The 60,948-nt window shown below is 44.2% G+C and overlaps 9 protein-coding genes and 1 long non-coding RNA gene across 13 annotated transcripts in view; 6 read left to right on the top strand and 4 right to left on the bottom strand.

Annotated features, from left to right (window-relative positions):
• The first annotated feature begins 1,948 nt into the window (after nucleotides 1–1,948).
• On the top strand, nucleotides 1,949–4,258 carry LOC147166631 (alpha-2-HS-glycoprotein-like). Its single transcript, XM_086089564.1, has 7 exons — nucleotides 1,949–2,568; nucleotides 3,012–3,122; nucleotides 3,194–3,278; nucleotides 3,474–3,643; nucleotides 3,723–3,839; nucleotides 3,956–4,036; nucleotides 4,118–4,258. Exons 1-7 carry the CDS (start codon nucleotides 2,365–2,367, stop codon nucleotides 4,256–4,258), a joined length of 909 nt encoding a protein of 302 aa, XP_085945690.1. The 5' UTR covers nucleotides 1,949–2,364.
• A 3,803-nt stretch (nucleotides 4,259–8,061) lies between these two features.
• LOC147166630 (alpha-2-HS-glycoprotein-like) lies at nucleotides 8,062–10,398 on the top strand. The gene is made up of 7 exons (XM_086088329.1): nucleotides 8,062–8,681; nucleotides 9,127–9,237; nucleotides 9,309–9,393; nucleotides 9,589–9,758; nucleotides 9,838–9,954; nucleotides 10,071–10,151; nucleotides 10,234–10,398. The coding sequence occupies exons 1-7, from the start codon at nucleotides 8,478–8,480 to the stop codon at nucleotides 10,372–10,374; spliced, it is 909 nt and encodes a 302-aa protein (XP_085944455.1). The 5' UTR covers nucleotides 8,062–8,477; the 3' UTR covers nucleotides 10,375–10,398.
• Nucleotides 10,399–11,499: 1,101 nt separating this feature from the next.
• Nucleotides 11,500–13,103, top strand: LOC147166629 (antihemorrhagic factor cHLP-B-like). Its single transcript, XM_086089563.1, has 7 exons — nucleotides 11,500–11,694; nucleotides 11,925–12,035; nucleotides 12,108–12,192; nucleotides 12,375–12,544; nucleotides 12,609–12,725; nucleotides 12,791–12,871; nucleotides 12,945–13,103. The coding sequence occupies exons 1-7, from the start codon at nucleotides 11,500–11,502 to the stop codon at nucleotides 13,101–13,103; spliced, it is 918 nt and encodes a 305-aa protein (XP_085945689.1).
• A 2,302-nt stretch (nucleotides 13,104–15,405) lies between these two features.
• LOC147166628 (uncharacterized) lies at nucleotides 15,406–16,481 on the top strand. The gene is made up of 3 exons (XR_015096414.1): nucleotides 15,406–15,527; nucleotides 15,599–15,715; nucleotides 16,283–16,481. It is a non-coding gene; the product is annotated as an uncharacterized LOC147166628 (long non-coding RNA).
• A 1,742-nt stretch (nucleotides 16,482–18,223) lies between these two features.
• LOC147166627 (antihemorrhagic factor cHLP-A-like) lies at nucleotides 18,224–23,389 on the bottom strand. Its single transcript, XM_086088327.1, has 7 exons — nucleotides 20,879–23,389; nucleotides 20,293–20,406; nucleotides 19,949–20,033; nucleotides 18,884–19,053; nucleotides 18,683–18,799; nucleotides 18,464–18,544; nucleotides 18,224–18,399 (listed from the first exon to the last, which is right to left on the bottom strand). The coding sequence occupies exons 1-7, from the start codon at nucleotides 21,356–21,358 to the stop codon at nucleotides 18,244–18,246; spliced, it is 1,203 nt and encodes a 400-aa protein (XP_085944453.1). The 5' UTR covers nucleotides 21,359–23,389; the 3' UTR covers nucleotides 18,224–18,243.
• Nucleotides 22,995–25,604, top strand: LOC147166626 (alpha-2-HS-glycoprotein-like). Its single transcript, XM_086088328.1, has 7 exons — nucleotides 22,995–23,261; nucleotides 24,036–24,146; nucleotides 24,216–24,300; nucleotides 24,764–24,933; nucleotides 25,013–25,129; nucleotides 25,206–25,286; nucleotides 25,371–25,604. The coding sequence occupies exons 1-7, from the start codon at nucleotides 23,058–23,060 to the stop codon at nucleotides 25,536–25,538; spliced, it is 936 nt and encodes a 311-aa protein (XP_085944454.1). The 5' UTR covers nucleotides 22,995–23,057; the 3' UTR covers nucleotides 25,539–25,604.
• Nucleotides 25,605–29,090: 3,486 nt separating this feature from the next.
• Nucleotides 29,091–44,046, bottom strand: nfic (nuclear factor I/C). 2 transcript variants are annotated; one of them, XM_086089496.1, is made up of 13 exons: nucleotides 43,810–44,040; nucleotides 41,784–41,954; nucleotides 40,345–40,521; nucleotides 40,080–40,263; nucleotides 38,981–39,055; nucleotides 38,817–38,891; nucleotides 37,708–37,840; nucleotides 36,551–36,672; nucleotides 36,364–36,477; nucleotides 35,294–35,442; nucleotides 35,035–35,203; nucleotides 34,220–34,317; nucleotides 29,091–33,097 (listed from the first exon to the last, which is right to left on the bottom strand). In XM_086089496.1, the coding sequence occupies exons 1-13, from the start codon at nucleotides 43,888–43,890 to the stop codon at nucleotides 33,077–33,079; spliced, it is 1,569 nt and encodes a 522-aa protein (XP_085945622.1). In that variant the 5' UTR covers nucleotides 43,891–44,040; the 3' UTR covers nucleotides 29,091–33,076. The 2 variants fall into 2 exon arrangements, with proteins under 2 accessions (XP_085945622.1, XP_085945621.1); XM_086089495.1 differs by having other exon boundaries at nucleotides 35,035–35,442; nucleotides 43,810–44,046.
• A 1,880-nt stretch (nucleotides 44,047–45,926) lies between these two features.
• smim24 (small integral membrane protein 24) lies at nucleotides 45,927–59,891 on the bottom strand. Of its 2 annotated transcripts, XM_086089499.1 has the most exons (4): nucleotides 50,421–51,245; nucleotides 49,571–49,726; nucleotides 48,599–48,725; nucleotides 45,927–47,847 (listed from the first exon to the last, which is right to left on the bottom strand). In XM_086089499.1, the coding sequence occupies exons 2-4, from the start codon at nucleotides 49,632–49,634 to the stop codon at nucleotides 47,742–47,744; spliced, it is 297 nt and encodes a 98-aa protein (XP_085945625.1). In that variant the 5' UTR covers nucleotides 49,635–49,726; nucleotides 50,421–51,245; the 3' UTR covers nucleotides 45,927–47,741. The 2 variants fall into 2 exon arrangements, with proteins under 2 accessions (XP_085945625.1, XP_085945624.1); XM_086089498.1 differs by lacking the exons at nucleotides 48,599–48,725; nucleotides 49,571–49,726; nucleotides 50,421–51,245 and adding exons at nucleotides 58,182–58,299; nucleotides 58,969–59,891 and having other exon boundaries at nucleotides 45,939–47,847.
• On the top strand, nucleotides 50,521–57,359 carry lrrc40 (leucine rich repeat containing 40). Of its 2 annotated transcripts, none has more exons than XM_086089493.1 (15): nucleotides 50,521–50,811; nucleotides 51,285–51,466; nucleotides 51,645–51,718; nucleotides 51,831–51,960; nucleotides 53,249–53,372; nucleotides 53,466–53,605; nucleotides 54,593–54,765; nucleotides 54,833–54,923; nucleotides 55,382–55,427; nucleotides 55,593–55,695; nucleotides 55,874–55,981; nucleotides 56,065–56,172; nucleotides 56,374–56,451; nucleotides 56,515–56,700; nucleotides 57,168–57,359. In XM_086089493.1, the coding sequence occupies exons 1-15, from the start codon at nucleotides 50,667–50,669 to the stop codon at nucleotides 57,271–57,273; spliced, it is 1,794 nt and encodes a 597-aa protein (XP_085945619.1). In that variant the 5' UTR covers nucleotides 50,521–50,666; the 3' UTR covers nucleotides 57,274–57,359. The 2 variants fall into 2 exon arrangements, with proteins under 2 accessions (XP_085945619.1, XP_085945620.1); XM_086089494.1 differs by having other exon boundaries at nucleotides 56,504–56,700.
• Nucleotides 59,892–60,038: 147 nt separating the features above from the next.
• The window catches only part of LOC147166622 (uncharacterized), a 3,574-nt gene continuing 2,664 nt past the window's right edge, over nucleotides 60,039–60,948 (bottom strand). The window contains exon 5 of the mRNA XM_086089500.1: nucleotides 60,039–60,509. Coding sequence (XP_085945626.1) covers nucleotides 60,471–60,509 — 39 coding nt within the window. The 3' untranslated portion in view covers nucleotides 60,039–60,470. The remainder of the gene's footprint in view (nucleotides 60,510–60,948) is intronic.

The following is a 60,948-nucleotide window of genomic DNA, read 5'->3' as shown; positions in this document are numbered from 1 at the left end:
CTTAGTCATTTATGAATATTTTTCACTTTCAACCGCTCAAAATGTTCAGTGGCATCAGACCTATCTATACATATATAGTTTTTATTTTATTTTATTTTTTTAATGCCCCCTATGGACAATAATAGCAGTATTATGCTAATAGGAAGACTAACTATGCTGTATATATATATATATATATAAAATAAAAGACTAATTTGAATATTTCATATGACATAGTTAGAGGCTCAAGCAAGGTCATAAGTCATAACAATATAATTTTTTTATGCATGCCCAGTTTTTACACAATGGCATTTTTCAAAACTCTTGTAATTTTGCCAAAATCAGGCATTTCCTTTGAAGTGAGATAACTTAGTCATTTATGAATATTTTTTTCACTTTCAACCGCTCAAAATGTTCAGTGGCATCAAACCTATCTATACATATATAGTTTTTATTTTAACTGTATTTTTTTAATGCCCCCTATGACAATAATAGCGGTATTATGCTAATAGCAAGACTAACTATGCTGTATATATATATAAAATAAAAGACTAATTTGAATATTTCATATGACATATTTAGAGGCTTGAATAAGTCCATAAGTCATAACAATAGAATTTTTTCTGCATGCCCAGTTTTCACACAATGGCAGTTTTCCGAATAGCACAAAACTCTTGTAATTTTGCCAAAATCAGGCATTTCCTTTGAAGTGAGATAACTTAGTCATTTATGAATATTTTTTCACTTTCAACCGCTCAAAATGTTCAGTGGCATCAGACCTATCTACACATTTATAATTATTATTATTTATTTTTTTTTAATGCCCCCTATGGACAATAATAGCGGTATTATGCTAATAGGGAGACTAACTATGCTGTATATATATATAAAATAAAAGAATAATTTGAATATTTCATATGACATAGTTAGACGCTCAAACAAGTCCATAAGTCATAACAATAGAATTTTTTTATGCATGCATTTTGTATTCATTTATTAGCCTTTGGCCCCACCTAGTGGATTTTTGTGTTAACACTCTCAACACACAAATTCCTCTATTTTCATGTTTATGACTCGTCAAAGAAGCGATTGCATCAGTAATCACGGAAAATGCATTATAACACATCAGGTTCACAGCATATCAAAAACTGTGATTTATAATGGGAGTCAATGAGCCAAAATCAGGCATTATTACATGTTAATGTTTTGTTCACCCCCCTAAAAAATGACATTCTTTTTTTCTTCAAATAATAAAAATATTTGTATATATTTAAAATAAAATACTGAAAAATACATTCCCAGAAGATATTGTCTTTTATTTTTTTAAATATTTTTTTTAATCTTAATGTTGCTACTTGACCTCAAAAAGTGTTGTTTTTTTTCTTGAAAAAATAAATACATACTTGAAATATGACTTTTTCCTCAAAAAGGTTTTTCTTTGTACAGCCATTATCTTGAAAAATACTCATTTTACCTCAAATAGGCTTTTTTTCCCCATGCAAAAAAAAAAAAACGGGGGGAAAACGCTGTGTGTATGTATATATATACATAAACACAAAACCAAAAACATTTTATTTATATTATAAAATTATGAAACACATTTTTTGTCCAAACAAGATTTTTCCTCTTTTTTTTTGTAAGACAAAACCACTTTCTTGAAAAATATATCACTTTTTTGTCGAAATAAAACTTTTTTCATGATAAATTGTAAATATTCTAAGCTATAAATAATATTTTTCTTTCTTCTTCAAAGAAGGAATTGATGGGGGGGAGATATATATATATATATACACACAAAAACAAAAACATTTTATTTATATTATAAAATTATTAAACACATTTTTTGTCCAAACAATATTTTTCCTTTTTTTTTTTTAAGACAAAACCACTTTCTTGAAAAATATATCACTTTTTTTGTCAAAATAAAACTATTTTCATGATAAATTGTAAATATTCTAAGCTATAAATAATATTTTTCTTTCTTCTTCAAAGAAGGAATTGATGTGGGGGGGCGATCAAGCATTTCTCTGAGAAAAAGTCCATAGAAAACAGTTTTTGGAAAAGCAAATGATGGAAAATTGAATTCAAATAATAAAAGTAAAAACGGCAACTTTTGTCCAAAAATCATATATTTTTCCCTTCTTAAAAATGAGTTTGTTTTGTACAATTCAAACTTTGTTGTGGTCGGACGCGGATTTTTCTCCACTTTGATCGTTTGCTCGATTGCGCGTGTCCTGATTTTTGGCCACTGATTGCAAGCAGGTCTGCCACTAATGAGCTCACACGTGCCAGCTGTTTGACCTCCCGTGCGATTGGCGGTCCGAGCTCGTCATCCTGCTTAAAGTGTGCACCCAAGTGTGTTTTCGTCATCTGCTGTTCTTCACGATGGTCGCTCACCTGTTTGTTGGTCTGCTGTGGTGCGCCTTGGCCCCGCTGGCCCTCCTGAGGACGGCGCCTTTGCCGGGGGTCACCTGCAGGAAAGATGGCGTGGAGACGCTGGTCAACATTGCCGTCCAGCATATCAATTGGCAGCACAAGCACGGCTTCAAGTTTAAGCTCAACAAGATCCTCGGCAGCAAATATCAACAGGTTAGCGTTTAGCATTAGCACCGCATGCTTTAAAAGTTTTTTTTTTTAAGGAAGTAATGGAATTATCAAGTGTGTAATGATCTTTTAGCCGTTAGTTTGTCTTAAAATTTGCTATGAAATGATTTACCTTAATTTGACAGTTTTTGTGAGATGCAGAAGCGACATATCCCCTGACCCCCAAAATTTTGGCTTGTGAACTAAAGCAAAAAACTTTATTAGTATTTTTTTTCTCCATGTAAATTGTACTTTAAAATTTAGGAAACTGACTTTTTTTTCTTTTTTTAATACAATGAAATCTATTTACTCAGTTTAAATTTCTTTCCAAACGTTCATTTTTGTGAACAGGTTAGCTTAGCGTTCCCATTTAATCAATCCAATTCCTAAGTTGAAATAATTTTGACAGTTTCAAAATGTTAATTTTTTTGGGGGGGCCCCCCCATCAGGTGCCGGGCGGCTGCCACGTGGACGTGTCTCTCAAGCTGGTGCAGACCAAATGTCACTTCAGCAACCCTAAATCTCACCAGCAGTGCGTCCCCTTCAGATTTGCTGAACGTGTAATTATTCCGTCGCAACCTTCGCCCCCCTCCCGTCATGGTGCCAGCTCATGAGGGCTTGTTGGTTTCAGGGTGCGGTGGCGACGTGCGGCGTCCGTCTTGCGGTGGCATCCGGCACGGCCTCGGTCAGCAGTCACCTTTGCACCACCAGACCAGGTAAGGCGCCACCAACGCTCGCCGTCGTTGGAAACTGACCAGAGTCAAATGATTTGATTTAGAAAATGCTTCTGAAAAGATGAATTGCAGTCAGAATCCTTTCCCGCTCACTCCATGCAAACTTGAAACTTTCCTTTAAGGGCAAGTTTTATTTTGCCTAACCTGCTTTTTTTTTAACATGCCGGCTGTTTTCAGAACACACCAACGCGGAAATGGCCATGATTTGTCCCGACTGCCCCGCCTTGTTGTCCCTGGATGACCCAAGAGGCGAGAAAGCGGCACACCAGGTGGTGCTCAAATTCAACCGCGAGGGCCAACACCGCAATTTCTTCACCCTGATGGAGATTGCTCAGCTGACAAGCGTGGTGGGCGAAATACTGCTTTTGCTGCATCACAGGCCAAATGAGTATTTTTGTTTTGAAACCATCTTTTCCTGCGTGGCAGTACATTCTCGGCTTAGGCACGCAGACGAGTCTCAAGTTGGCCCTGGTGGAGACGGACTGCCACCGAGAGGCCAACATTGCGTTTGCACCCTGCACGCCTCTCTGCCCCAATCAAGCTGTCAGTTAGCCGTCATGCTAATGCAACGTTCAAACCAAGACAAATGTTTTCTTTGTCAGGATTGTCAACTGTCTTTAATTTTACTTTATTTTGACGGCATTTATTTTCCCTTTCAGGTTCACGTCTTTTGCCAGGCCACTTATTACGACAGGGAAGCTAAAATTGAGGAACTTAAATGTGAATTTTATCCGCCGCAAGTAAGTCAACAAAAATTCATGCCTTTACTTGTACGCACAAAGCACTTCATTATTATTATTATTATTTTTCCCTTCCCACAGAAGTCTGCGTCGGACCCCGCATGCGGACCGTTATTCCATCAAAGGCCGGAAGCTTTCGCTTGCAAGGCGCAGCTGGGAATCCGCAAGCCGGCAGTCCATCACATTTGTCCCTTCCCGCTTATTGTCAATCAGCCATATTGATCCAAAGGCTGAACATGGCGTTGTGCTTGGCACTCGTGATTAACAATAAAAAAAAAAAACATTTAAGTCTGTGGTGTGTGCTTGGTTGCTTTTGAAAAAAAATAAAACTATGAACATAAGGTTTCAAGGACTTGCCATTTTTCTGCCTGTGACCTTTGCCCTCCCACATGTTAGTCTGGGCTCCATCGAATATGTTGGGCATATACATTACAGCCGTTAAACGTCCTCAGCGTCTTCTTTTGGACACACGCAAGTCTTGAAACGTTCCTGTGTGGACGAGATTTGTTTGAGGAACCGAGCCGGATTTGCTTCCGTCTGGGCGCCGCCTCAGTTTGATACCATTTTAAAGAACCTGGAAATGAAGTCATTAACCTGTTTTTAATTGACTGTTTTAACGGCATGTGATGAATTGTTTCAGTGCGCCTCAGGACTCCCTTGAAAAAGTGATTTTCCTGGTTAAATTTGTTCAAAAAAAGTTTGTTTTAGCACCAGGCTAAAAGCAAGTTTTCTGGGGGTCATTACGATCAAAGGAGCACTCAGCATGTGGGGTAACTCCTCCCCCCCCTTTTCCTTGTCTTTACAGTCAACCAATCTGTGCTTTGGCTACTCGCGGTTCAGCAACTGCATGTACTCGCATGTTCAGATTTTTCAATATTTTTTCATTCTGAATATTTTGGAGGAGGTGATTTTTCCGTCCGTCCGTCTTCAATTCCGCTTATCCGGGGTCAGGTCGCGGGGGCAGCAGCTTTAGCAGGGAAGCCCAGACTTCCCTCTCCCCAGCCACTTCAGCCTGCTCCTCCGACGGGATCCCAAGGCGTTCCCAGGCCAGCCGAGAGACGTAGTCTCTCCAGCGTGTCCCGGGTTGTCCCCGGGGCCTCCCGCCGATAGGACATGCCCGGAACACCTCCCCAGGGAGGCGTCCAAGAGGCATCCGAACCAGATGCCCGAGCCACCTCAACTGGTTCCTCTCAACGCGGAGGAGTAGCGGCTCGACGCTGAGTCCCTCCCTGTGATTTTTCATTTATCCATATTTGAAATTTCAATTGAAATATTTTCATAGGATTCTAAATTTGGCTTAAACATATTTTGTATTGCTGCTGCGAAAAGAAAAAAAAATCAAACTTGTTTGAAAAATAATAATTGTTAAAGTACTACTTGGGATTTTTTTCCTAGTAAAACAGAATGACTTTTTCTTTAAAAAAAAAGGCATTCTTTAAATATTTTCAAATTTGCTGTTTGTTTTTTTAACCCAATCCTCTTTATTGCATGTTCATACATTTGGAATGTCCATTAATAAGGGATCATCAATGATTTGCAGATTGCAATGAGTCGTCACCATGGTGATTGATTGAAGACCCGCCCACCACACCTGTGTGCTAATTGAGCACACAGGTGTCAGGCATTTGCCCTCCTCTGTGATTGGTCGTCAGCCTCCTTAAACCTTGGGCGTTTTTTTTTGATTAAATTCTTGTAATTGTTGCCAAAATCTGGCATTTCCTTTGAAGTGAGATAACTTAGTCATTTATGAATATTTTTTTCACTTTCAACCGCTCAAAATGTTCACTGGCATCAGACCTATCTATACATATATAGTTAAAAAAAAAATTTTTTTAATGCCCTCTATGGACAATAATAGCAGTATTATGCTAATAGCAAAATTAACTATGCTGTATATATATGTAAAATAAAGGTCTAATTTGAATATTTCATATTACATATTTAGAGCCTTGAATAAGTCCATAAGTCATAACAATATAATTTTTTTATGCATGCCCAGTTTTTCACAATGGCATTTTTCTGAATAGCACAAAACTCTTGTAATTTTGCCAAAATCAGGCATTTCCTTTGAAGTGAGATAACTTAGTCATTTATGAATATTTTTTTCACTTTCAACCGCTCAAAATGTTCAGTGGCATCAGACCTATCTATACATATATAGTTTTTATTTTATTTTATTTTATTTTTTTAATGCCCCCTATGGACAACAATAGCAGTATTATGCTAATAGCAAAATTAACTATGCTGTATATATATGTAAAATAAAGGTCTAATTTGAATATTTCATATGACATATTTAGAGGCTTGAATAAGTCCATAAGTCATAACAATATAATTTTTTTATGCATGCCCAGTTTTTCACAATGGCATTTTTCTGAATAGCACAAAACTCTTGTAATTTTGCCAAAATCAGGCATTTCCTTTGAAGTGAGATAACTTAGTCATTTATGAATATTTTTCACTTTCAACCGCTCAAAATGTTCAGTGGCATCAGACCTATCTATACATATATAGTTTTTATTTATTTTTATTTTTTTAATGCCCCCTATGGACAATAATAGCAGTATTATGCTAATAGGAAGACTAACTATGCTGTATATATATATATATATATATAAAATAAAAGACTAATTTGAATATTTCATATGACATAGTTAGAGGCTCAAGCAAGGTCATAAGTCATAACAATATAATTTTTTTATGCATGCCCAGTTTTTACACAATGGCATTTTTCAAAACTTGTAATTTTGCCAAAATCAGGCATTTCCTTTGAAGTGAGATAACTTAGTCATTTATGAATATTTTTTCACTTTCAACCGCTCAAAATGTTCAGTGGCATCAGACCTATCTACACATATATAATTTTTTTTTTTTTTTTTTTAATGCCCCCTATGGACAATAATAGCGGTATTATGCTAATAGGGAGACTAACTATGCTGTATATATATATAAAATAAAAGAATAATTTGAATATTTCATATGACATAGTTAGACGCTCAAACAAGTCCATAAGTCATAACAATAGAATTTTTTTATGCATGCATTTTGTATTCATTTATTAGCCTTTGGCCCCACCTAGTGGATTTTTGTGTTAACACTCTCAACACACAAATTCCTCTATTTTCATGTTTATGACTCGTCAAAGAAGCGATTGCATCAGTAATCACGGAAAATGCATTATAACACATCAGGTTCACAGCATATCAAAAACTGTGATTTATAATGGGAGTCAATGAGCCAAAATCAGGCATTATTACATGTTAATGTTTTGTTCACCCCCCTAAAAAATGACATTCTTTTTTTCTTCAAATAATAAAAATATTTGTATATATTTAAAATAAAATACTGAAAAATACATTCCCAGAAGATATTGTCTTTTATTTTTTTAAATATTTTTTTTAATCTTAATGTTGCTACTTGACCTCAAAAAGTGTTGTTTTTTTTCTTGAAAAAATAAATACATACTTGAAATATGACTTTTTCCTCAAAAAGGTTTTTCTTTGTACAGCCATTATCTTGAAAAATACTCATTTTACCTCAAATAGGCTTTTTTCCCCATGCAAAAAAAAAAAACGGGGGGAAAAACGCTGTGTGTATATATATACATAAACACAAAACCAAAAACATTTTATTTATATTATAAAATTATGAAACACATTTTTTGTCCAAACAAGATTTTTCCTCTTTTTTTTTGTAAGACAAAACCACTTTCTTGAAAAATATATCACTTTTTTGTCGAAATAAAACTTTTTTCATGATAAATTGTAAATATTCTAAGCTATAAATAATATTTTTCTTTCTTCTTCAAAGAAGGAATTGATGGGGAGGGAGATATATATATATATACACACAAAAACAAAAACATTTTATTTATATTATAAAATTATTAAACACATTTTTTGTCCAAACAATATTTTTCCTTTTTTTTTTTTAAGACAAAACCACTTTCTTGAAAAATATATCACTTTTTTTGTCAAAATAAAACTATTTTCATGATAAATTGTAAATATTCTAAGCTATAAATAATATTTTTCTTTCTTCTTCAAAGAAGGAATTGATGTGGGGGGGCGATCAAGCATTTCTCTGAGAAAAAGTCCATAGAAAACAGTTTTTGGAAAAGCAAATGATGGAAAATTGAATTCAAATAATAAAAGTAAAAACGGCAACTTTTGTCCAAAAATCATATATTTTTCCCTTCTTAAAAATGAGTTTGTTTTGTACAATTCAAACTTTGTTGTGGTCGGACGCGGATTTTTCTCCACTTTGATCGTTTGCTCGATTGCGCGTGTCCTGATTTTTGGCCACTGATTGCAAGCAGGTCTGCCACTAATGAGCTCACACGTGCCAGCTGTTTGACCTCCCGTGCGATTGGCGGTCCGAGCTCGTCATCCTGCTTAAAGTGTGCACCCAAGTGTGTTTTCGTCATCTGCTGTTCTTCACGATGGTCGCTCACCTGTTTGTTGGTCTGCTGTGGTGCGCCTTGGCCCCGCTGGCCCTCCTGAGGACGGCGCCTTTGCCGGGGGTCACCTGCAGGAAAGATGGCGTGGAGACGCTGGTCAACATTGCCGTCCAGCATATCAATTGGCAGCACAAGCACGGCTTCAAGTTTAAGCTCAACAAGATCCTCGGCAGCAAATATCAACAGGTTAGCATTTAGCATTAGCACCGCATGCTTTAAAAGTTTTTTTTTTTTAAGGAAGTAATGGAATTATCAAGTGTGTAATGATCTTTTAGCCTTTCGTTTGTCTTAAAATTTGCTATGAAATGATTTACCTTAATTTGACAGTTTTTGTGAGATGCAGAAGCGACATATCCCCTGACCCCCAAAATTTTGGCTTGTGAACTAAAGCAAAAAACTTTATTAGTATTTTTTTTTCCCCGTGTAAATTGTACTTTAAAATTTAGGAAACTGACTTTTTTTCTTTTTTTTTTAATACAATGAGATCTATTTACTCAGTTTAAATTTCTTTCCAAACGTTCATTTTTCGTGAACAGGTTAGCTTAGCGTTCCCATTTAATCAATCCAATTCCTAAGTTGAAATAATTTTGACAGTTTCAAAATGTAAATTTTTTGGGGGGGCCCCCATCAGGTGCCGGGCGGCTGCCACGTGGACGTGTCTCTCAAGCTGGTGCAGACCAAATGTCACTTCAGCAACCCTAAATCTCACCAGCAGTGCGTCCCCTTCAGATTTGCTGAACGTGTAATTATTCCGTCGCAACCTTCGCCCCCCTCCCGTCATGGTGCCAGCTCATGAGGGCTTATTGGTTTCAGGGTGCGGTGGCGACGTGCGGCGTCCGTCTTGCGGTGGCATCCGGCATGGCCTCGGTCAGCAGTCACCTTTGCACCACCAGACCAGGTAAGGCGCCACCAACGCTCGCCGTCGTTGGAAACTGACCAGAGTCAAATGATTTGATTTAGAAAATGCTTCTGAAAAGATGAATTGCAGTCAGAATCCTTTCCCGCTCACTCCATGCAAACTTGAAACTTTCCTTTAAGGGCAAGTTTTATTTTGCCTAACCTGCTTTTTTTTTAACATGCCGGCTGTTTTCAGAACACACCAACGCGGAAATGGTCATGATTTGTCCCGACTGCCCCGTCTTGTTGTCCCTGGATGACCCAAGAGGCGAGAAAGCGGCACACCAGGTGGTGCTCCAATTCAACCGCGAGGGCCAACACCGCAATTTCTTCACCCTGATGGAGATTGCTCAGCTGACAAGCGTGGTGGGCGAAATACTGCTTTTGCTGCATCACAGGCCAAATGAGTATTTTTGTTTTGAAACCATCTTTTCCTGCGTGGCAGTACATTCTCGGCTTAGGCATGCAGACGAGTCTCAAGTTGGCCCTGGTGGAGACGGACTGCCACCGAGAGGCCAACATTGCGTTTGCACCCTGCACGCCTCTCTGCCCCAATCAAGCTGTCAGTTAGCCGTCATGCTAATGCAACGTTCAAACCAAGACAAATGTTTTCTTTGTCAGGATTGTCAACTGTCTTTAATTTTACTTTATTTTGACGGCATTTATTTTCCCTTTCAGGTTCACGTCTTTTGCCAGGCCACTTATTACGACAGGGAAGCTAAAATTGAGGAACTTAAATGTGAATTTTATCCGCCGCAAGTAAGTCAACAAAAATTCATGTCGTTACTTGTACGCACAAAGCACCTCATAATTATTATTATTATTTTTTCCCTTCCCACAGAAGTCTGCGTCGGACCCCGCATGCGGACCGTTGTTCCATCAAAGGCCGGAAGCTTTCGCTTGCAAGGCGCAGCTGGGAATCCGCAAGCCGGCCGTCCATCACATTTGTCCCTTCCCGCTTATTGTCAATCAGCCATATTGATCCAAAGGCTGAACATGGCGTTGTGCTTGGCACTCGTGATTAACAATAAAAAAAAAAAAAACGCATTTAAGTCTGGTGTGTGCTTGGTTGCTTTTGAAAAAAAATAAAACTATGAACATAAGGTTTCAAGGACTTGCTGTTTTTCTGCCTGTGACCTTTGCCCTCCCACATGTTTGGAGTCTGGGCTCCATCGAATAACATTGGGGTTACATGGCATGAATGCAAAAGACATTGAAACCTTGGCTTGGCGTGGACACGTATTTTCAGAATAAAAGTTCCATTTTGCCCCATCCCAGCAAATGTGTTTGGAGGTTCTGATAAGCCTCTAGCTTTTCTTTTCATGCCCTTTTATCTCAAGTGTGTATACCTTGTCAGTGGCCTGATGTATATTGTAACGCACAGTGGGTAATATCTCCACGAGTCAAGAGTGACCTTTGCTAAACATTTTTGACAATTGGAAACATCCTACCAAAGTACTTGTGGGTCATCTCGCTCAGGAATCCCGATAGAATCAAGATTCGGTTGCAAATGAGACGTACCCCGGATTCTCTTTTCTCATCTATTTTGCATTTTGGAACTACAGATGAGCGTCAACTCAACGCAGTCAAACCACGCACGTAATCAGGGCACGTGCGTGTAGCAGACATTCCTCCACTATGGTTGGTTGTCAAATGAGATTAATTTTGTTCTTAAAATATGGATTTATTCTCAAAAGGTTATCAGGTTTCCTTCCTTACACAATAATACAGATGAACTTGTCTTAATTTTTTTCCTAAAAAGTTTTTTTTTGTTTTTTTACAAATCCTCATTTCCTCATGCATACGACTACTGTAATAAAAAAAATCGACTTAAAAATGGTTTTGTTTCTAAAATGGATTGAAAAAAAATATGTGGTCTTGAAAAATATAAAAAGATTTTTCGGTCCTTCGGCTTCCAGCTGAGGTGAATGCGCCATCACTCGTCACCATGGTGATTGAGTGATGAAATCCCCCCCCCCCACCCACTACTAATTAGCACACAGGTGTCGGCTGTCTGTCCTGCCCTGCGATTGGCCGGCAGAGCTCGCCAGCCTGCTTTAAGTGCGAGCGAGTGTTTGTCACCTGCACCACTCGATCCTTTGTCATGATGGCGGCTCACCTATTTGCGGTTCTGCTCTGGTGCGCGGCGGCTCTGCCAGGCTTTGTGGTGACACAAACGGTGACGTGCGGCGAGGACAGCGCGAAGGCGGCGGCTGGCATGGCCGTCCAGCACATCAACGGGAGGCACAAGCACGGGTTCAAGTTCAGGCTGCAGGAGGTCCAGAGCAGCAGTTACCAACAGGTTAGCGCTTAGCATGATAATAGTTTGTATTCCTTTACTGGTAAAAGATTCATTTGGTGTTTAAAAAAAAAAATGCAAATTTCAAATGCCAACACGTGTTGACCATGCTTTTTGTTGTAGCAATGCTAACATTTAGCCACCTAGCATGGTTAGTGGCACAAACGGCATCTTCAAGGAGTGACTCATGAAAAGCGTCTTGACAGGCTCATGATTCTCTTTTTGTCTTTCAGTTTTCCGGCGGTTGCCACATCGACGTGAACGTGAAGCTGGTGCAGACCAAATGTCACTTCAGCAACCCCAAACCTGCCGACGAATGTCAACTGTGGCGGCTGGACGAACGGGTGAATATTCTTTCGCGCTCAAGTCGACGGCTGCTAAGGATGCTAACGTTCTAATTGTTTTTCTGTTTCCAGGGCGCAGTGGCCACCTGCAGTGTTGAATTCTGGGTGATGTGGGGCGTGGCCAAAATCACCAAATACGAATGCACCACCAGACCAGGTCATCACACACAAACGCACCTTGTCACCCTGTTTTTGTTTGTGGTGTGGCTGCAAAAAGCTTTTTTTTTTTCCTATTTATAACCCTTGCTTGACCAGTGCAGGACTGGCCATCTGGCAAATAAGGCAGATGCCTGCTGGGCCAGCATATTTTGGTGTTGAAGCTGTACTTTTTGTTTGCAGAACTCGCAAACGAGGAGCAGCTGCTGATTTGTCCCTCCTGCCCCGAGTTGTTGCCTCTGGACGACCCGACGGGCGTGAGCGCCGTGCAGGAGGCGGTGCTCAAGTTCAACCGGGAGAGCCAACACCACAATTACTTCACCCTGATGGAAGTGGCTCAGCTCACAGCCGCGGTAAGGACTCGCCTTTCCGCTTCTTTTGACTTTATTGCCCACTTGAACGCCTCGTCGTCTTCAGGACAACGTGAACATCGGCACCATCACCCGTCTGAAGTTTGCCCTGGTGGAGACCACGTGTCCCCGAGAGTCCAAGGGCACGTTTGCCGCCTGCACGCCTCGCTGCCCCGACCGAGCTGTGAGTTAGCTTAGCTTGTTGCCATTTTTATTTTTTCACGTGATCTGACTTGTTGTCTTTTGAAGAATCACGTCTATTGCCAAGCGTCCTATTACAACTCGCACCGACAAGTGGGAGAACTGGACTGTGAAACGTACCCCCCAAAAGTAAGTCTTGAGCAAAAGCGCACCGTGGACTTTGTGGTCGAGTGCCTCATCGTTCCTCTGGGGTTCTCCGCAGAATTCCGAGCCCCTCCCGGCTGGCGAGCCGGAGCCCGTCTGCAGGCCGTTATTCCACCAGAGTTCGGAAGCTTGCGTTTGCAAGGCCAAGCTGAGAAATCCTCAGCCGTCCATCCACCACATTTGTCCCTTCCCGCTTAACACGCAGCAACTTGAATAAAAATATTTCATAAAAAATTGCTGCTGCTCTTCTGTGATCACATGGCTGCCGTTTGGGCTTGGACAGTGGGCTTTGATGCTAAGAACTGGGTCCAAATTGGATTGGGATTTTTTTTTTTTTTATCTGACACTATTTTAGGTGATCCCTAAAAAAAGCATTGGCATATTTTCTTCAAATCAAATTACCCAAAATAACTTTTCTAAACCATTTTAACTATTTTGTCATTGTTTTTATCTAAGATAATTAAAACAGTTTCAGGAAACACTAGCGAAAATTGTCGCAAAAACTTTTGAATCAAAGTCCTTTTTTTTCTTTCCTACTGCTCAACTGAGGCAATGAGTTGTCACAATGGTGCTTGATTGCAGGCCTGCCCAACACTAACTAGCACTCAGGCATTTGTCCTCTGTGATTGCTTGTCAGTCTCAAAGTGCTTGCAAGCGTTTTTCTACTGCTGCTTGTGCTTCTCCATTGTTTGTCATGACGGCGACTCACCTATTTGCTGTTATGCTGTGGCTCTGCCAGGCTTTGTGGCGCCGCAGTCTTTGCCTTCGGTGACGTGTGGCGATGACAGCGTGAAGGCGGCGGCTGGCATGGCCGTCCAGCACATCAATGGGAGGCACGGGTTCAAGTTCAGGCTGCAGCAGTTGCCAACAGGTTAGATCTTAGCATTAGGGATGGCAGAAATGGAACATTCAAACGATCAAATCATTTAAAACTATTGATTCCCAAAAGGAGTCGAACGTTTGAAACATCCCCCCCACAGCGACATCAGGTGGCCAAGTGTAAAATTACAATCAAACAGTAGCTCAGTGTTGCCAGCTCCCCAGTAAGGAAACTAACTATTGGCTGTCTGTCATCACCTATCAATCAGCAATCTGGCTATAATTGTAATGGACGCCATAAGAGAGTAATATCATGGGAAACCAAAACTGAATCCCTGTCAAAATAAGAATAGAAGTACAAATTAGCTTTTTATTGCTGATACTTGGTTTGTCGTTTGTTTGTTTTATTTTGCCTCAACATGACTTAAATGCTTTGATGAAACCCCCAGTGCTATCATATTTAATCAAAAACTACATTTCAAATTTTTTTTTTTTTTTTTTTGCGACAGGGCGTCAAATTTTGATGGAAAGTATTATAGGGGGAAAAGAATGGCCTGCAAAAACATGACACCCGTAGCGGGACTTGAACCTGGGTTACGGACCTTTTTCTCAGCCTATTGTGAAGGTGCGTTGCCACTAAACCAATCGCCACGTTCAAAAGGATGTTGATATTTTAACATGTAAGGCGATGAATCAGCAGGGCAATTTTACATACAAAGTATACTTAAGTTCGATTTATTTAAGACATTTTAATATAGTGCAATGGTCGGATTTGATTGAATTTTAGAAAAAGCACTTGCTGAAACAATGTGACACTTGGAGGCGTAATGGACCGCGGGAGGAAACTGTCACGTGACATCCTGATTCTGAGACAGATTTAGGAACGCGATTCGAATCCCAAGTTGTACTTGGGTTCCGGTACGTAGCAAAATGTCACCAGGCATAAGCAGTCCACACCAACCAATCATGTTAAGCTCCCCTGGTTGGATGACTGCTCAAGTATTGCTTTGGCCTGACTTCTAGTGTTTTGCAATTGTGTTAAATTTGAAGCTGAGGGCATAATACTAAAACCGTTACTGTCCTAGAAATTGTATTCAACTTTCTTTTTTTTTTATGGTTATGTAGGGCTGTCACTATTGACTCTTTTGGGATAAGATTATTCCACTGAATAATCACCAAACGCTCCATATTTCATTATTTTGTTAATCCACAAAGGTTAAATTAAGTGGCTCTAACTAATCTGTGCGTTAAACAAAATTAGTCTATGCTAAACGGTTAGCAATCGCGATTAGCATTAGCATGTTAGCGATTACTATTTAAGGTAAACAAACGCTAGCCACCATTTAGTTCACACAGGCGTAATTATATCAACATTACACACGTAATAGTGTCTTAAAAGTCACTTACAGACGATTCAACGAGTTTATGAGTAAACGAGTGGTGCTGCCTGTTAGCTCCAATTAGCACAAGTACTTCTTGTCCACTACGTGCCCGTGTAGAAACATGGACGACGGCGCAAAAAAAAAAGGTTCCGGCAGAGCTTCGAGGCAGACATTTTAAGTCAACCTCTATTTAAGGTCAACTTTTTTTCTCCAGCCATATAGATACTTTTTTAAGCCATTAATCTAAAATAAATCAATCAAAGTGAAATGCTGACTTGCGGAAGATTAAGCGCCCTTATTGCCAATGTGCTTTGTTTGTGTTGCAGACCGCACCTTCCCGCCCCAAACGCCGTCTCTGACCCGCCGCGCTCAAGTTCAACTGGGAAAGCAAACGTGACAATTATTTCAACCTGCTGGAAGTGGCTCAGCTGACTGAAGAGGTGACAAGAGTTTCCTTTCTGCCAGAATGTTTTTTTTTTTTAATGCGTCCTTCTTTTCCATGGTGTGACAGTACATGGCACCCGTCGGCCCAATGACGTGGCCGAAGTTCGCCCTGGCGGACACGACGTGTCCCCGAGAGTCCAAGCACACTTTTGCCGCCTGCTCGCCTCGCTGCCCCGACAGAGCTGTGAGTTGCGACCCGCTTCTTTACTAAACGTGATCTTGGACTTTGTTCATCACTTGTTTTGAGCATTTAGTTTTTCTATTTGGACTCTTCAAAGGGGAGTTTGGGCTAAAATGTTCTTTGCACAAGTCTTAACCCAGTATTCATTCTTATCTTTGGAATAATGAAATGTCTGAATGCAACATTTTTCTACCTCAGGTTGCTACCATTTGTCCTGTGGCGCCCCCTGCTGTCAACTAAAATTGACATCAGTGCCCTCAGACACTTTGATGTCAACAGCAGAGGGTGCTATCGGACAAAATGCCATCTGTGTCTTTCTGCGGGGAGGGGCTGAATTTTGCCTTAAATTTCTGTGATTGACATGTTGACTCGATTGCTTTGGAGTATTTAATCTGAACGTTTTAATTTTTGAAGCATCACGTGTACTGCCAAACATGCAATCACGACTCGCACTGACAATTGGGAGAACTTGACTTGAGAAACTTACTCACCAAAAGTTAGTGTGCAGCAAAAGCGCAGCATGCACTTGTACACGCCGAGGGCCTCATTGCTCCACTTGCATCTCCACAGAATTCCGAGGCCCTGCGGGCAGGTGAGCCGGGTTCCGCCTGCGGGCCGTTGTTCCAGCAGAGCGCACTTTGCAGCTTGCCGCTGCAAAGTGCAACCCGACAACCCCGAGCGTCCATCCACCACATTTGTCCCTTTTCCCACTCAAGTGATGTCATCACATATCAACTCACATAAAATAACAAATAAAGTGACTTGTGGCTTTTCTGTGGTCAAGTGATACAAGAACACAATTTGAATCAATCGTGGGATTTTCCTCAAGTTGACTTCCGAGCACAAGTCTGGCTCAAAATGTGATTGAGAGCATCCTGACTTTTGGTTTCAAATACTATTTTGGAGGGAAACTTAAAAAAAAAAGAAACAACCATTGCAATAAATGAAATTCGGAAGTTGTTGTATTTTACATTATAAATGTTTTGTAGTTCATATACTTTTCTCAAGTCATTTTTTAACACTCAAACCATACATTTTCTAAAATAGGTACATTGTTGTAAAATTGTACAAAAATAAAAAAATCAAGACTGCGAAAAGTGAACTGCCTTCGAGCGAGGGAACACTTCAAATTGTTTACGCAAAGCACGTTCCCTGAGACGATTCCTTCAAATTGTGGCCTACAACCCTGGTTGTGAAGCTGAAAGGCGACCAAGGCCTGGTTCGACACACCCGGGACGCTTGACTGACAAACTGAAGCGATGAATGAAATGAGGACACACAACACACACAACCTGGCAATGAAAAGAACAAACAATCAGAAGGCCATCAAAACGCGAGTGGCCAAAATCATTTAAGACAGATCAAGGATTTGGTTTACTGTCAACCAAGCCTGAAGAATCTTCAAGGGTATTTTTCATGTAAAATTGACATTTGCACAAAAAAAGGAAAAGGGATATGAAACGGCAAAAAATGATGCAGGTGTGATTTGACGGTTCAACATGAAGACGGTACTCGAGACGAGGCCCCAGCATGACAACTAGCGATGCATGCAGAAACTCACTCCTGATCCGGGTCAAGGCACCATCACCCAGCACAGTCCTGCCCAAGTCTCAAAGCCGCGTGACCACCAACCCAAGCTGCCTACTTTGCACCTTTCAACAACGGCAAGGTTTAAACGATGCCCGTTCCGTGCCAGGCAACAGACGCGGGTCGTAACGAGTTACATTTACTGCGCAATATTTTACTTTAGATTTGTGAAGAAGAAATGCTACGCTCGTCCCGCTATATTGGGCTACACTAGTTAGTTTCCCACTATTCATACATTTACTGTATTTTCACAGCCATAAAAGGCGCACACAAATCTTACACTTTCAACAGCACACCCAATAATTAAGAAGTGTGCCTTTTGATGCACCGCGTTCCACCGAAAGGGACGCGTCATTATTAGGTGTGCTGTCAATTTGAGAAAATGTAAGACTTAAGTGCGCCTTGCGGCGGTGAAAATAAAAAACAGAAAAAAGATAAAATGCCACCTGTGGAGGGTCGACTGGGAGGCAGCGGCGAGCAAGTTATGCCAACTTGTAAATCGGTTGTGCGTGCGCGCGTGCGCCAACGTGTCCGCTTGCAGTTTTGAAGATGCCAGCATTTGCAACTAATTTTGTTTTTGTCCGATGACAGATTTTATATACAAATCAGACTTTGTGTTCAGCTACTCAGTACTTGAGTATTTTCAGTGAATACTTTTTTTACACCATTTACTCAAGTAAATTTTTGGGCTACTCTGCCCACCTCCAAGAAAACTCCTGAGAAGTCGACTGCCTGAGCCCAAGTTGTCGTCTGAACTTCAAGCTCCTCCAAAATAAGTCAACTAATGAGGAAAAAAATTTTTTTTCTCCATTTAAAAGAAAAATATTAGCACTTTAAAGATTTAGCGTGAAAGCTAAATGACGGCTGATCCAATCAATTTGTGTTCTTGCGTCACATGCGCACAAAGAGCAAGCAGCCGACAAGTTTGTCCTTTTCAACTTTTATTACGACCTCAGCATGACCTTAAGCGGGAAGGGACAAATGTTGTGGACCGTGGGGACGGCGGGGTGGCTGAGCTGCGCCTTGCAAGCCGAAAATTCGGGACTTTGGTGAAACAACGGTCCACAGTCTGGCTCGCCATCTGGAAGGGACGACGAATCCTGCGCAGGACCAAAAATTGATTAGCTCGTGCAAAAAACTGCATGGGATTTGGTGTGGACTTACTTTTGGGAGATACAATTCACAATCAAGTTCTCCAACTTTGTCTTGCAAGATTAAGTAGGAGGTTTTGCAGAAGAAGTGTTGCTAAAAAAAAAGAAGAGGAAATGATACAAGTCTACACTTTAGAAGCAAGAATCAGCAATCAGTTAAACTTTCACCCGCAACCAAAAAGTCAACAGCTCACGCTTTCATCCGTTAGCATTAGCACAGAAGCTAACTCACAGCTCGTTCCGGGCAGAGGGGCACGCAGGGCGCAAAAGTGTTCAAGGCCTCTCGGGGGCAGTTGGTCTCCACCAGGGCAAACATGATCCACGCCATCGTGCCGATGGTCCGCACGGACTGACGCGGGAACAACAACAAGGAGACGGTTTTGAAAAGCGCCAGCCGCCGCGGCCAGCGGAAAAGAAGCGGCACGGCGCTCACCCCGATGGTCACGTGAGCCACTTCCATCAGGGCGAAGGAATGTCGCAGTTTGCTCTCCTTGTTGAACTTGAGCACCGCCTTGTCCACCGCTTTCAAACCCGTCGGGTCGTCCAGAGGCAACAATGCCGGAAAGTCGGGACGGATCCAAAAAACCTGGTTGTTGGTGGGTTCTGCATGAAGGTGGCACGTTAGCACAAACGCCGGGGATTGTTTGGAACAAGTTTGTGTAGGAAAAAAAACAAGTTCCCACATGGGGAAAGCGCCGTTTGGAGACGCATCTTACAGTACCAAAGTCACACGCGGGACAAGAACCGTTTGGTGAGAAAATTGAATTTCAAAGCGCTACTGACCCCTGTGGCTGAAAAACGAAACTGCATTTTCCCTCCTTCACTTACACATGACTTCAGGGAAAATTCAAAAAAAAAAAAATTATGACTAAGGTGTTTGTCCGCCAATTAAAAATATGTCTGTCATAAATATATTAGAGATGTTTTGGGGCAAATTGTTATACAGAGCAACTTTAAAGATGGATTCATACACTGCATTAACTACAATTGGATCCATTTTGTCCTCACACGCTACACTAAACTTTAAAAGATGGCCGGGCCTGTTGAGTGACATCAGCAAAGTCCACAAATGAGGACTTGGACCGTTGGCCACAGTGACGGCGCAAGTCAACAAGAACGAGCTCGTCTCATGCTAAAGTTGACCGTTTGGTCAGAAAAACAATTGAAAGAGCACCAGCGGCCCGTGTCGGTCCTCCCTCCATCCAAAATGCCCATTTGGGATTACAACTAGGCTATTTTCTATTAGCTTTATACAATTATTTTACCGTAGACGTGCAATTGAGTGCTAATTTAGCTTTTCATCAGTGAGAGGCGCTAAAAAGTTTAAGCACTTTGCTGCTAGCTGACACTTATTTCTACACAAGTCAGCCTGCAAAAATAAAAATCACCCCAATACAAAGACAATTAAGAAAACAAAACTGACACATTGAGCAGTGATTTAGCGAGTGACGGCGGTTTAGCTTGACGAGAAAAAGGAGGAACGCTTGCAAGTGGCGACCTGGTTTGGTGATGCATTCGTATCTGGTGATGGTGGCCGCTTTGCCCCTGACTGACAGCTTGATGGTGCAGGTGGCCCACGTGCCCTGAACACACAAAAGAAATGGGAGCAGCGAAAGCAACTGGAGGACACGTCACTGACGTCACAATAACGTACATTCTTCCATGTGGCCAAAAAAAGAAAAAGAAAAAGTAGAAGTTGAGATGTCAGATCTCTAAAAAGGTGTACAATTGTCAACGCCACTTTTAATTTATTGACTACACGAAGAGCTTGTCAAGCAAGCAATGAAAACTACTCGTACAATATGAATGGGTGCGTAGATTTATGAGAAAGTGAATATTTACCCTTTCACCCTGCCGGAAGAGGTCACATTGATCTTCAGGTTTGGGATTGGTGAAGTGACATTTGGTCTGCACCAGCTTCACGTCCACACCAATGTCGCAATTGCCTTCAGATAACTGCGCGGAGAAACGGACGGACAGACAAACAAACAGACGGGAATGCAGTTAGCGCCACCATCTTTGGCGACCTTCCTGGTTCGCGCCACGTGTGCCCGCCCTCGCCATGCTAGCATAGCTACATTTCAACATAAAACGCCATGGTCAAGCAAACTAGCGGTTTTCCTGAGCACACATGAGAGCTTCGGTCCACAGCGGACGGACAGACAAACAGACAGACAGACGGGAATGCAGTTAGCGCCACCATCTTTGGCGACCTTCCCGGTTCGCGCCACGTGTGCCCGCCCTCGCCATGCTAGGCGGCTACATGCTAGCATAGCTACATTTCAACATAAAACGCCAAGGTCAAGCAAACTAGCGGTTTTCCTGAGCACACATGAGCGCTTCGGTCCACAGCAAGTGGCAAAATACATGCGTTTAACAATGACGTCATCGCATTCTCGACGAAACCATTGCAATTTGCTACGCTAACCTGTTGATATTTGCTGCTCTGGACTTCGTGCAACTTGAATTTGAATCCGTGCTTGCGCTTCTCGTCGATGGCGCGGACGCCGAATCGCGCCGCGGTCGTCACGGCGGCCTCGTGGCACGTGACCGTCGACGCCGAGTCTGACAACAACAACGGCGATGGCGATGATGGCGGCGACCCGGACGGTGCTCCGAGGAGGCCCAGAGCGCAGCACAGCAGAACCAGCAGCAGGTGAGACCACATGGCGACCAAGCGGGAAGCGCGCACGTCACAATTACAGCGACTGACCCGGAACTGGCGCGCGCGCACTTTAGGCAGGCTGAGGAGCTTCTGACGACCAATCGCAGGGGAGGACAAACAGCTGCCTTCGTTAGTGGTGGGCGTGGTTTGACGCCAATCAATCAACCAATCACAAGCTTTAAAGGTCTTGCAAGGTCGGCTGAGCAAGAATTTGCAAAAAAAAAAAAATGCACCAAACCACATGAAATGGTTTCTACGTGGTTTGTCACTGAAAAGAGGAGAGCGACATTCAACCCTTTTGAAAATAGCTTTTCTTTTATTTAGTACTCGTTTTCGCTGACACTTTCACCCCCCAGAAACGTTTTAAAGGGGAACTCAAGGCAAAACCTTTCTTTGCATCAATCATTAATCAATGTGGTACATGCCAATTATATTAGTTTACTAAAACTAGCGACTAAAAGTGAAAGATACATACATTGAAAATGCTTTTACAAAAGCAGAAACTACATCTTACATTTATAAAAGTAACTCAAACTAACTGTAGTTATAACAAAAATGTCCTTTGTTTTCCTTTTTGTTGATTAATATCTGACATGAATCTTCAGGGCTTATTTTAAATGTATTTATTTTGGCATTATTGCTGTCCGGCTGTACGCAAGAAAGAAATTGCACTTGACTTGCTTAACCTAAAACTCAAACGAACCTGGAATGAGGCAAGCGGCGACCTTTTGAAGCTTATCGAGAGAATGCCAAGAATGTGCGTGAAAGTCATCAGAGAAAAGGGTGGCTATTTATTTATGCATTTATTTGATTATTTTCACCTTTTTTGGTTAAGTACATAACTCGGCATGTGTTCATTAGTTGTCGTCATCGTTTTGACGCCTTCAGCGAGAATCATGAAAATAAAGCAAATGTATTGAATGAGAAGGTGCGTCCAAACGTTTGGCATGTACGGCGTATATAGCGCCCCCTGCAGGGGCGAAATGGGGAGAGCCAGATGAGGCGGCTCGGAACGTCTCCTGCGGGTTCGACTTGGACGCGCCGGGGACGTCTGTCTGGTTGGCTTCAGCTAACCGAGGCCCCAAATTCCACAACTGCGATCAGACAAATGAATTGATTTCCAAAGAGAAATTCAGCGGCCTCTGCCTTCACCATTGATCAAAGCACGTGAAAATAAATGACGGGGGGGAAAAAAATCGAACCCGTGACCTTGGCGTGGTCTGATTTCTATGTCGGTTTGCCAGCCGCTGGTTGTTTGTCCACAAGATGTTTGTCCAGCTCAGCGTGTTGACTAAAGTCCAGGATGAACACAACTCGAGCACATGTACACTTGACGAGCCAAAAACAATAAACGCGCGCACACACTTGGTGGTGGTTCTACACATTTGAAAAGTTTGAAAGCTCTAATCTTTTAATCACTGATGGTGGTGCAGGGATGAGCATCTGAGTGGCTTCTTGACACCCCAAAAACTGGTTGTAAATGTGGAATGATGTTTCGGCCTGACAGCTTTTTTTACCTTCCAAATTGGACTTCTGCCAAAAATGTCACTTTTGAAAAATATCATCAAAAAAGATGTTTTGAAAACAGAAAGCAAATCTTGACAAATCAAAACGTTTTCCTGATGAATTTCTTTCTTTAAATAATTTCCTTGCAAAATGTGACTTTTTTCTCTTTGTGGAAACATTTTGTCTTTGTTAGCGTCAACAAAAAGTTGGTGTTGGTTGGTTTGTGTGCTGGGATTGATTTTCCCGATGACAAACACAGCAAAAGGCAAGCGCGGAATCGATTCCCTCCCTGCGCAATCCGGTTAAAGTCTGTGTTTGTTTGCGCCGGTCCGCCCTCCCCCGCCGCCGGCGGCCATAAAAGCGCGGCGGCGGCTGCTCGCAATTGTGCCGCTTGCAGTTCCTCCTCCTCATCCTCATCCTCCTCCTCATCCTCATCATGGCAACTCGCCTCTTTGCCGTTCTGCTGTTTTGCGCTGCGGCCGCTCCGGGCCTGCTGGGGGCGCCAACTTCGCCGGCGGTGACGTGCGGCGTGGACAGCGCGGCGGCGGCGGCGAGCCTCGCCGTCCGACACATCAACGAGCATCACATGCACGGCTTCAAGTTCAAGCTGCAGGAGGTCGTGAGCAACAATTACCAACAGGTTAGCGCTCCGAGAAGACGTTTGCTCGTTGCAGGTCTTTTCTCTGGACATTTTTCTTCTCCACAAAAACATGACATTTATTCAAATAATGCTCCCATTTTCCATAAAAATAAAAGACAACTTGGAGCAAATTTTATATATATATATATATATATATATATATATGCTGTATATATATAGACTATATTGTAGCACTTACCCCCCCCCCCCCCCAAATGTACATTCCTTGAAACAATACTTCCATTTTCTTTTAAATATTTCTCTTGTAAAGTTCCAACTTACAACGTAACGACATCATTCATTTATGTCCCACATTTTCTGATACGGTGGAAATGCGGGTCCAATAACGATGACGGAAGAAGTGGCCTGGCGGCTGGCAAATGATAAATGACGGCTTGGCAACATTTCCTGATGCGCAGATTTCAACGATGACAGAAAGATCACGAATGCGGGCTCAAAAATGAGTGAGACGAAAAGAGCCACGATTAAAACGAAGAAAGCGTTTCAGAGGACCAGTCGAAACAGATCAAGTCAATTTCACATCGGCAACGTCATCAAATAGTCGATAAAACTTTTGGGGAGCAAAGATACGATTCTGCTGTTGAAAGGACAAGCATTTTTTACTTCTTGAAATAAAACCATTTTCTTGAGAAATATTCTTGTTAAAAAAAAACAACGACTGTATTGATATTTTTTCTAAAAAGAAAAAAAGATGATTTTTTCCTTTTTTGTCTGGCCTTGCAACCCCCCCCCCCCCCCCCCCCCCCAATGCAGGAAGCGGACGGTTGCCACATTGACGTCAACATGAAGCTGATGCAGACCGGCTGTCACGTGACCAACCCCAAAACTGAAGACCAATGCGAAGCCATGATGGAATCTGAGCGGGTAAAAAAATAATTGCACTCCAATGCAATCATCTCGTACTGATCACGCGCACGCGCGTTTGTGTTTTAGGGCGCGGTGGCCGACTGTAGCAGCAAGTTGACGGTGATGGGAGGCGTGGCCACGGTCACCAGTCACACCTGCGTCACCAAACCAGGTCAACACTTTTGAGACACTTTTCACCATCTAAAAACGAAATTGTAGAAACGACAAAACGGCAACACCGTCCGTCCGTGATGTTCAATTGCAATTCATTCGCAAGGCGTCATGTGGTTGCGATGCAAGTTCCGTCAGGACGGGCAGAAATGTGTCGGCCTCAATTGGTTCGAGAGAGAGAGAGCGAGATGATGGAGAGATGAGAAGTGAGCGCGGTGCGAGCACGTGCGAGCAGGTGCGATGGTCCAACTTCCGAGCTGGGAAGTCTTGGAGGCGGAGCGCAAGCGACAAATTGTTGTGGAAAATTCAGATTCCCAGAAAACGCTGGCCAAGCGTGAAGCAACGACGTGAGAGCGTCGGGACGTGGGACGAGGAAAAGAAAAAATGCAACAGTTGAGCCGATTCGTGACTTTGGACTGAAACCCAAACCTTTTGGCGCCGGGTTCTGACCCGCCTGTGTGCAGAATTGACCAACGCCGAGATGATGATGACGTGTCCCGACTGCCCCGCGTTGCTGCCTCTGGACAACGAGATGGGCGTCAAGGCGGTCCAGGAGGCCGTCAAGAAGTTCAACCAGGAGAGCAACCACGCGCATTATTTCGCCCTGATGGAAATTTCTCAGCTGACCAGCGGGGTGAGTCGCCCGAGCGCCGTCTTCCCCCCACGTTTTCTCTCCGCCGGCTTTTCCACATTTTCCTTCCCTGTGGCGGCAGTACATCATGTCCAGCGGCATGCGGACCTGGCCCAAGTTCGCCCTGGTGGAGACCACCTGCCCCAAACATGCCAGGATCGTGCCCGAGGCCTGCACGCCACGCTGCCCGGACCGAGCTGTCAGTTAGCTTCCGTGCTAATGCTAATGGCAAAGACCATCAGGGAGTCAACAAAAATGTGCTTCTTCCCCCGCAGCATCACGTCTTTTGCAAAACCTCGTACTCGCACAGCAGTGGACAAGTGGGACAGCTTGAGTGTGAATTATATGTACCAAAGGTAAGTCCGCGGATAAAGCAAAAAAAAAACACACAAAAGCACCTCGTCGACATTGTTGCCTTCTTTTTGGGGGTGTGTCTGCAGAATAGCGACCCGCTCCCGGTTGGCCAGCAGGAGCCCGTGTGCGGCCCGTTGTTCCACCACAGTCCGGAAGGTTCCGCCTGCACGGCGCAGCTGAGCACCCACGAGCCGGCCATCCACCAGATTTGTCCTTTCCCGCTTGCCGTACAATTGCTACAAGTGCCGCAATAGGCCCAAAGGATGGACGTCGCGTCAAGCGTGCTTCAACGCCGTCGCAATAAAAAATGTTGGCTCCGTCTCATTTGTGCCGAGACGTCATTTAGCTTTTCCTCCTTTTTGAGTTAGCGTTCATGCTAATGCTAAAAAGACCAAAATGTGTGCTTGTGGTTTTTGACTTACTGGCAGGTCGTTGACGTCAACATTTTTTTAAACTTGAACTTTTTAACGACGCTTGACGTGTACTTTGACTTGGTTTTTGATGTGCTCTTTAGATCGACGCTTGACTGTGAAGATGAGTTATGAAGCAATTGAAAAAAATAACGTCAAAATAACGTTTCAAAACAAAGATGAGCGTCATAGCATGAACCAAAACTTCAAATCAAAACAATTCAAGAGCCACGCCTAAAGTCCGAAGACTTCCAGCACAGAAGACGATTTGAGAAACGTTCAGTTTTCAAGTTGGACAAAGTCCAAATCAGATGAAAAAGATTCTCCAACTTGTCTTGGGGTCCTTCAAAGCGAGATTAGCCTGAAGCTAGTTCGCTAGCTAGAAGCTAGCGGTGGACTTGAAAGAGATACTAGAGCCATTTTCAGCAATTAAAAGTCAATATTTTGTCCAGAATGAATTTGATAGCTTCATTATTTTTCATGTGCAATTAATATCTTCCCAAAGCCATTTTCTCCGCTTGCTGTCGACTGAAGATGACATCACCTGTGCTGAGGGAGTAGGTAGCAACCAATCATGGGCCGTGATTGGTCGTTTCCCGTTTCCTCAGCACAGGTGACGTCATCTTCATTTGACAGCAAGTGGAAAAAATGGGATTTTAATTGTTCATGAAAAATCACACAATTTTGCCCAAAATATCTTTACAATAGACTTTTTATTTGACCATTTACGACTGAGACTTTTTTTTTCATTAGCAGATGAACACCTTAGCTGTGCATAATGAAAACTTGCAAGCCAACCGTTTTCAGACTGGATTCGGGTTTGAATTTCACGCCCTCCACGTGCAAATGCAGTTTCATTTTCCGGCCACAGGTGGCAGTAGTGATTCGAAATTATAGACAAAATATTGTTGAAAACGGCTCAACGAGTGAAGTATCCCTTTGAAACGTGGTTGGGCTATTTGGCATCGGTCAGCATGTTAGCTTAGCATATTAGCAGACACCGCATTTCCTTTCAAACGTGTCTTGTCTTTTGCGTCTCACATTTTGTCGAGTGCTGCTGTGTCAACAAAAGTTGCATTTGTGTGCTCGCCCTCGCACAAGCGGGTTAAAGTCTGCGTTTGCTTTGCCCTCCCTGCCCTTCCTGTCGCCGTCCGCCTCCTCGCCCGCCGGCGCACATAAAAGCAACGTTGCGGCTCGTCTGACTTGTAATATTGACACTCCTTCATCTTCATCATCATCATCATCATCATCATCATGGTGGCTCACCTGTTGACGCTTGTACTGGCCTGCGCTGTGGCTCCTCCGGGCCTCCTGGGGGCGCCAACTTTACCGGGGGTGACGTGTAGCGAGGGCAGCGCGGCGGTGGCAAATCTCGTCGTCCGACACATCAACGAGCATCACAAGCACGGGTTCAAGTTTAAGCTGCATGAGATCCACGGCAGCAACTACGAAAAAGTCAGCAGGCCGCACCATTTGTTCTATTCTTCAAAAAATTGGACTTTTTTCTGGAAAATGACAACTTCTAACAAAAAAAACATTGCATATATATATATATATATTGTGGGCGTGTGGTGCAGGTAGCAGCAGGTTGAACGTGCTGGGAGGCGTGGCCACGGTCGCCAGTCACAGACGTGTCACCAAACCAGGCCAACACTTTTTGGGGGAACGTTGAGTCGACAAACGTTTCTCTTCTCATCTGAAACTAAAGATGGTGATGCGCACGATCACGCCACCAGGACTGTGACTGGCTGGCGACCAATCCAGGGACTACCCGGCCGGCCTCGGCTCGGTGCCCCGATGACCTTTGACTTGATTTTTTACTCCCTTTTTTTTTTTTTTCATATGCAAATAGTCTTTGACTTAAAAATGCTTCTGAGATGTTTTTCAACTCAACTCTTGTTTCTTCAAATACAAACTTTAGTTTCCACGTGAATCTCGACCGTCTTGACCGTCTTGACCAGGTTCTTGATGCGTTTTGAACACGTTGAGGGTTCTTGGCAGTTCGTGATCCTGAACTTGTGTTTGATGTTGGCTGTTTTCAACATCATTCTTGATTGTTTTTTCATGCCAACGTGGCTCGCAGAACTTACCAACGCGGAGATGCCGATGATTTGTCCCACCCGTCCCGCGGGGTTTGTTGCCTCTGGCCGATCGGATTGGCACGAAAGCGGCGCCGGCGGCGGTGCAGTTCAACCGGCGGAGCGACCACTCCAATGACTTCCGCCTGCTGGAAATCTCGCAGCTGACGTTCGGGGTGACGAGCACCTTTGAAGGCGTTTCCTTTCTGCTCGGTCCGAACGTCCTTTCGAACGTCTCCTGTTCCTTGGCGCCGTCTCGCACGCGACGGCTGCGGGCCTCAAGATCTGGCCCAAGTTGGCCGCGGCGGAGACCAGCTGCCCCAAACAGTCCGGGATGCTTGCAGAGGGCCGCGCGCCTCTTTGGCCGGACCGAGCGCTAAGTTAGCGTTCACGCTAATGCTAAGGTCTGCTAAAAGATTGACAAAAAACGTCCCATTTGTGGTTCTTCACTTGCTTCCAAATGCTTTTGTTTTGTTTCTCACTGTCACGCAGCAGGGACGGAACTTCAATTCTGGACGGGTCACAATTTTTCATCAGTTCCCAACTAAAATGCTATTTTAGAAGAAGGGCAGAATAATATGTGCTCTTGATAGTTTTCACTTTTGAAATTTTGTGCATGCAAAAAAAGATCCTCTTTGCTTAAATGAATCCAACAACAAAAAAGTTTGGCGCAAACAACAAAATCACCACGTGATTGTATTTTAAAAAAAATTTCTCCATTGCAAAGGGCTCGCTTGCATGACAATGACTTTTCAAGGACGACATAAAACTGCTGAACAGTAAACTAAATTGAAGTGCCAAAACTTTTGAACAAAAATCAACTCACTGAAAATGTTCATATCATTCAAGTACAGAACTACGTTTGTCCTGTAAATCGTTCCAAATCCACAAAGAAATGATTAGACCGACTCATGTTTTATAAGGCAACTAAGCCATGTCTGCCATCCAGTGGTGAACAGTCGCATTACAACTCAAAACTACACTTGATGCATATTCGGCACCCGCAAATTTGCAAATTCACGCCCTCCTGCCTAATTATTATTTTTTTTATAGATTTCCTTTTTTCCTCAGGTGTTTTTCTCTATTTGTTTCATGGAACCCGTGTATTGGATGTTCTTACGTGTTTTCTGATTAATTTTCCAGGTTTGTAAAAAATTATATAAATGTGTATATACACATACATGAATGGAAGTAAACACAGTTTCCTCCTTCTCGCCCCCCCCCCCCCCCTCCCCCCATAAGCAGGGGTGGCACAATTATCAGCACGGCAAATGCACGGCCACCATTGGCCAACAATAATAATCATAAACGTGTGAGCTGTTGTGATATAGCTTCTTTATTGATGTTTATTTTTGCATAGGCAATCATACTTAAAGTAAAGAATCCATCAGCATGGACCGAATGCGAGTAACACGTTCGGATGACGTCATCGTCACCACGACAGGAAGTCCAAACATGTCACAATTGACACATCATGCAAATAAAGGTGGATATTAAAGTTTTTGCATTGGTTTGTTTTTTTTTTTTGAAAGAAAAAAAAGCGGCTAAACTGCAGCCCTTTTCTATGCAAGCTTATTGCTGCCACACAAGAAAAAAATCAGGTTCGAACATTTGAGTCAGATCAATAACAAGTTAGAACGCGATGAGAGATCACGTCAAGCGACACGTTTGACTTCATTGGGCAAAACTAAAGGATGCGGACGTCGCGGCCAACGTCTTCCTTTTAAATCTCAAATCTTCTTCAACTTGGCCTTGTTTTTTCTTTAAACATTTTTTTTTTTTAGAAGCGCAACGAAATGGCGTCAATTATTTTCATAAGAAGCGCACAAAAAACGTTGCCACTGACCTGAACTGGAAGTCAAACCGAACACCTTTTAATGTGATGAGTTCTCACATGAAATCTGAGGTGAGCGTCTCGTCAATATTGACGAAAGGTCCGTCAATCGGTCAATGACGGGCGGCCATTTTGTTGACGCTTGGCGGGAAACTGACGGACGCTCGTTCTGCTGAGCGATCGACCGATGACGGATTGACGGTCGGGTTCGAAGTATTGACGACGACGGAAGGGACTCCCGACTGTTGACGATTGCTGAATGGCCGACGCTCAAAAAACATGAAATGAATCACATTATAACGTGAAAGTTATCCGGTTAAAACGTGAACGCGATCGCGTTCTATCGCGAGATTGAACTTTTGACTTTTTCTGCTGCGCCAACAATTCGCTTGCGTACTTTTCACCCTCAGCACGCTTGAGCCTCCCTTTTTGCTTCCCTTGCTATTGCGCGGCGTGAAAAGGACTGCGGCTTCATGCGCCCGAAGGACGATTTGATTCACGTTAGCAAAGCAAGCGCGGCGGCGGCGCGGCGCTACGCTAGCTGCGGAGAAAGGAAAGGCTAACAAACAGAAACCAAACCAAAACATCAACATAGGAAACGCAATGAAGACAAACTGGAATTATTTTTGGGGCGTGTGAAAAACGGCTCTCAGCCTGACACGCCATTTTAAAAAAAAAAGAATGAACTTGAACTTAGCTGACCTAAAAACTTGTCATAGCAATACATGTGTTAGCATTACATGCTAACACGCTAGTAGGATGCCGAGCATGCTCCATCCTGATCAATCACGTCTTTCCAGCTCGAGGGCGTCGTCCGGGCGACATCATCGTGATCAATATGGGACTCATTTTGTAGTGAATCAAAAAAAAATGAACATTACATTTAAAAAATGAAGTTATTCTTCATTTTCGCAATTTTTAAAGAACAGTAAGTTCATTGATCAGTCATTTCATTTTTCAAGTTGATCATAAAAATCAAAAAAATCTGTCATATGTTTGATAGAAAGTTGTTATAAATTTTCTTTAGAAATCATACATTAATTTAAAAATGGTAATAATTCATTGTATATTGAATGTTAATTTACCCAAATAAATAATTTTGACTCAGCCAATTGATCCTAAAAATGTAAATAAAATAAAACAAAGACAACCATGAATTTTCAAACAATCATTTAAATTAATATTAAAAAAAAAACCATATAATAAGAATATAGAGTGGATCCATAGCAACCGGGCCGGACCACAAATAGCAAATATCAGCAAATAATTGACGTCCAGGATAATTGCATTGAGGAAAATGTATTTTACCCAAAAAAGTACTGAATATGCGAGGGCGCACTGCCAATATGTTTCCCATAAATAATTGAGGTTGGAAAAAAATGCGATAGGTGAGTCTAATGGCGCCGGAGTGCAAATGTGCGGGAATCTGCTGCATTCATTCGTTTGTGAATTTCTTGCAACTTGATTAGCATCGTTTCCATGCTACGAGCACATGCTTGGTCTTCCCAAAGAAAGAAAAAAAAAGAACAACGTAAGGACAAATTCAACAGGACGCCGCTAGTTATGCTAAAGATGTTCGTTCCGTTTCCAGCTGGACTCAATTGTGATTTTCAAGACGGCAGCGCACGCGCCAGCCGCGGAACGCAACGGAAGAGCAATCGGGCCAAACAAACAGCGGTCCGCTTTGGTTCGGGGGGGACGGAGAGCCCTTTGAGGGAACGGAAACGCTTTCCAAATGTCCTCCAGACAACATTTGCATGGCTTTGGTCTTTTTGCCGCTTCTTGCCGCGTGTGCGCTTTTCCTCTCCTTTGATTTCTTGCGCTCGCTTCGTCCCGTTTCCGCTGTGCAAACGAAAAGTTGATCCTCCTGGCAGAGGTTAGCTTTAGCGACATTAGCATCGCGATGGCGCGCGCGCGCGCGCGTGGCTCGGCCACCGCGCAAACATTTCATATACATTCAAAGTATTTAGACACACTTGTGTGTTTTCATTGTAGGATTAAATTGAATAAACGTGCATGCAAAATAATAATAATAAAAAGCGGAAAAGGATTATTTTCGGTTTGGAAATCAAGCTGGACGGTGTTCAAACAGCCAATCAAAGCTAAGAGGTCTGTGCCGTCATTTAGCTTAGCTTAGCTTAGCTTAGCTTAGCTTAGCAGCCTCCCTGCTGTGCGCTTTGCCTCTTTTTTGGACAAGTGTACGAGCAAGAGTCGTGGTTTCCTCAAAGCGACGTTATACGATGCATCGTCTTCCATTTCTTGACAGCGAGAGTGAGAACGGGCGCGAAGGGATATTTTCAAACGGGAATTCTCCGGAGCTCAAGTGTCTGACTTTCAACGCGTTTAAAGACTGTGATCGAGTTAAAACGTCTTCTTCTTTTTTTATGAATGCCGTCCGCTCGATGTGCCGCCGATATTCACCTGTCGCAGGTCGTGTGGAAGAATAAACGCGGCTCGAACCTATAAGGACCGTTTATATATTGATTTGACGTACGTCTAAAATGATCAACACTAAAGTGTGGACGTGCTAGGCTAACCTAGCGTCAAGCAATCTCGCATGCAACTTTTTTTCTTCTCTTTTCTTGAAGCGGTACCATGAAAAGTTTTGTTCCGTTTCGTCATTATTATTCATCTTATCCTTATTCTTGTTGTTGAACGCAAGGCAAGGCACATACTGTGGTTTAGGACATATCGTGCAAAACAGACTTTCAAAAAAGGTCCAGCGAGCCAAGCTGGAGGGATGGGATGGATTCCTGGGGGGGGGGGGGGGGGGGGGGCACATTCCACATTCCTTCTATAGGCCATCGTTACCAATCCTTTCACACATTGGCCCCTTTCACGCAGAGGTGACACAAAATGTTCAAAACAAGTGACAAAAATCGTACTTTCAAAAGAGCCACCATTTTGTCACAAAAAACGCACGTAACGTCTCGTCATGAGAGGACGTCGCTCACGTTCACCACAACAATTATCGGGCAACGTCCCGCTTTTGCTGTGTTCTAATTGACACTCTGCGTGAAAGGGGCTTCACCGTGTGAACTTCATGCTTTCACGCTGACGGTGATTGTCAATCCAAAAAAGTCTTCGTCCTTCTACTCTTCGTTTTGTTTTGTGGGGACGATGGAAAAAAAGTGCAAAAATCAGGTTTGAATCAAAAGATGCTCGCTCGCTCGCTCTCTCTCTCTCTCTCTCTCTCTCTCTCTCGTTGGAGTCTTTTGGGAATACAGGAAACAAAAGAGCAAGGCTTATTTGCATATATGATAAGCAGCACCTGCAGGGAGGGGCGGGGTTAAAGGCTTGATTGACGTCCTTTCCCGGGAAATCCTTCCAGCGAGCAGTCTGGAGAGCCGTTTGGAGTCCGCGTGACCCATAAACATCTCGAACCCATGCGCTCCATATAGTCCACCCACCGGACCGCTTATATGTCGTTATGTGCAGGTGTGAGCACACGGAGGAGATCATGTAGTGTTTCAGTTGCCCAGATACCAAGACTGCAACACACACACACGCGATGAGAAATGTGACTTACTATGCTCAGGACCATGGATGCTCAATACAGTGGCGCCTTGAGATACGAGTTGAATGTGACCCATGAATGCACTCAGATCTCAAAGCATTCCAATTGTGTTTTTTCACTGAAATGAATGGAAATGACATTAATCCATTCCAGGCTACAGCCACTAGCCCCCCCCCCAAATATTTTTTTTGAGGTGTGGGTTTTAACGCAGAAAAGTAGCATTCCGTGATAATGAACTTCATAAAATGAATTCCATCATTCAATAGAATTCAAATCATCGTATGCTGTTCATTGAAACTTTTCAACAAGGCCAAATTCTCATTGTATCAAGTTCAGTTCTTGAGCAAACGGGAAAAGGCAATAAACAGCCTGAAGCTGTTTTTTGGGAGCAACGCTTGTGTTTCAAATTGGTGCTCACAAGTCAAAGCAAAAATAAATACATCATCATTTGGCCGGAACAACAGCTTGCATCTCAAAAACGTTGGAAAGTCAGCTCGCTCGTATCTCAAGGCACAACTGAACATTCAAAATAAAGTCAATAAAACAGGTAGGTAAGACTTAAGATGGCAAGTTCAAAGGTTTCAAAATGCATGAGCTGCATTGTGCGTGCGTGCGCGCGCACGTGCGTGCGCGCAGGCTCAGCGTTTTGGAGCGGAGACGTTTTTCGAGATCGGCTTGACTGCAATGCAGCAAACGGCAAACTGACCCACATCAAGTCCAGACCAGCACACATCGGTTGTACGTCCCACAGCTCGTTACTGCACAGCTGTGCGTTCATTCGGATACTGCACGTTGCGGCTCCGTGGACGGAACAATAAGCAGGGGTGGCAAATCCAGGTCCAGAAAGTCAAAACCTGCCACAGTTTGGCTTTAGGCCCCGATGCTAGCTAGCTAGCTAGCTAGCTGGTAAACGAGCGCCATGGGAGCCAGCGAGGGCGACAGCAAGTGCACCCGGGGCTAAAGCCAAACTGTGGCAGGGTTTTGACTTTCTGGACTTGGGTTTGCCACCCCTTTTGACAATAAGCCACCTGACGAAGCGAACGGCAGTCGGGTTCGATCGCGCCGTTTGCGGATGTGAAGTGCGATCGTGACCAACCTGCGCTTGGTAGAGTCCAGCGGGGTCTCGAGGCGCGACGCCAACAAAGGAGGAGCGGCTGGCAGGGGGGGTCCCCGGGGTCCCGGGCGCCGAGTACGCTGTTGGGATGACATCATCAGTCCACTTTAACGCACCTGATTTACAAGTTGGATTGCGGAAGACCAAACGGGCAAAACAGCCACAACATTCGTTAGCCGCGTTTTGACCCGAGCTCGCTAAATAGCGATGCGGACATTTCTGGAGAAATTGTGCATGAATGCTGATGATGAGCAGGACAGTTAGCAGTTGGAATCGGTCCAGAAAAGCGGAAATCGGGTCATGAATATGCCCACAAAAAAATAAAAGGACACGTTTTAAGACGTTTATTTTGAACATTGTGGGACCAGATTTTGAAACGGGAAAGAATTGAATCGATTAACAATTGCAGAAATGAGAGGTCAATATGTAGAAACGTTGAATTTAGGGCTTTTATTTTGACATTTCAGCTCATTTGGCTAATGGCAAAACGTTCTTTCAAAAATGCTTTCAATTGGTCGCAAAGTGTGAATTTTGGGGGCAAGAAAAAGTGAAATCGTGTTTGTTGGTGAAAAATGCAATTTCCTTCAATATGTGTTGAAAATTGTCCTCAAGGTGAACTAAGTGAACTGAACGTTTTGAATTTGGAACGTCGTAAACCTTTTGGTCGAATGTTTCATTGGGAATGAATGGAGACTCAAAAATGAGTCAAAAATGTCAAATGATGAATTTATTAATTTATTATTTTTTTCATCATAATAAATGAGGTCCGACGTGATTTTGAGATTTGGAGCACTTACTCGGTGACGTGGGCGAGTTTGCAGCGCCGTCGGAGGAGGTGCTGGGGGGCTTGACGTCGAGGGGCAGGGGGGGCCGGGGCAGGCTGGACGGGGGCGGCCCCAGGGGGGGGGCCAGCATCTGAGAGGACAAGTAATGGCTGCTCATTTTCAGCTGGTTGCTGCCGTTGAGCTGGAAACACAAACGTGTCCTCAGGACCGAGCGGAAGAAGAAGAAGAAGAAGAAGAAGAAGAAGACGTGCAGTTGCGAAGAAGCGCTCACCGAGCTTTGATTGGCGGGGTCGCACGCCAACGAGACCAGATCCTTGAGGGGGTCCTGGCCCAGGTGAGGAGGGTAACGGATGGCGCCGTGTGGGAAGTAGGACGAGGACGCAAAGTGCAAAGATGGCGACGGGTGAGGACGGGACAGACCTGGACAAGCACACACGCAAATATTCACATTTCAAAAGCGGATGAACTCAAACCCAAAAACGTGTAAATGTTTTCTAATACTTTGTCCTTCGCTCCCAAAGACGTAATTTATAAGTTGTTGTTTTTCAAATGTTTTCTTATGCAAGAACAAACAGAAGACTTTAATGCAGCTTCTGACATGAACAGGTGGCTTAAAGCAATGGTGGTTGTTACAAAAACAGCCAGCAGGTGGCAACAGAGTATAAGAGAGCAGCCATGTTGCAACAAGCTCTTTTCCCCACAGTTTTCAACAAGTTTGTGAATAATGATGAGACTTAGCTTTATTTTGTTGCTAATTGCAGCAAAAACGGAAACAGAGAGAAATATACTTTTTTTTTCCTGATGAAAGAAGAGACTCGAATCTTTCCATGTTTTGATAACCATAGAACACAATATTGTGTGGGCCTTGCAAAATCAGTCCAAATCCAGTCAAACAGCCGGGAGCGAAGGGGGTTGCTTCAGTGAAAATGGCTGCGAGTGAATCATGAGTTAATAACGTGAAAAATAATGTGTGATTAATTATCGCTCAGTCGCAAGCTCGCTGCGGAACTCGAGATCCGGATTGGTCGCCGGCTCGAGTTACCAAAGCGCGTTGACGTTGTTTGGCACTTTTGAGCACGGCAGACTTTTTTCTGGTTCCAACTCAAGACGAGCGACTCCGCGCGCCTGTCGGACGTTCGGCAATGTTTTAGTTCAAATCGTGCTAACAAAAAGTCTGCTCAAGGTTGAACAAACTTGTGTTTTTGCACTCAAAGCTAAAGTGACGATGATAAGCCGAGTCAATTTCGTGATTTCTTTTTTCTTTTTTCTTCAGCCGTCAAGTTGCTACGCCCCCCCCCCCCCCCCCCCCCCGAAAACGAGCCGCCCGCCCGCCAAACTGACCGCCGTGCACGGCGATGACGGGCCGGTGATGCTGAGTGAACGATCCCAGTCTGGGCGAGTCCTCCTGGGCCGAAGGACTGTCCAGCTCCGCCTTTTTCGCTGGAGGAGACACACCTGAACACACAAGGAGACAGCTGACACACGCACGCACGCGCACGCACACACATTGATTTTGCTGTCTCGTTACCTCCTTCCATGTCGTCCGTCCAGTTTCTGGAGCTGCTCGCCGGGGAGGACGGCGAGTGGTAATATTCTCCTCCCGGGCTGCCCACCTCCTCTTCCATGGAGCCCGACTTGTGACGCTTACTCCTGCACGAGGATGAAATCGGACGGACGGACGGACGGACGGACGATAATTAGAGACTTGTGACCTTGTTAGCATTAACAGCTAACTTGTAGCAGCAGAATTCATTCTTCGAATGTTTTACGTGAAAGTTACGCCGTCGTCGCCCGCCAAGTCAGTCCACGACTGCAAGTGGCGCACTTTCGTCTTTTGGACAAAGTTGATGTCAAAGTGGACGTGACGTTTGATTTCAGGGTGCGTTTTTTGTCCAATTGCAATAAAATGACCTTTGACTCATTGACGCAAAAAATGACTAAGTCAGAAATGTCCTTTATAATAAATATGTTGCGTCTGCCTAAACATGGCATTCTGATCAATATTATGCTTGTAGAATATGAACGAAGCAATAATTATCCATCTCAGGGGGGGGGGTCGGCGGCCATTTTGCCACTTGCTGTGCACTGAAAATGAGCTGGCAAAGGTCACATGACCAAACTCAGGACACAGCTGAGCCGCGACACTCGTGACCCGAGCCCTCCGACGCCGTGACGTCCGTTTCAGTTGGCGGCAAGTGGCAAAATGGCCGCCAACTGAGATGGAGACAAGCGCAATATTAAATGATTTAAAATCAGAACGCCGTGCTTTCCACTTAACGTTTGTCATTGCAGGCCGCCTGAAATCAAACAAAAAATGGACCCCAAAACACTTTCATATTCATTCCAAAATCATTTCCCAACGTTAAAAGTCTTCAAGATGCTTTTTGTTTTGTTTCCAAAATGAAGTTGGCGAGCATTTGAAATATTGTGAGCTGATTCCCAAGTGACGCTTTCAATCTTCAATCCTTTTTTTAATGACTTGACTTGAAAGAGAAAATAAGACTCGTCTTCTTTCGGCTCCTTTTCATTCAACATGCAAGAATATTGTTTTATGTTGTCTTGTTTTCTTTCACAAAAGATTGAAATGAAGTATTCAGGCATTTTTGCTATTTGCATTCCGTTTTGGTCCCTCGCACCCCCGCAAAAGGTCTTGAGACTCGCGTGTGTGCGCGCGCGCGTGATCACCCGCTGGACGAGGTGCTGGCGAGCGTGCGCCGCATGTTGACGGGCTGCGGCAGCGCCGGGTTGAGGTCGTAGGCCAGATGTCCCTGAAGCTCCCCGATGGAAAAACTCGGTCCGACGGCCGAGACGACGGGAGCTGCAAACGCACACGCACACGCACACGCGCACAGGTGAGAGCGCCGCCTTGACTTGAGGCCATCTCCGTCCTCGCGTTGCGTTCAGGAGCATCCCGGGGCAGCGCGAGATCAAATCTTCACTCTTTTTCCCCACAAAAAGAAATCGGATTTTTTCCTCATTTGAAATCGTTTTTTTTCTGTTTTGCTTCAAGAAGAAGCAAACCGTATCGTTCCAATCAAGTTGTATCACCTCAAAAAAGTGACATTTGAACTGCATTTACCGGGTTTTCTATTTGTGTACGTTGCACACTTGATGCGTTCTGGACTCCAAAATCAAATTCATCTTTCTGCTCGATTGAATTAAAACATCCTTTCATGTCTTCAATTCCAACTGATGAATGTGGACATTGTCCCTTACGAGGGCTGGTTGAAGAAAAGAAAGGAATCATCAATATCCAATCGATTTTCCTTTTTGAGCCCAATATACATTCATAAAACCAGGAATCAATTATTTAAAATAACTCTTTTCCTCTATATATTCTTAAGAAAATAGAATTTTAAAGGCCGACTGTTTTCTTGAAACGTGCTGTTTACATCATGGCTGTCAAATTCATTTCAGCTAAGCGGCCACAAGGGGGAACAAATATTATACCAAGTGGGCCGCATTGGTAAAATCATTGTATTTTTTCATTTTTTTAAATTGCCGTCAATTATTCGCATTTATCATAGTTTATATTTACAATTATGAAATTAGAATGATGAAAGTATTTTCATTTCATCCTTGCTGATGCCAATGTTTACACTTTCATTAACAAACTCAATCATTTGACCAGTTACTGCTTCCACAAAATTTACTTTGGAATTTAATATTTGTGGAATTTTTGCAATCATGTGCTTGACATTTATGAAGAACTGATGTCACATAATTCATTGATATTGGATTGAACTTTAGTGAATCGCATCAAATTGGGGAAAACTCGTAATCGACTGACTTACTTCTCGACACCTGCACCAATTCCGTGACGCTGAAAACTCCCGACGTCACGAAGGCATCTTGGAACTCGGGGCCATCTGCGACACGGACCGCAGCAGAGTCATATGGCGCTCACGCTCACGCTACACGCTACACGCTACATGCTACACGCTACACGCTAGCTTACCCATGTTGGCGGTGCGACTGTCCTCCTGATCCGACGCCACCGCAGTCCGTGCGGGACTGCTGCCCTCCTCGGCTTCTGCACGCACACAGTACGGATGTAACGATACGGGCAATATCGTGATATCGCGATATTAAAACTGCCACAATATATCGTCGTCGTCGTCGTCGTGTCACATTATTAAAAACAGCACATCTGTGAAAAGGTTTGGGTTGATTTCCATTCGTGCAGTTCTAGCACCCTCTGGTGGCTAGTTTTTTTGTGCAGTTTAATTTTCACAAGGCATGTTTTGTCCCGTCTGTTTCAAATCCACGCTAATGGTCAGATGAAAGGGGGAACGTCATACGACTGTGAGCAGAGTCAATATTTGTAGAAACTAGTGCTGTCAAAGTTAAAGCATTAACTCATTAATTCATCACACAAAAATGATTGCATTCACCGTGTACGTTACAGGGTAGCACATATGCATGCGTCAAAGTAAAGCATTGAATACATTTTTACGTATGCCGTAGTTTTTGTTTCGTTTTCAATTATGCAAATAATTAACTGATTAGAAAAAGAGGAAGACGAGCACGTGCAGTGGATAACAATTTTTCGAAGACGTCCTCATAACATCACATTTTGAAAAAATTGACTTCATTAACTCAAATGAATTGAATGAAGTGATTAATCGTGATTAATCAAAATTCTAAGACGTGAAACTGATAAATCATCGTTTGGCAGCTCGAGTCGAAACTCAATGTGTGCTTTCATTAGCAGGTAAGTGCCTCAATATCTCTATATTTAGTAGAGATCATATTTCTAATATTTTTATAAAACTTTGCTGCAATGTACAAAAAGCACAATATTGAGTGTGTGTGTTTTTAGTATGAGCTCATTTTCTTACACTATTGCGACCTTTTTTGTATATCGTGATAATATCGTACGTGATGTTTGGCTGCGGTTGCATCCCGAGCTTACAAATGGCGCGACGATAGCCATAGAACAGGAAGCGTGAGCTGCCACCGAGCCCAGACGCCGGCGGGTGAGAGACGCCCCAGTCAATGTCGGGGGGGGGGGGGGGGCACCCCGGTGCCCGATCAGAAAGGAGAAGAGTACTGGCCTCTGCGGTGGACGTAGTAGGCCAGGTAGAGGTCGAGCTCCTTGACGGAGACGGAGATGTGTCGGGGCTGCACGCACAGCAGCGGGTTGGCGCAATGGCCGCCCTTGACCAGACGCTCGCCGTCCGTGCTCTCCAGGGGGATCCCCTTGAACAGGATCACCATCACCAGGTCCAGCCGCCACACCTGCGGGCGACAAAACGCACGCCGGCGTCAGCCCGGAGGGATCCCGCAGGGATCCCGTCGGCCCGCCTGCGCCCGCTCCACCTTGTCGGCCTGTCGGAGGCAGTCGATGCGTCGCATTTTCCCTTTCTGGTCGGGGTTGGACAGGACGCAGCAGGCCGCCTTCTTGCCCGTGAGCGACATGACGAAGTCCTCTCGGCATTCCGGCCGGATGTCCTTTCGCAGTTTGGCCAGGAGGCGACTGGCCCACTTCTGCTTCACCTGCCACAAAAAAAACAAAAATGTACATTTGGACAAAGGATGCGACTTCATCCTGGATTTCATTAGGACCTGCAGCTGCCCACCTGGGTGCCTAAACAAAATGAAGAAAACAATAAAGTAAACCCCTGCATACAAATTGGGGGGGGGGCTAACCCGCAGTTTTTCAGGGGAAATGCATTATATTCTGGTTTATTTAACGAAGTACGGTTGTTGTTTTTTATCGTATTAATTCATATTTTTCTTTTTAGGGGGGTTCACTGTAGTCCTAAATACAGCAATGGGAACATTCAACAGCAGTATCCTGCTGGTTAGCTGAACAATGTAGTCCGGGCGCCCTCTGCTGGACATGATGATAATTACATGTCTAATTTGGACCCTAGCTGTCCACTGTTGTGCCTGACCCAAAAAAAAAACCTGCATTGAAACTTCTTTACAAAAATGATTTTGCTTGACACGTCACAGGCACGTCACGTGTTTAGAGCAGACGTTAGAAAACTTTTTGCTCATCGGACTTATTTACAACTGTTAGACGAGCCAGGTCATTTAAAGAGGAGGCAAAAGATATATAATATTATATTATGTATTTATAATAGTCTATGGTCATTTTAAAACCATAAATCCAATCATGAGTAAATAATCAATTAATTAAACACTCAAAAACACTCAAATGTAAATGCATTTCTTTACTAATATTTTTTATTATTTACAATAAAGTAATTAAACAATTTTTAAATTAATTGTGTACTATAATCGGCACACAAAAAACGAATGCTTTCATTTATTGAAATACATAAACTAATCAACTATAAATGTAAAAAGTTAACTGCATGAAGTAAAACGAGTCTATAAATGCATTTCATTTTCGATAAATGAATTAACAGATTCAATGAAAACCCGTTGATGAGCACTTTAATTAAACGATTAGACACAAAAGTAAACGTGTACGTACATTTGTGTATTTTACTCATCGTTACTGCTTAAAAAAGAATAAAGCAATTAGGAAAGTAGTATGGTTGTTGGTCTCTGTGTGCCCTGCGATTGGCTGGCAACCAGTTCAGGGTGTAACCCCGCCTACTGCCCGAAGCCAGCTGGGATAGGCTCCAGCAACCCCCGCGACCCTTGTGAGGACAAGCGGTACAGAAAATGGATGGATGGAAAGTATTTCAAATTTGAACGACGCAATTTGAGTAACAAATACGCCTGGACTCGAGAACGTCGACGCATGCGGTCGGACGAATATATCGAACGCAAAAGGTGCGTACCTCGGCCTTCTCCCCGAGAAGCTCCTCCTTGACCGCCCTCTCTTCTTCTTTGGTCATCCTCTTCTCGTGCTTCTTGAAGTACTTCCTCTTCCTGGCCTGCAGGTTGAACCACGTGTAGGCGAAGGCTCGCACCTGCGGCAGCAGCGCCTCGATGAACGGATGGAACTCGTCCTGAGGACGAAAACACACATAAGCGTACTCGTGAGTACCGTCGCCGCACAAAGTACATCGGCAAAGTACATCGCTACGCTTCGGGCTCCTGCTGCGGTCTTTGGCGCAAAGGAGGCCACTTCCGCTCGCTCCACTTTAAAAACCAGGAGAGAATAATTTCTCTCTTCTTCTTTTTTTACTTTTGACAATACGAGAGGAGACTTCATTCTTCTCATCCACACGCTTTGCATCCCCGTACGACTCAGACGTGTCCCAAAATGGAAAAGAAAAGAAAAGCAAAGATGCATAAAGTTCTGTTTTTGCTCCTCCAAGCAACCAACTACACTTTTACGGACAATTTGGTTGCTTTGTGTTGCGAGAAAACATGAAAGTTTCAACAAGTCAGAGATCTGCTGGAAAGCAGCGCAATTACGATACACTGATGCTCTGACTAAAGTGGGCAAGGAGAGCCCCCCTCAGCTGATGACGCACTTCCAGCCATTTATTGCCAACCAAGTAACAAAACACAAAATGATGACACTCACAAGGAGCTGCTCTCGGCCACAATTCCCACACTTACGGTCACACGCAGATTAACCAAATATTATTATAATTCTGACGTCCCTCACAAGGTCACGACCCTTTGAAGGCACACGCGAAGTCGGGTCAACAAATACCCTTTCGACAACTTCAACAATCAAGTGTTATTCTCTTCGTTAAAAAGCAGTAACACAAATGCGTGCCACAACAAGTCATTGGCGTCTGCTGGATGGCGAAGGGTTCAAGTGATGCTTGAAATCAACACTTTGACTCCATCCAAGTCATTAAATGTCACTTTGTTGCTGCTCGCCCATCAGCTGCCACAATGAAGACCACACGTCCGGTCTCCGGTGCTTCTTGTTCCTCAATTCATGGACCGAGCCGAGCCGGGCTGGCACCGCAGCCCGGCTCGGCTCTTTGTGCAGCTGCTCGCCGGGACCGCAGGCCCTCTGCCGGCCACACTTTTTGGTCCCTCGGCTCGCCGTGTCCGACTGCGGCCATTTTCTGCTGAGTAACACGCACGCAGACGCGCGCGCTCCGCCGCCGCGAGGAAGTTGAACTTGGCCTTCCCGCCGTCCCGGCAGTCGCCCCAAGTACAGGCCGGCCAAGACGAGCCTTCGAGCGGCGTCGGGTCTCGCCGAGCCGCGGTGCGATGGAGCCCGGCGGACAACACGAGAGGTCCGCTTCCGCACCGAAGCGTCCTCACGCCAAACTCCCTTTCGAAAAGCCAACAGTCCAATTCGAGCGACATTTGTGGCCCAATGGTGTGTTGTCTCGCATTAAGCACCCGAATGTTCTCCTTTTTGGCGGCATTTGGACAAATTCGGCGTCAACGCGAGATGCTATAAACGCCTGTTAAGGACAAAATAACAAGTTTTCCCGTGGTTTCGACGGCTAACTTCCGCCCTGTTAAGGAAGCCGTCCGCTGGCGACTCAACTCTAAAAGTTAAGCATTTAAAATACAAAACGTTGTCTGTCGCTTGTTATTACTAAACCGAACTATAGTTTAGAGTGTAAATGCTTAAGAAACTCTAGGAGTCCTTTTCTAATAGACGCGAGTATCCGCCAATGTCCACATGTTGTTTAATCCGCTTAATTTTGAATGAAGTTTGGCGAAGGACTCGCCAACGTCACACGTCGCACTGAGACTGTTCAAGAACTAAACATGGGACATTTGGACCGGGGGGACAAAGGGCGCAACTTATGTGCCAAATAATCTTCCTAACTCGGCTCCGTGGCCTTTTTTGGGCACGCCGCGTTGGTGACACAAAACGGTAAAGAACGGAACCGCTTGTTCTTCTTCTTCTTCTTCTTCTTGTTGCTGTTGTTGTCCTACCATTTCCGAACCGAGCCGCCAGCCGAGGAAGTTGAAGCGGATGTCAACGCCGGCCCATCTCCAGCGGCCTTCCCTTCTCATTCCATATTCACGGCCGACACGAGCTCCGTGCCAGCGGGGGGGAAATCCAAGAGCGCAACCGTCCCGCGTCGAGCCCCGGCCAGCCCCCCCACCGCCGCCTTCACCCCCACCCCGCCCCCCCCGCTCGCCCCCTCCCTCTCCCGGCAGGCTGCGGCAGAGCACGATGGAGCCGCGTTCACCTTTTGGCTTCACCTCCGCCAAGGAGCGCCGCCGCCTCCTCCACCATTAGCAAGTAACAACAATAATAAATAGACTATAACTTTGATAAAGAAGGGGGGGGGGGGGGCGTCGCCGCATTGCATGATGGGAGTCACCCCACAAAGAAAGCCCATCACATTTTTCTCCATCATATATATGCTACAGCTGGGAAAAAAAAAAGTGACTTGAACCCTTCAAAGTGATGTCATCAACTATCAACCAATCAGAACATCAACAACAACCTTTTGTGTCCAATGTACACAAAGACACAACAGACTGGTCGCCCGCCGGTCAGCTCACATATGGACAAACAACAGACTGGTCGCCACTCAATGCACATAAACAAACAATGAACAATTGAACACTGAAGTGTTTTTTCCTTTCACACTCTTGAGTGGAAAGCACTCGTCTAGTCGAAACTCCCTCGTACCGCCCCAAACGTCAACTGGGTTACACTTTGTCATCTTGCCCCAGAATTCAACAAAGCTTGTTTGTTGTAACGTCACTAAAACGGACATTTCATACAAACATTAATAAAACAATCATCTAATAAGACAAAACACAGATGTTCATTAAGAACTTTTTGTGATCACGCAGAACCCGCCCCAAAACTTGCCAGTTATAACAACATACACACAAAAGTGTCAAGGGCCAACACCTGAAATGGAACAGGAAGGCGACCATTTTGGTTTGAAGCAGCTATTTGCGGTGAAACCAAAACTCCATCAAGGAAATTGACCCAAATGAGCCTCACTGGGAAGCAGCTAACCGAAAAAAAAAAAAAAATGTACGCGGGGTTTTCAAACGATTCTTTTGAGGATTTGCAATGAAAAGGGCGGGAAAAATGGCATTGTCATCATTTTGTCTTTTTGTTAATGCTGCATTCGACCTGGCGGATTTTATGATCTGCCGTGTGTGTGTGTGTGTGCGTGTGCGTGTGCGTGTGCGTGTGTGTGTAAAGAGAGAGAAATCGTGAGCTGCTGACTCAGCTTCTTCCCATAAACTCCTCTCTGGCGCCCCTTGCTGGTGGCCACGTGGAAGTAATTTAGCACATAAGCGACAACAAAGCACGTGATGACAAAATGGCGGGCAGCAGACTGAAGAAGAGGAGGAGACGAGGGATTCTTTGTGTGACCCCCCCCCAGCACAGAGCGGCAATTTGTTCCCAGCCGGCTCCGCGGGGCCCCAGGGTGAACGGGCACCAGCTCGGGGTTGGGGTTGTGTCGCATCTTACCGGCAGCTGTTTCTAATATTATGAGCACTGTGTCAGCTGGTTGATGAGAGGCGGGGCCTCGAAGTGACTTGACTGGAGTCAGATTTAAGTTGCCCGTTGAAGGACTTGTGACGTACGAAAGACTCCACCGAAGTTGCCGCATGTGTTGCGCTTGGCCCGGGAGGACAGATGTTGACGCAGGAATGATCCTTTTTAAGACGGATCAGCCGCAGCAGCAGCTTAGCGAGACGCTCGGCCTCTTCCCGCTCCGTCGGCGCTCCGTCGGCGCTCCAGCGGCGCGTTCACGCGTTTTCGACATCAGATTTTGTGGGAAAGTGACTTTTAATTGTTGTCTGTAATTGAGCACCCAAATGAGTCTGATGATCTCTGACCATCTTCAGCCCACTGTGATGTCACAGTGAGAAAAAATGACCAATAAGTGCTCCAGTTCTCCAGCCAATGACTTGGCAGCTAGCCTTGGCCAAGTTCCACAGCCACTTTCAACTCAACTCAACTTTATTTATAGAACACTATAAAAACAGCCATAGCTCTATACAAAGTGACGTACTAGTGCTTTCAAGCATGTCAAAGACAAAAAGCTAAGCACAGCTGCAATGTTAGCACGGGTTAGCATTAGCGAGTAGCAAAAAAAAAAAAGTGAGTTCAGATATTTTCTGAAGTGGGAATAAGTGGAGATGTTCACATATATTGTGACGACAATTGTTTGCAGTTTTCATCTTACGTTGAGCATTTTCGACTGTCCCCGTGCTGGATGTTAGCCGCCATGCTAAGACTTTCTCCAGCCAAAGCTACGGCGCTTAGCTTATGCGCTTTGCGACAGAATTATTGTTGGCTGCATCTGTTAGCATCTGCTTCCTCCTCCGCTCATCGCAACGAAGCGCGTCAGGCGTCGTTTACATTCCACGCTCGCTAAACATCACAAGTTGAAAACGTCACGGACCAAATGCGGTACAATATTTCGGTGAGCGTATCGCCCCATAAAGATGCTAAACAAGTAGCATTAATATTTCCAGGTCGTATTTGATTGACAGTTGAACATCTGGACGTGGTTTCAGCACATTCAGTCGACAAAGCATTTTATAAACTTGCCGATGTTTTGTTCATCATTCAAGTTTGGCAGCCATGTTAGCAACACTTTTTTGTCCGTGCCGTCTCCAATTACATTTCACTTCACGCGGACTTGAGCAACTGAAACACATCGGCAACATCATCACCGACTTCCAATTAGTTTTCTTCTCTGTGTTTGGTTTTCATGTTGTGTTTACGTCAAAGATGGCGCTGCTGGGGCTAGCAAGGCGGGGCTAACTACGGCCCCCTCAGAAATCCGTGTAGCCTCATTTAAGCCCCTCCAGCATTCATATCAAATTTGAAAATATATTGATAAGTTATTTTCATGTATGTATCGGTGGAGCCCGCCTCTAAAAATCTTAGATCCGTGCCTGGTTTGCATTTTTGTTGTTGTTTTCAGTCAAATGAATCCAATTGAGCGCATAATTAACTTCTACACACGAGCTAATAAAATGAAAAGAAAAAAAGAATCAATCTGACCATCCACCAGGTGTTGGCGCCGACATCGTAGCGCAGTTGCCACCTCACTGAGCCGGATGCCATCGCCATGGCGACCGCCACGCCGTCAAGGCGTCAAAGACGGAAGACAAACGCTTGGAGCTAAGGAGCGGAAGATGAACTCCTCGTCTTCATCTTGCGAACGTCACCAGAGGAAGAAAGTCCTCCTGAGGGATGTCAAGTGCGCGTGCGTCTTGCTTCATTTAGCAAGTGAAGAGTCCAGCGAGCGGCTCACCTCGGATGGGACGCGTCCTTGCGTCATCGCCACAAAAAAAACAAAAAAAACGTTCTGGACTCCACCGAGGGGGCGTCACTGAGAAGATTAGGACCTTCATCAAGTTCTTACAGCTAACACACACACACACCAACTAAGTCGTGTGCTTTGAGCCTTTCATGGATAAGCAAACTAACAGGGTGTCAAAATGGAGGCCATTGGAATGAAAGGCAACACAGTGGCATGGTGGTTCTAGCAGGTTCTGGGTTTGAATTGACTTTGACTAGCATCTTGTCTGCTGTTTGTCTATTTGTGTTGAGGGCCCCCTGTTGGTTCGGAGTTTAACGGCTGTCATTTCCTTGCGTGTACTCGTTCCTCCACTCAATGAAAATCGAGAACAATTTCCGACTTCCAATCTTGAGGCGACAAAATCCCACACGGCTCCCGCAGAGTGGAAAAAGAGGCGGAGCTTTATGACACTTTTAGAGAAATGATCATTTGGACACACACGGTTTCCAGCCAATGGCGACGATATGCCAATCTGGTTTATATATTTGTTTTGAAAGACAAACTCTTGACTCTAAAAATCCCACTGGAGATGAAATGAAAGCTTTGAAATCATCTTGATCTTCTTTTGACCTACAGGCTGGTTTGGTTTACTTCGTCTTCATACAGCTCCAGAACCTCGTTCTTGTATACAAACTTGTCCTTCGTCTCCTCCTCCTCCTCCTCTTCCTCCTGATCCCTGTTACAATAAAACCACAACACGCATGTTAGTCATTGCCTCCACGTATGACGCAACATAACAACATACACGCAATTCCAACGATTGTTCCATGAAAGTTGGCTGTTTTCGATTGGCTGCCCCGCTGACAGACTTTTGTCCAATCAAATTACAGCTGCCATGTGTTGCCATGTGAATATAATCTGCCTGCTGAAGGCTTGTGGAATTTAATGGAACTCTGTTATCAACCAATCAGATTTGAAATTCACACGAGCCCTCGATGATGTCAGCATTTTGGGCCAACATTTTGTCCTTTCAATGGACATTGTGCGGCTCCTTCTGGTGTGCGCACGCACCCTGGCCACTAGGAGGCAGTGTAACACACACGTACAGTATGATGTCAATTGGATGACAAAACACAAAATTGCAGCCACTTTAGCCGTCTTTTACTGAGCAGTAACAATTCATTCCTGTGTGTGTTGTTTTATACTCAAGCCATCGTTGAATAGAAGACAAACACTTTTGTTCACGCGACGGAACTCAAAGCTCCAAGAGGTGCGTTCCTCAAATATTGTTTACAAAGCGATCTGTTTCCGTGTTCGGGTCACATCTGCTTTGCCCAGGTTGGCCTTTTATTGCGGGCAGCCTGTACAATAACCATGCATCTTGTTATGGCACCACCCTAACTTTGAGTTCGGCAAAGGAGAAGCGCTCACTAAACACAATTTGACAGACTTCTGCTTCAGCGTGTGTGCGCGTTTAAGCGAGCGACCTGTCCTTCCCGAACAGTCTGCTGAGGATGAGGAAGACAAAGACGACGAAGAGGAAGACCACCACGGCCGTCAGGCCGGTCAGCCACGGCTGAAGCGTCACCGGCTGAGATGCGGACACGCGCGCCCCTGATGCACAAGAAAGAAAGAAAGACAACATTCAATTCTTATTCATTATTTTATTTTATTTTTATTTTTTTACAGGCCACAGCGGGGCAGATTAAAATGCATTTAATCTTTTTTTGTTGTTGTTGCAATTTTTACTTTAATTTATTCAATTTAATAATTGGTACCGTTATTTACTGTAAAAAGTTAAATACAATAATCATTTTGGTACATGATGAATTATAAACAAAAAAATAATACAATGAACACATTTAAATAATGTCTTATTTTGTAATCAAAGTCAACAATTGTGCATATTTTTACATATATTAATTTTATATTAGTTTTTTTATTCATAACATGAAATAATTAGTTCAATAAAAATAGTAAAATAACTCATTTGAAATATATTTAAACAATTGAAACAATTTTTAAAAATAAATTACAAGAATGAGAAAGAATTTTGAAATGGAAATATATCTTAATATTCATTTCATTTAAATTAAAAACTTATTTTGTCAAAATTTGCAATTTTATATGTCCATAAAAAATATGAAATCATTGATTATTTATTAATTACAAATAAAAATGTGACTGAATTATTGTTTTACATTGAACTATTAATTTGTATTCCTTTATCTCATTATACTTTGTCAAATGATTTATTATAAATAAAAAATAAATGAACTGAAATGTACTTGCATGTTCATAATCTGAAACGTGCTTCTCAGTTAATTCTAAACAATTATTTATTATTAAAATAAACCATTTTACATGCGCAATTGAACTTTTCATTAACATTTGACCTCATCTGTGAATGTGCCGCACAAAAATTGGCCCAACCCTGAAAGAAAAAGAAAAAACGTTACCTTTGAAAGTTGAGGCCTGGGCTGCATTCTGCAGTGCCCACAAGATGACAAAAGCCCAAAACATCCTGAAAGTATCCGAGTACTGCAGCTCATTCACACACAAACATAGACGACGGCGCTGCAATTCTCAAAAGTCTTCTTCTTCTTTCTTTTTTGCTGCAATGAGCAAAGGTCACCAATATTTTATGGTTGCCTATCAGGGCGTGAATCATAACAATACCTGCTATGCTATGTTACTCATTACCAACGTACAGCTCCTCACTAATACTCATTAAACGAGTATTATGAACTTAAAGGTTATGATTTCAGGCTGTCCTTAAGGGCAACGCCTAACTTAATGAAGTTGGCTACTGATCGTTTGTGAGGCAAGATGTAATGTCACAAGTTGATAAGTTATGCGAGAAAAGGAAAGCTATCATGTCGGACCTCCCCTAAAGGCAACACCTGTTGCTTAGGTACATGACGAAAGCTCTGTGATTTCAGACCGCACTTGTTGTAAAGAAAGCTATGATTTCAGAAGGCAACGCCTGACACTGCAAAACGTGAAAAACCTAAATATATATATTTTTTGATGATTTGATTGATTTTACAGTTAAAACGCTGCTATTTTGTTTCTTCTTATCGAATCGCATTTCTGTACAACACTTTGTTGCATCTTCGGTTCGTGAGGAATTCTGTGATTTCGTACCGTCTCTGAAAGCTACTCATCTGTCAATGCTTTTATTGTGAAGGAACCCGACTACCGTTGTGCTCTCGTGGTTTTCGTGGTTGGTGTTTAAGAGAAGAATACCACCAAAACCAGTAATTTGTCAACATATAATATAATCTATAAAATAAAATAAAAACGTACTCTGTTGGTGGCTAGAATCACTGTTTACGGAGCTCCTGCGCGCAAGTCAAGCATTTTTATTGTGACGGAACTTCAACGGAAGTGACGCGTTGCCAACCGCACACGCCGTAGCGGCAGCAGAAAGTGACGTGATGACGTCGCTGTTGGCGGGCGGAAGTGCGCGGCGTCCGGGCGTGGAGGTAAACAAACGCCCCGGAAACCTTGAAGACTTCAGAACACCGTCCGTGGCGGCCAAACGAGTGGAAAATGTCTCGTTCACGAGGCGCGCAGCAGGCGGACTCGCTGCGGGGCTTCAGGACGCCCGAAAGTGAGCCCAGCGTCCCTTCCGGACTCCTCAAGGCGGCCCGGCAGAGCGGAACGCTCAACCTGACCAATCGGAGCCTCAGCGAAGGTGCTTTGGACACTTTTGACGCTTTCCAAAGTCAAGTCATGTGTTCAGTGCTGCTTTCAACTGTCGGCTCTTTATGTTGTACAGTTGTGCGGGTGAATTACAGCTAAAACCTCATGCCATTTCTACTTCTTACTGAATGGACATCAAAGAACTTAATTCAATAGACAATCAAAATGGAATCACAGCCAACCTAAAGAATGAAAAGAGAATTGGGTCTTAATCTCATGATACAATGATCACGATACAAGGGTCATCATACACCATAAATGTGTATTCCCGGAACTTGACCTTCAAGGCCAGCACGATATTTAACATTACTTTACATGCATTTTCATGATTTCAGATGTATACCTTACAGAAATGATATTTGTATTATGTTGGATGCCCAAAATGTTTTCTTCTTCTGTCAGCAGCGCTTTCCCCGTTACACGTGTTCATGTTTATTCCCCCCCCCCCTCCTGCCCCCCGCCCAGTCCCAACGAACGTATACCGGCTGAACGTGGACACGCCCGAGGAGGCCCATCGCAACGTGTCGTTCGGCGCGTCCGAGCGCTGGTGGGAGCAGACGGACCTCACCAAGCTGCTGTTGGCGTCCAACCGGCTCACGCGCTTGTCCGACGACATCCGACTGCTGCCTGCGCTCACCACGCTCGACGTATGCCCGCCTCACACTCGCAAGCGCGTTTGTTTGTTTTTTAAAGCTGAGTGTTCTCATTTGACAGCATTTTGACTTTCTTTCAAGACCCACACACTATGAGATTTTCTTACAATATAATTGCTGAACCTTCCTCGAGAAAAAGTTTCAATTGTTGCTACACTTTTCTATCGTTTAGCTGCACGACAACCAGCTGGAGACGCTGCCGGGCGCTTTGGGGGAACTGCAGGAGCTTCAGCAGCTGCGACTCGGGTAAGACGACCGCGCTGGACCTCGTTACGTCCAATCGGCTTCCGCCGTTCTCACTTGATATCCGGCTTGACTACGAGTCACGCGCTGGATGTTGTGCTGTTTGTTGCGGTAGTCACAACCGTTTGAAGTGGCTGCCGCCGGAGGTCTACTCGCTGAAGAACCTGCAGAGCCTGACGCTGCAGCAGAACCTGCTGGATGCGCTGCCCGAGGAGTTGGGACAACTGGAGGCGCTCACTGAGCTGGTAGCCATCAAGCCACATTTAGCTTTTGTACATGTTGTGCTCATAAGTTTGCGTACCCTAGAGGCCACGAGGAGAACTCCATTCCATTCCATCTTTCTTTCTTTTTTTTATTCAAGTGGCCACCAGTTGCTCATCACGGTCATAGCCATTTTGAAATAGCATCAGCATTTAAAAAATGAAGGTTATTCACTCCCAGCTATTTTGACTGAAGCAACCCCCTTCACTCTTGACTGTTTTACTGAATTTGGACTGATTTTGCAAGGCCCACAGAATATTTTGTTCTATTGCTATATAAACATGGAAGCTACCAAAAGAAAGATTAGAGGCTCTTGTTTCATCACGAAAAAAGTCTATTTTTATCTGTTTCCGTTTTGCAGCAATTAGCATTAGAATATAGCCAAGTTTCATCAATATTCATAAATCTATTTAGAATTGTAAGTAAATGAGCTTTTTTTCAACATGGCTTTTTCTCTGCTGCCACCTGCTGGCCGTTTGTGTAATAACTACCATTTCTTCAACTTTGAAGTTGAGGAGTAAGCCCTGGATGCAGAGCGCAGTTGGAGGCGTGCCTCAACGTCAGGTGGACCTAAACATTTGACTCCGCCCACACAAATTTTCAACCTCGATGCGCCTTCTTTCTTTCTTTGTTATAAATAATAATACATGTAACGATTACAGCATGTTTTGAGCACCGTATTAAACAATGAAAATGAAAAACTGACCGAAACCTAAATACTAATCTCAAGTGTCCAGGTCTGCTGGGGACATGTAGTACTGCACTTTCGCCTCTTCCTCAAACAGTTTAGTTGGCTCCGCCCCCGGCTGACTGAGGCTGTTTGTAATTTTCGATGTTCTATAATGTGTTTTAAAAAAAACCAAGTTTACGTCATAAGACGGCGCATCATTAAATCTGCAAATTTGGTTGAAAAAAAAATTTGTTTAAACCATTTAGAAAAATCTGTGTGGGCGGAGTCAAACATTTTAGTCCACCCGACGTTGAGAGACGCCTCGAACTGCACTCTGCATCCCTGGCTGAGGGGCTGCATAAAAGCCTTCTGTATGCTCTAGCATAAATAAAAAAAACTTTCAAAAATGTATAAATACGTCTTTGGGACACTTAAAATAGAACGTATTTACACGTTTTTGGGAGCAAATGAGTTGTTAATGATGACATTTTTCTGTTAGCTGATGTAGTTGTCCGGAATGTTTTTTGGAGATGGCAAATGCTGCTTGACAAATGGGCGGAGCTTGACCACATGCGGCGCATCCGCCTTGTGATGTGTGGCAGGACGTTTCCGACAACCATCTGACGGAGCTCCCGTCCGGCCTGGGCCGTCTCAGCCGCCTGCAGAAGCTCCACCTGTGTCGCAACAAGCTCGCCCGTCTGCCCGACAGCCTGCCGCTGCTCACCAGTAAGACCCGGGTGGCGCAAGCCATCCGGACTTCCGACAAAAGCTCAACTTTTCCCCCCCAAAAATCAAATGTCCTCTTTTTTTCTCTCGCAGATGTGAAGCTGCTGGACTGCAGCAACAACCTTCTGAGCGACGTTCCCGCCGACCTGTCGCAGATGGCGGCCCTGGAGCAGCTCTACCTGCGACACAACAGACTGCGGCAACTCCCGCCGCTTCACGCTCCTGCGCTCAAGGTCAAATGCCATCGGCAGCCATAATGGCACAATTGCACTCCATAGCAACAGGGGGCAGCACTTTAACAGCAGGTGGTTCCTTGCACAAAACTGGAAACTTATTTAGCATTAGCCACTCACTTGCTTTGACTTGTTAATACAGATTAACATCATATTCATAAGGATATAATTTAAGAATGATGATTATGTCAACAAAAAATGGCTAATAAATAACTCTGCGTGTCATGTAACTTTACTCTGAAACGTTAAATTTGTGATTCACTACCGTCTTGAAATACTTTTCACACAAAAATTATGCAACTGAATAGTTTATACAGATATTTAAAATTAAATATAATAAAACAAATGTGTAAACGTGCCCCGCCTACTGCCCGAAGCCAGCTGGGATAGGCTCCAGCAACCCCGCGACCCTTGTGAGGACAAGCGGTACAGAAAATGGATGGATGGAAATGTGTAAACGTGATGCATTTATTGGTATGTAAATCCAGCAGACCCTCGGACCAGGCAAGCCCGCAAATAATAATAAAATGATTATTTGAGAAATCTTTTTAAAATAAGACCAAAAATGTTTGTTTTTTTAAATAAACATTACATGTAAAAATCGTATTTGAAACATTTTCAAAACAAAAATAGTAATTTCCTATTTGTATGAATAAAATGTCAAATGATCAATGTGTCTAAAAACAAACTGTAAATTTGGACTTTTTATACAAATGTTGTATAATTAGATTTGATATATTTTTTAAATAAAACAAATATTTCAATTAATAACAAATACAATTAGATGTAATTTAAATAAAAATGTTTAGAAAACAGGACGTAAAAGATGAACCCTTTATCATGCTAATGCCAATAGCATGTTATGCTACAGCACACATTTGAGTTTTCAGATTTTCTTAGATTTTTTTTTTTTTAGTTGGGCAAAATTTCAGAAAGTCAGCAAACTCGAAATTGACAAGAAGATGTTGACTTTTTCCTTTTGCGTAGGAGCTGTACTTGGGAAACAACCAGATTGCGAGCGTGGCCGGCGAGCACGTGTCCAGCTTTGGCGCCCTCTCCGTGCTGGAGCTGCGAGACAACAAGATCGTCACGCTGCCCGAGCAGGTGGCGGCGCTCGGCGCGCTCACGCGACTGGACCTCACCAACAACGACATTGGCATGTAAGTCCCGCCTCCGTCATCCTCTTTCGGGAAAAAGACTCACGTTGGCTTCCTGTCTGCATGTCAGACTTCCCGCGGCGCTCGGCCTGCTGCCCGAGCTGAAGCTTCTGCTGCTGGATGGAAATCCTCTGCGTGGGATCAGGAGGGACCTGCTGACGGTTTGTCCTCTCGTCCTTGTCTTCAACATTGTCGGGGTCCAATTTGCAATGGGTGCCTTCAACTAACCCGTTTGACGGATCGAATCAGCCGACAAGTCGCCGGCACGGAATCAATTCAACGAGGTCGTCTTCAGGCACCGCCGGAGGCTCCTAAATGTCAAAATTCTTTCCCCCTGAAATTCGATGACATTTCCTAAAGTGAGCCAAAATACAGCCAAAGAAAATAATGTTGTTCTCTCAAACATTAATTAAGGGTTAATTGTCCATTTAATAACCTGAAAACCTTTAAAATATATATATATATATATCTGCACTGGATGGTTATGAAACGGTTATTTTTCACCCAAGTCCAGCTTGAGCCCAAACATCTGGCGTGCACATGAAGAGTGTCACTTCAAGCTAACAAATGCTAAGCGCTAATCAAATGGTTGACATGTGATTCTCTCCCTTGGCCACAGAAAGGAACCAATGAGCTTCTCAAGTACCTCCGAGGACGAATTAAAGGTACAGTCGCACCGCGGACACGTTTGTGGCTTGCAGCCAAATCACATTTTCAAAGTGATACGTGATGGAAAAGTAAGAAAGGAAACAAGGAAAGGAAGGAGGCTTTGCCGAACCCGCTTCGTTTACGTAAGCCGCCCATAACCGTCAGCGTTTGTGCTCTTGCAGAGGAGCCCGATAATGCCGGCGACATGCCGACCGCCATGACGCTGCCCAGCCAGGCCGCCGTCAACGTGCACAGCATCAAAACGCTCAAGTCGCTGGCGTACAGGTGAGTGGCGACGCCCCCCGAGTCCGCTGGACTCAACGGCAGCTGAGCAACATGACATTTGACCCACAAAAAGGTCTCTGGGACCCGTAGCCAAAAAGACAGGAAGTAGGGTTCGGGTTTCAAAAGTAAGGTACTCGGTCGGGTTTTGTGGCCAAAACGTTGTGGTGTTCCCGCGCAGTGACAAGAAGGCGGAGCGCATCCCGGACGAGCTGTTCCAGGCCGCCGCCGAGCACGCCGTCACGGCGGCCGACTTGAGCAAGAACCTGCTGACGGACGTGCCGCCCAGGTGAGCGAGTACGCCAGCCGCGTGGGGTCTGACGTGCCGGCGTCGGGTCGCGCTGACGGGCTGGCGCGTTTGTGTGCGCGCAGGCTGGCGGAGACGCGGGCGTCGCTGACGGAGCTCAACATGGCCTTCAACAGGCTGAGCGGCTGCTCGCTCGTCTGCTCGCTGGCCAACCTGCTGCACCTTGACCTCAGGTACGCGCGACCTCAGGCCGCCATTTTGGCCCTTCAGCTGCACATTTGGGGCTCATTGGTTTTGACTGGGCAACATGAAATTTGACAGCAGGCTCACCAAAAAGTCATGGACTCATGGAAGTCCGCCATTTTGCCTGAGTCCGCCATTTTGCCGTCAGTTTGGTGGCTTTCTAAGCGGCGGCGCTTGTTTGTGCCCGTCAGGAACAACCAGCTGAGAGATTTACCGGCCGACCTGAAGAATTTGAGCAAACTTCACTCGGTCATCCTCAACTACAACAAGTAAGCCTCCTCAACGCTCACACGGGATCGTTTGGAACGCGTGCGTAAAAAGTTGTGCCGCAGGTTCAAGTCTTTCCCGGCGGTTTTGTACGACATGCCGTCCCTGGAAAGCATCCTGCTGGGGAACAACCAGGTGGGAGACGTGGACCCCGCCCGCTTGCTGGGGCTGGTCCGTCTGTCCACGCTGGATCTGTCCAACAACGAACTGCTCAACGTGCCGCCACAACTGGGCTTGTGCACGACGCTCAGGTAGACGAGCGCCACACTTTTCCTAATGGACTCCGTTTGAATTGCATTTTACGGTGCTTTTGTTTTTTATTTATTTGCCCAAATGCTTCTTCTTAGTTGAGCTTTTAGTCAAGGCAAAAACACCGGCTTTTACTGGAGTTGGGGTTCTTATCTGCCTGTGCGTCTTGCAATCTATTAGGCGGAATGTAGAGCTCGCTCAGTGCTGCCGGGAGGGAAGGTTGTGGCAAAATGTGGTACTACACCAAAGACATGTTGACGGATGTTTACATCAAAAATAGGAGGGCGGAAAAATGTTTAGTTTGTTTTTCTCCATTTCGGAACAAGGCTGTAACAACTAACATGAAAAGTCTGATGCTGTCTAGAAACAGGAAGTGACATCACAAACAATGCGTCAGCGGCGTCACATGTTGCCGAAATGGCTTTTTCTGTTTTTCCTGTGAAATGCAAACGATGTTTGTGTCGTTCAGGTGTCTGAGTCTGGAAGGAAATCCTTTCCGGACCCCGCGAGCCGCCATCGTGGCCAAGGGAACAGACGCCGTGTTGGAGTACCTGCGCAGCCGCATTCCCACATGAGAGCCGAACCCCAACGGGCCGCCCTCGTTGACCCCGAGTCGTGACAATCGTTCATTCATTCATTAAAGATTTGTTTCCTACACTGACCGTTTGATTCCACTTTCTAAGCTTTTGAATGAGGGGCTCGGATTGGTTGATATTCTTCCCCTCTTAGCCCCGCCCCTCCCATGACAAGCTGCCAATCAGTGAACAGGACATTCTTCTTTTTTTTTTTGCATGGCCCATTTATAAAAATATCTGCTCATCTGGGGCACGGAGACCACAAAAGCTCACACCGTCGCTTGGGAATTTAGCTCAGTGAGCATCTTTAGCGCAAATCCAAAAGATCGCATTTCACTCCATCCAGAAAATGTATTTACAACTAATGAGGCATTTTTGTCCAACGATTGATGTCGGCAACATGCCACTCTCAAGCGCGTCGCCTCTGCTACCTGAATGCTAACATGCAAATGGACTAACAGCATCTGTGTGTTGTTGTTGTTCATCCGATACGCAACTCATATCTGAACCGTGGGGAACACATCAAGTCAGAAAATGCAAAAAATTCTCACAGGTTTTTATTCTTTTCCCTCCGCGAAGAACAACTGATTACTGTACTGCCAATATTGAGAAACCGAGGGAGGACGTCTGTCCGTATCTCTCTCTTATACTTTCACTTACTTTCCGAAATAATTTGTTTTCCTTCCCCCCACCAAATGTAATATTTCAACATCCATGTTAAGCAGAGAGTAGGTTTGAGATTTGTTTGAATGCTTTCAGTTCCTCGTTCTTTTAGTGGGCAGTGGCAAAAAAAAGGAAAAAAAAGCTTGGATGTTTTAAAACTGGGGTGTCCAAACGCCAGCCAAGCAGTTGTTGGTCCAAAGACTCAAATGTTTGAACGCTTGACTGCATTTTACTGCAGTACTTACCTTCTCCACTGGGTGGCAGGACAGAAGAAGAAAAGAAGTTGGTCGTCACTTGTCACTTCCGGGTTCTGGAGAAGACGACTGGCGGGGCGGTACCGTTGCTTGCTCTCGGGTTCGCTTCCTATCAGAGAGATCCCGTTTAAAGAGATGTTTGTGTAAAATAATAAATTAATAATCTCTCTCTAACTGCTTTTCAACCAATCACACATTATGGATTAAGATCCGACGCCAAAGTAAGTTTACAGAATCGGCAAGATCCTGGTTTGCTTCCAATTGTGGACCGATTCCAGCCGGCAGGATACACTTGCATGTTGTTGTTTTAAATATGCAGTACATAAATACATAAATATGTCTTTGCCTAATTGATGGATTGTGTGTCTAGGTTTAATAAAAGTGTCAAAGTGACCTTTGCCTCCTTCCATTTTATATATATATATTTTTGTATGTGGCCCTTGGAAGAAAAAAGGAGGACACCCCTGATGTGGTTTAACTGAAGGACCGAACCAGATATCATATTTTGGGAAGAAATGTCCGAAATGGCAAATGGACTGCTTTTTATATGGCGCTTTTATCTTCACCATATTGTGCCCAAAGTGCTTTACACGTTCACACACATGGCGGAAGAAGAAAAAAACGGGGGAAAAACGTCAGACAGTACCTTCGAGAACGTTACGGTCAGTGTTAGCTTGCTAGCTGTTAGCTTGCTAGCCGCTAACCATAACGCGGGTTGTGACTTCAGCTCAAAGTGAGCTTATTATAAGAGCATGAGCTACTTTTGAATGACACTTACTTGATTGCTCGACGAGGCGGTGGCCAGGAGGCGCATTCTTGTTTGTCCGTGTGCCATGAAAACACTTTTTCGGGCTCGCGCGTGCTTTCCACTTGGCCATCGACTTCCACCACAAGCAAGAAGGCAAACTCTCCAGGTTGTCATGGTAACAAACGTTGGTCACAAATTGGAACAGCTGCGCCCCGAAAAGCAACTCATTTCACCAGAAACAGGCTCGGTGGGGCCTTGAGATACGAGTGCCCCGACTTACAAGTTTGGGAGATAGAAGCTGGTTTTCTTCTTCTTCTTTTTTGTTTTGACTTTAGATTCAAAAAGTTGAGATGCGAGCGCTGTACGGTGGCAGTGAACTCCCCATCAGGTCATTGACCAACGTTGAACAATTCATCAAAAAAAAGAGGCTTCAAGCTGTTTCGTGCCATTCCCGGCTCAAGTTTACTTGAAAAGCAAACAGAAAAACACAGAAAATGACACGTGGTGGATTTTAAACAAGCACAGTGCTTTGCCTGAGGAAAGTTTGCTTCGCTTCATGCTAACAACAATGCAAAATGTAATTGACATGCTAACAGTAGCATTGATAGTTGTGGTTTTAGAAACATGTTGATAGATAACGTAATAATACTCACAGATAAATACTCTTTATCGCCTACGGAAAAGGATTCATATGACATCATCTTACTGAGTCCGAGTAGAAGACGACATACAGTTCTTCTTCATTTGTGTCTGCATGACTGGATCGTGCTGCCCCCCGGTGGCCAAAGCAGGCACACCAGAAAGAGCAGCACGTTATTTTGCCTTATTAAAAAGAGGGAAAAAAAGTTTTTCTCCGGGGGCTGGAATTTAAGGGCATTTCCATTCATTACAATTTGGGCCGATGGTTTGAGATACAAGTGTAGTCACGGAAGGAGTTCAACTCATATCTCAAGGCGTGACTGAAGTCTGCATTCCAATAAATGTAAATGTTGACAAAATCAACATGAAGAAGTCTTCAATGAAAATGCATCATGTCTCATTGAAACACGTTTTTCTTTAAAGTACTTTCCCACAAAACTTTGAGTAAAGACGCGTCCAGATGGACAAAACCCAATGACTTTATTTTCCAACAACGTAACACGGACATGAAAACATTCCGACTAGGACATCACGCTACATCCTGCTCGTCTACGACAAACTAGCACGAAAAACATAAGCGGCAAAGTGCCGCGACGTCCCGGTGTACCTAAACGCATCCTTCGCCCTGCATGGGCGTGTGTGTGTGTTTCTGCGCTAGTGTGTTTGCGCGTAGTACGTGTGTGCGTATGAGACGGGCCTGCGCCAGGATGCTCGCGTACGCTGAAACTTTCCGGGTGTTAAAATGTCTTCAGAGCACCACTTGATACTCGTCAAGATGGCCGACCTCCGTACAATATATACAAAAATATAAAATGTAAATAAAAATACAAACAAATTCTCTTTCGGACGTTTGGAAGGGAGGACTGAGGTTTGGACGTGACGCTGGTGGTCGCCTACTTGTCCGTCTTTTGCTTCTTCCGCTCCACTTCGTCCTGTTAATGACAGCAAACGCCACAAGGGGTTGAGCTACGCGAGAACACGCCCCCTTGGCCCAAACGCCACCCAATCAGATTCTGTTTCTTTGGGTGATGTTAGCATGCTAGTGGCTTTAGCGACTGAGCAACAAAGAGGAATTGTGAGATTGTTGTGTACTTTGATGATGTTTGTTCGTTTGATGTTTGCCATGTTGTGATTTCAATTTGTTGAATAAAGCATTTAAAAAATAAAAATGGAACAAATGAAGAGGAAATTGGCTCACGAGCGCTTAGCGTCTTCAGCAGTGTGAAACTTCGTAGCGAAGCCACTCATTTACTTTCTAGCTGACCAACTTGATCAATTTGTAACATGAATGAACAAGTAGCTAGCTCGTTATCTTCTAATGAATGTTAACCCCATATTTGGTAGGCGCTAGCTAGCGCTAATTAACTTCGG

This window comes from Leptonotus elevatus, chromosome 11 (assembly GCF_054856555.1).
Source record: "Leptonotus elevatus isolate MCC_2025b chromosome 11, RoL_Lele_1.0, whole genome shotgun sequence".
Classification (NCBI taxonomy): domain Eukaryota; kingdom Metazoa; phylum Chordata; class Actinopteri; order Syngnathiformes; family Syngnathidae; genus Leptonotus; species Leptonotus elevatus.
This window is presented reverse-complemented; position numbering and strand designations above follow the sequence as displayed.

Coding starts and splice junctions, on each gene's coding strand:
- LOC147166631 (XM_086089564.1), top strand. CDS start 2,365: ATGGTCGCTCACCTGTTTGTTGGTCTGCTGTGGTGCGCCTTGGCCCCG. Junction 2,569..3,011: donor TCGGCAGCAAATATCAACAG/GTTAGCGTTTAG, acceptor CCCCCCCATCAG/GTGCCGGGCGGCTGCCACGT. Junction 3,279..3,473: donor CCTTTGCACCACCAGACCAG/GTAAGGCGCCAC, acceptor GGCTGTTTTCAG/AACACACCAACGCGGAAATG.
- LOC147166630 (XM_086088329.1), top strand. CDS start 8,478: ATGGTCGCTCACCTGTTTGTTGGTCTGCTGTGGTGCGCCTTGGCCCCG. Junction 9,955..10,070: donor CTCTCTGCCCCAATCAAGCT/GTCAGTTAGCCG, acceptor TTTCCCTTTCAG/GTTCACGTCTTTTGCCAGGC. Junction 10,152..10,233: donor GTGAATTTTATCCGCCGCAA/GTAAGTCAACAA, acceptor CCCTTCCCACAG/AAGTCTGCGTCGGACCCCGC.
- LOC147166629 (XM_086089563.1), top strand. CDS start 11,500: ATGGCGGCTCACCTATTTGCGGTTCTGCTCTGGTGCGCGGCGGCTCTG. Junction 12,726..12,790: donor CTCGCTGCCCCGACCGAGCT/GTGAGTTAGCTT, acceptor TGTCTTTTGAAG/AATCACGTCTATTGCCAAGC. Junction 12,872..12,944: donor GTGAAACGTACCCCCCAAAA/GTAAGTCTTGAG, acceptor GGTTCTCCGCAG/AATTCCGAGCCCCTCCCGGC.
- LOC147166627 (XM_086088327.1), bottom strand. CDS start 21,358: ATGTGGTTTGGTGCATTTTTTTTTTTTTGCAAATTCTTGCTCAGCCGA. Junction 20,034..20,292: donor TCTTCCGGCAGGGTGAAAGG/GTAAATATTCAC, acceptor TTGTGTGTTCAG/GGCACGTGGGCCACCTGCAC. Junction 19,054..19,948: donor CGAATGCATCACCAAACCAG/GTCGCCACTTGC, acceptor ACCTTCATGCAG/AACCCACCAACAACCAGGTT.
- LOC147166626 (XM_086088328.1), top strand. CDS start 23,058: ATGGCAACTCGCCTCTTTGCCGTTCTGCTGTTTTGCGCTGCGGCCGCT. Junction 24,301..24,763: donor CACCTGCGTCACCAAACCAG/GTCAACACTTTT, acceptor GCCTGTGTGCAG/AATTGACCAACGCCGAGATG. Junction 24,934..25,012: donor TTTCTCAGCTGACCAGCGGG/GTGAGTCGCCCG, acceptor CTGTGGCGGCAG/TACATCATGTCCAGCGGCAT.
- nfic (XM_086089495.1), bottom strand. CDS start 43,890: ATGAGAAGGGAAGGCCGCTGGAGATGGGCCGGCGTTGACATCCGCTTC. Junction 39,056..40,079: donor CTACTACGTCCACCGCAGAG/GCCAGTACTCTT, acceptor GTGTGCGTGCAG/AAGCCGAGGAGGGCAGCAGT. Junction 38,892..38,980: donor CAGTCGCACCGCCAACATGG/GTAAGCTAGCGT, acceptor TCCGTGTCGCAG/ATGGCCCCGAGTTCCAAGAT.
- lrrc40 (XM_086089493.1), top strand. CDS start 50,667: ATGTCTCGTTCACGAGGCGCGCAGCAGGCGGACTCGCTGCGGGGCTTC. Junction 51,719..51,830: donor CTTCAGCAGCTGCGACTCGG/GTAAGACGACCG, acceptor TTGTTGCGGTAG/TCACAACCGTTTGAAGTGGC. Junction 56,452..56,514: donor GTCATCCTCAACTACAACAA/GTAAGCCTCCTC, acceptor GTTGTGCCGCAG/GTTCAAGTCTTTCCCGGCGG.
- smim24 (XM_086089498.1), bottom strand. CDS start 59,068: ATGGCCAAGTGGAAAGCACGCGCGAGCCCGAAAAAGTGTTTTCATGGC. Junction 58,300..58,968: donor CCGCCTCGTCGAGCAATCAA/GTAAGTGTCATT, acceptor TCTCTCTGATAG/GAAGCGAACCCGAGAGCAAG. Junction 47,848..58,181: donor CCTGCCACCCAGTGGAGAAG/GTAAGTACTGCA, acceptor TTATTGTAACAG/GGATCAGGAGGAAGAGGAGG.